Consider the following 72,089-nt stretch of genomic DNA (forward strand, 5'->3'; position numbering starts at 1 on the left):
ATACTGTTGAATCCCTAATGACACATTGTCAATTGACTTTGATTGTGGAATAGCTTAGATTATTACAACAAAACATTCTCAGCATCAGTGTAATAAAAAGATAATAGATTAATGTCACACTCACAGACATTGTATAGTGAAAATCTTAATTTTCTAAGCTACACATTGAAAATGGAAATTACTATTTGAAAGGTTAAGTTAAAAATATGATTAAAACTAGCTGAGCTAGGTAATGTAGGTAATAAATGAGAGAAGTTAATTCTGTACATTAATAACAATAACACCATTACCAGAATTGAGTAGTTATGTCAAATAATAGTTATTGCTAATTTAGCAAGTTTCTAATAAAGGAATCAATTTCAATTTTTGTTTTACTCCACTTGGAAGATTGTAAATAAAACGTAAAAAAGTGTTTACAGACAAATCAAATGCATTAATATAAAAAATATGTACAGTATACATTTTAGTCATTTAGCAAATGCTCTTATCGAGAGCGACTTAGAATAAGTACAGGTAATTTTCCAGGAGTAAATTAGGGCGGAGTGCCTTGCCCTAGGACACAACAACATTTGGCTCAATTGGGAATCAAACAGAACTTTACAATTACAAATTTCACTCTTAACTATAGAGCCACTTCAACACACAGACACACACAAAACACTCAGCATAAATCCAGGTTTGCGTGGTATCTATAAAACAAAATATTGTTAGTCAATTTGAAACCTTTATTTTAGCTATGGGATTTATCTGAAATTTAACAGGACAATAAAAGTTATACAATGGGGGCCAAAAGTTTGGAATAATTAAAAAATGTTGCTGTTTTGAAAGGACATTTTTACTTTTATTCACCAACATGGTATTCAACTGATCAAAGTATAGTCGGGACATCAATTATATAAAAAACATTATAAGTCTTTTTGATGAAATCTAAACAGGCCTAATTTCCAACAACCACTACTCCAACACCTTATCCTTGAGTGATCATGCAAAATTGCTAATGTGGTACAGCTAAAAGCAGTTTGGTTTGATAAATTAAGCTTTATATGGTCTTTCTGTTTTTGAGTTGCCACAGTATGTAGTAGACTGGCATGTGTTGAGGTCAATATTAGGTCAAAAAGTGTCCATCAGTGTTTTGAGGAATGGAAGAAGGAGATAAAGTACAACTAAACAAAAGAATAAGTACATCAGAATGTCTCATTTCAGAAATGGACACCTCACGTCCTCAGCTTCATTTAATTCCTTCCTGCTATGTGTATCCTAAAACCAACCTTAACACATGCCAATGCATTACATACTGTGACAACTCAATAACACAGACAAAGTTAAGTTTAATTAAAATAAACCGAATAGGTTTCAGCTGGGTTTAATATAATGGAAAATAATTTTCTAGTACCATACAAGCATTTTAGAATTATTTAAGGATGAAGTGTTGTGAAAACTCCCCTTAGTGTCTTTCAGAATTCAAATGTACACACCGAAAATATTGTATCGCTCATCGCACATTGCCTTTGCCTTTTGACTCCCATCCCGTTGTTCTCTCCCTTCCCGTTCCCGTCCTCTCTCGTTATCCAGAAACCTGCATCCTGACCTGCCTGCCCCTTGGATTCTCCTACCGCCTAGCCCTGCCTGTACTGTCGCTTTTGTGGACTGATCACCCGGTATTCCGACCTGCCTGCCTGTCCCTGGATTCTCCTACCGTCTGCCCCTGCCTGTACTGTTGCCTTCGCGGACTGATCACCCGGTATCGTGACCTGCCTGCCTGCTTCTGGTTTTTCCTCTCTGCCGAGCCCTGCCTGTACCTTTGCCTACGTGGACTGATCTCCTGATTTCTGAACCTTACTGCCTGTCTCTACTGTTTTTGCTCCTGCCGGCTCCCCTGTACATCAAAATCGACAGTAGCGTTTCTGCAATTGGAACCACACAGCCCCGTCCTCGGTGTTCATTACATACATACAGTGAGGGAAATAATTATTTCATCCCCTGCTGATTTTGTACGTTTGTCCAATGACAAAGAAATGGACTGATCATTACTTTGACATTTGGCAAACGTACAAAATCAGCAGTGGACCAAATTATTTTTCCCCCTCACTGTACAATGTAATGGAATCTCAATGTTCTGCATTATATTATTTCAACACAGACACTGATATTTTAAATCATTTTAAATCATTTGAATATAGATTTTTCCTCTCCTCATCACACTTTTTACATTCTAACCTGTTTTCTTCTTTCTCATCTCTCTTTCTAATCCTCTCTTCTTTAATCTCCTCTCTCCTCTTCCTTCATCACTCTCTTCTCCCTCCTCTACTGTGCTGCTCCTCTGTCTCTGTCTTGGCTGCAATTCTCCTGGTCTTCTGATTCACACTGATCAGAACACAGACCATCCCCAGCAGAGCACAGCCCATCAGTGAAGAGTAAACTCTGTAGAACATGGAGTTGATGCCAAAGGGGTCCCACTCCACCAAGACTGTCTTAGTTACTGAGACACACACCCCTTCATAGAAGACAGCAAACCAGTACTCCCCCCTGTCAGACAGTGAGAGGTTGGAGAGAACCAGAAAGGAGGGATGCATTTATTCTGCCCTACAGGTATTCAGGGTAGTTTGCTATTGTAACTGGTCCTGTGTCCAGAATGACATCGTTCACCTGAGCAGGTCTGTACCACACCACCCTGTCAGACTCAGTGAGATTAGAGGTACAGCTGAGAACAACCTCCTCTCCCTCTGAGAAGAACTCTGTGAGCGGCTCAGACTTGGGACACACCAGGAGATCATAGCCTTTTATGAGCTCAACTTCCATTGGTGGTAAATTGATATTGCAATCATACCATCCTGAGTGGTTAAGCATCAGTGATGGGATGACCTGGAAGTAGTCTCCTGATGTTCCTCCATCTGACACGTACATCTGATTCCGTCTTCTAATGAGATGTTTGGTGTTCCATGAGATCATCCTAGGGTATGTGTCAGTCCACCCGGTGTTCCATTTTGTTTCTGTCCCATTGCGGTCATCAGGGTTAAAAAAGGGCAGCACAGCCTCATCTCCCACTTACAGACCAACATACTGTACCTGAGGGGACAGAGTATAGATGTGTCTGGAAACACAATCCTGTCCCTCCAATATCACAGGTGTACAGTAAATATGTTTTGTCCTACTTAATGATGTTGTTTAAGGTGAGAGACGAGCTGTTCTTAGACACCACATATTTGCTCTTTTGCCAGTCATAACAGAACCATCTGACTGTCGTGTTGTTACCATCTCTTTTACCCCCACACTGTAGCTCTACTGTGTCTCCAGGATGTATATGAAGTTCCATCCTTTCTTCTACACCACCACAGACTAGTAGGTCAGTACTGTCCTGGTACATCACCCTGGTGCCTCTCCAACACTCCTTCCTGTACTGTCCAGAGTCTGACTGAGTGAGACAGTTGATCCTGAGATATAAACTATTCTGACCCTGTATCAGTTCCAGTCAATCCTTAATCTCTCCAATCAGGGTGGAATTATCAAGTGGGTTAGAAATGTTCCACAGCAGAAGATTCCCTTCATCTGAGGATCTGGAGATCAAACAGTAGTCTGCATTATTAGGAATGTATAAGCGAAAGACGTCCCCTTCTGTAATGATGTCCTGGTCTGTATGGACGGGTTTGATCCGAAGAACCAGTAAAACACTGAGCTTAATGATCCAAGCCATTCTGTCTGTCTGGTAGGGAATACTGTTGTCTGCTGATGTTTAAGTCTTAACACATTCAACCCAGTGGATGTTATATGAGTGATTCTGTTATCTTTTCACACAGAGGATGCAGATGAACATATCTATTCATCTTAGCTGAGAAGTGACAGAGCTAGTAGTGTGTTAAAATCACTTTATGACACAATGCTAATTACACTTTCGAGGGAATTTGTTTCATTTTGTGGTCTGAAGCTTCTGCATCTTTACATATTGTGATGTCACTAGGGGCCTGGTGATAGAGGGGTGTTACATACACTCCAGCATGCTGAGGGACTACAACAAAATGGTTCCAGTAAAATAACTACAACCCCAAGATGCAGCCAGACAAGAGGGAATGGCTGAACGGGCATACCAGGTGTAAACAGGTTAATCAGAGCATGTTAGGTGTGTTTTTTTATTAGGAAGGTGGCACCATGTTGCATTTTGTTTAGCTCTTTAGTTGTTTTGTTAAAGAAAGAAAGCAATGATTTGTATTTTGTTCTGAGTCACCTTTGTTTACTTGTTGGAAGAAATAAATGGACATTTGGTTTTCAAACCTTTGATTTTGCGTAATGTTTTCTGTTCAACCTCAAACCGGATATCACAATACCATAAATTCACAATATATGTGTATACTGTATGAAATGTCAAATAAATAAAACGTTTTATAATGAGTGTAAAACCTGTTAGCATGAGTTAAAAAGGAGAGAGTGGGGGGAGAGAGAGGCAAAGGGAATTGTTCTGGGGACAGAGAAGGCAATATCGGGTGAACTGACCTGAAATGCGGTTCTGTTTAAGGGACATGAAAATCCACGATTATGGAAGGCCGTTGGGGTCTTAACATATCAAAATCCATGTGATAAATAACACAACTTATGTGTTGAATACGTCTTTTGACCAATCAACACTTGAATATGAACTATTGTGAATATGAACTATCATTTACCCAGCAAGCAACACGCCAATGGCCCACTCGCGGCCCACTAGCTCCCTGCTGCTGCGGCCGCCGAGCGTTTCTGCAAAGCGTCCGGCTTGAGGGCCCCAGCGGCGGCCGTTTTTTTTATAGCGCGTGTCGCAGTAACAATACCCTGATCAGCGGCTCACCAGCGGCCCGAGGGCGGCTAGACACTTTTATGCACCAAACCCAGCGGGACGCCACACGCCCCAGTATTAGGTTTTATTTATAATAATCCTCTACAATAACTTTGGTCATATCACAAATGACAAAAAACTGAATAAAATCTAAACAATTTATTTCAAATAGTGCAAGATGCATACAAAAAAACATTATACATTATACAGCAAGCATACAAAATAAAAATTAAATATATTTTTATTTTTAAATGAATAGTGCAAGAAAACGTGTTCAGCAACAGCTATAGTAAAATTACAGTATTTTAATGTGAAAAAGTACAAAATAAACTTAATACAATACAAAATAAACAAGGGCTAGAATGGCAGTACTATACATAAGCATGACCTAGCAGTAATCGATAGTTATTGAATATCATAGATACATCAGTGCAATAAGCTTATGAATGGTGGCATAACACTACAACTACAGTCAGAATTAAGAACATTCACACAGCTATAAATATATTAAGAGGATAATGCTATCATGTTTAAAACACTGTACATAGCAGCAGTAAAAAATTTTAATACAAATACAGAGTACTGTAGCTTAGCAGCAATATTGTTTGACCTTCATATTCACGGCAGGTCCCTTGTACCGCCGCAACGTCTTCTCCCACCTGCACAGTCAGCTGCCCCTTTCTGGTACCTGGGGACCTGGTTCTGGACAGCCTCGTCAGTGGCATCCCGGTTGGAAGGATTCTTCCTTATGGCTCCTGTAATACAGTAATCAGATATTGTACTTCAATGGTCTGACATGATTGAGAATTGCATGACATTCAATACAAATTGAATGTTTCATGAAGACAACATGCTAACGCAACTATAGTCTTGTTTTTACCTGATTGTAGAGCCAGCTGTGCCCTCAGCTTGACATTCTCTTCAGTCAGAAGTTTATCAGAAGCTAAAAAGCACAATGAAATGTCAAAATTATAGTTGGTATTATGCATTTACATCTTACTGATATTTCCCTACTTGAATTGTTTCCTGTCATGTATTTATCTAGTTGTTGTCACGACTCAAGGAGGGAGACGGAGGCGGGCACAGAGATTGAGGTGTCGTTTAATGAGCACAAAAAGGAAAGAAACACACCAAGCACTACAAAACACACTCATGACATGCACACACGAACAATGACCGACTGGGAGCACATGGCTGAACTAAATACACAGGGTAACGAGGAGGACAGAAACAGGTGGGGGCTAAACACAGGTGAAAGGAATAGACTGATAAACTGAAACAAGAACAGGAAGGACCATACAAGGACAAGACAAGCCAAGGACAAACAGAAAACACAAAGCGGAACAGTCCCAGCCTGATGTAACAGTAGCCCCCCCCCAATGTGTGGACACCCAGATGCGCCAAAACAAACATTTGTGATTCTGGCTTCGCCATAACACAAAAGCTCCACAGCTGGATAGGGAGAGTTGAAGATTGTCGGCTCTGAATACTTTTTTATAGAGGTTGTATCTGACAATGTGCTTTATATTTTAATAGACTAATAGACTAATATTTGTATAGCCATTACCTTTGACAACATTGTTCTGTGTGTTGGGTCCTGTGAGCCATGGATGTTGTGAGAAGCCTGTAGTCTATTCGAATGTATTCATATTTATGTACAGCAACTAATCTCCACTGGATGGCGGCAATGTTTTGATACTAGGACATGGTTGTCTGAAATCCTACCATTTTCACATACAACAAAATAACTCCTCTGTTGCATGGTTACAGAAAAAAGAAACACAAGTACACACACACACACACACTCATTTATACATTGGTCTTTCATGAGCAGCAAACTGCCAGACGTTTTTGACTGTATCTGAATAAGCAGAATAAACTGCCACCTATAATAAGTGAATTACTTTTTTGTGTGTTGAGGCACAGAAAATACCAGAGATAATTTCAGACACCTTTGATAATCTGAACTATTAAGCTTTGCCACAAAGCATTTTCACTTAATATTCTCTAATATTCCCTTGACTGACCATCTGGTGTCCTGGTGCTGTCAGAACAACTTGGAGCTCAATGCCCCAAAGATTGTGGAGCCACGCACCCATCGGCCTGGGTGGTTCTCCAGTCAACTCTGTGGAATCCTTTTGCCTTCTGGGCACCACCATCGCCCAGGACCTCAAGTAGGAGCTGAACATCACCTCTCTCACGAAAAAGCACAACAGAGGATGTACTTCCTGCGACAGCTGAAAAAGTTCAACCTGCCAACGACTATGACTGTGCATTTCTACACTGCCATTATAGAGTCCATCCTGACTTCCTCCATCACCGTCTGGTATGCTGCAGCCACTGCCAAAGACAAGGGCAGGTTGCAACATGTCATCTGCTCTGCAGAGAGGTGGATTGGCTGCAATCTGCCATCTCTACACCACCTACACACCTCTAGGATGCGGAGGCAAGCGGCAAAGATTGGGGCTGATCGCTCTAACCCCGGAAATGTTCTATTCAGAACTCTCCCGTCTCGCAGAGGCATATCAGGACCAAAACTGCTCGCCACAAGTATAGTTTCTTTCCTACAACAGTAGGCCTCATGAACATGCCCCCATAACCAAATTGACTATAGCCACCTCACCACATACACACACAACCCTCAACTGGACAAATGTATAACCCCTCCCCACACATACACACAACCCTCAACTGGACAAATCTATAACCCTCTCCTCACATTCACACACAACCCTCAACTGGACCAATCTATAACTCCCCCCCACACATACACACACAACCCTCAACTGGACAAATGTATTACCCCTCCCTACATACACACACAACCCTCAACTGGACCAATCTATAACCCTCTCCTCACATTCACACACAACCCTCAACTGGACCAATATATAACCCTCTCCCAACGTACACACACAACCCTCAACTGGACAAAATCTGGCACCTTACATATACTTTTTAGGTATTTTTAGTAATTTATTAATGCGCAGTCTACTGTTTTTATGCTCAGTCCACTGTTCTTATTTGTTTTTATTTCCCTTATTTTTTTTGTATTAATTGTTGCACCAATGGTACCAAGTGAATCTTACTTGGCAATAAAAAAAAATCTGATTCACAAACCCGACACACATTGTTTAACATAAATAAAATGTAAATATTAATTAAATCTGCAATGTTCTCCGTAGATTGCGTACAAAGCCAAATACCCGCAAACACACAATTTCAATTGCATGCTGGTACTGTGTCATCTGCAGATGGTTTATATTTGAGTTTGAATGCGACTGTGAGTCAGCAGAATAGCTACGGAGGGTTTTCCCCACGACACCAGTTGTAACATGCTTGTATCTGTAACTGTTCACTGTCATTCTGCATACTGTCTACTGAGTTTTTGGGAAAGTGTTACATTTTAAATAACTGTAAATGTTCGCTGTAATTTTGTAAATGTTCTCCAAATATTAACGAGTGGGTTTTAACAACCTAAAAAATACTATTCAAAAACAAATACTAACCTGAAAAATACTAATCAAATAGTACATACTATATACTATTTTAATGCTATTTAGTGTACTCACGTAGAACAAAAGTGGTTTCTAAATAATACACTTTACGTTAACAGTTATCTTAACAGTTAACTACAGCAAAGTTGCATTGCAAGCAGAAAACTACTCCAAAACACTTCAAACTACATTCAGTACACTGATGAAACTGCCAGCAGAATTTGGTCTATCCAAAGTGGTACTAGCAAACTATTTCCTATAGCCACTCAACACAGATTCTGTCCTTCAGCAATGATGTCATCAGGGTGGGAGTGAACTTTAACCTCCAGAAACTATGGGAGATCTCTTTCTGGATATCATAGGTGGACTCCAGTTTTATTTTTATCATTATGGAAAATGCTGCAATCATGTTTTGTTTGCAAAGAAAGGTACAAGGGACCTGGGAGAGGAGACTTCGTGTTTCACTCATTGCCATATCTTAATCCAGACATGTAACACTTCATTCTACCATTATTGACATATGATTTATGGAGAAATACAGGTCTATAGTATTAACTCTTGTAAAAGTGGATAAATAAATTAAATAATATACATTTGGTGTCTACCTTTGTCTGATTAGCTTTGTTGACATCAATTGAATAGAAAAGTTTAGCTTTGAGCTAAAGCCTCCAAGTCAACATTTGTGCACCAAAAACAATGGACCAGATGTTTAAGGGGTTTAGCAGATTAGCTCAGACACACATGATTGAATGAATAGTGATTTGACCGTTTTTGCATGTTTCTCATCATACTATAGATAATGCAAAAGCATCATCTTTAGTCTGATTTACAACAGGCCTAAACAGTGCATTTGGGATGTACAATCACATTATGAAACTTAGAAACATAGTTGGCCAAAATATGTTTATCAGATGATGCACTTTTGACTATAAACAGATTGTCTGATCAAAAGACTTTGGGTATGGACAATATAAAATGAAACTACAGTTGACATGAGACAATCTAAAACATCCTCAGCAAATTAATTTGAAAGGCGTTTGCCTTACTAGGTTGGACATACACTTCAATGCTAAATGTTGTTTTTAGTATGCCTGCACAGCTATACCACCATCCTCCGGACATTCTGGGCAAGGTTTTGGGATTAACTGTGTGGAATCTGAGCATTAATGATGAAGTATTCAGACAGTATTATGACAATATGAATGTATGTTTCATTGGAAGTTAATGTGCCTACATAACTGTGTTTAGATTATCTCTCTGTAGGTTGCACTCTGCTGAACCTCACGAATGTGGAATGTTTACATTGACCATCTGGCATGGGGGTTATCACCTTAGAAACATTATCTGTGCTAGGTAGTGTTGAGATAAATGTAGTTTAAATAATGCTGATTTAATAACCATGTATTCTTATGTTTTTGTTTTATTAAATTGTATGCTGCAGCCAGGTTAGGGAAATATGATTGAATACAATAACCATAAAGTTTAGAACTCCATACATTACACTCAGCCAACACTCAGACTTTACACCTGGCTCAGATAGAGAGACAGGATTAAAACCCCACAATTAACATACAAATGAAACTGCCGCCTATACAGCACAAAGAGACCTTCTGTCTCCAGCCCCCTGATGATCTAGTCTAGGTTAGGACAATAGAATGTAAATTACTGTAACCTGATTAAGATTTCACACCTGTATGCAAAGAACCTGTTGATCTATGACCGAGAGTGAGAGCATGTCCTTCCTCATTGGATGGCGAAAACCAAGAGATTCGTCCAACATGTCACCATGCCAACGAAGAGCCAATAAGGATGGGTTTTACTCACGAGAGTGAAAAGTAACCGCCCCTGTGGCGGGAGTATTAAAACCAATGTTCGATCTTGATTCGGGGCGAATATTTTGTGGAAGCTCGAGGGTTGAGCAAATATTTGACCGCTGCAGTGTATTTCATGTATTTTGACTTATCAATTCATATTAATAAATCTTTGTGCTAAATTTCCATTTGGACAGGAGCCTCGTCCTTCTTCAGAAATTCTGATACACGTAAAATTCTTAACAGTAGAAACGCCCTTCAATATATTGACTAGTTGGCAACTTTCTTTACAGTGAGAAGACCATGGGACATTCACAGAACGACATCTGTGCTGAAATTCTCCAATAGAACTGAGCGAACTACATTATTTGATCACTATACGTAACCGCCGATTTCTTACAACTGGTTCACTAGCCTCAATATTGGTCAACTCATCCTCAACTCATCCTTCCTGACGGGCAGACCCCAGGTGGTGCGGATGAGCAACACCACCTCCTCCTCACTGACTCTCAGTACTGGCTCCCCCCAGGGCTGTGTTGATCACGCTCCTGTACTCTCTCTTCAGCCATGACTGCTTGGCAACCCACGTCTCCAACACCATCGTTAAGTTTGCTGACAACACCACCATCATAGGCCTGATCTCTGACAATGACGAGTCAGCCTATAGAAACTTTGTGGTGTCATGGTAACAACCTCCAGCTCAATATCAGCAAAACGAAGGAGATGATTGTTGATCACAGGAATAAGCGGAGGGGAGACCACGCCCCCATACACATCAATGGGTCTGCAGTAGAGAGAGTTCACTGTCCGACTGTGTCACCGCCTGGTATGGCAGCTGCACCGCCCTCGACCGTAAAGCACTTCAGAGGGTGATTAAAACAGCAGAGAGCATCACAAGGTCTGACCTGCCATCCCTGCAGGATCTCTACACAGAGAGGTGTAGGAGGAGGAGCAAACGGATCATTACAGATCCCAGCCATCCATGCCATGGACTGTTTAGCAAGCTTCTATCAGGCAGAAGGTACAGGATTATTCAGTCCAAAACTAACAGGCTACGGGACAGTTTCGTTCCTCAGGCCGTAAGGCTGCTCAATTCAGGAACCCCTCCTCCCTTCTGTCCATAGTCCCATGCACACCTGTCACTTTATATCATGCTCATCTGTCAATCATATCATGCACACCTGTCACTTTTACATTGCACTACGGTTGTACAGTTGTATAGTTATTAGTATTGATGTGTGTTTTTCTATAGTGTTATTATTGATAGTTTGTGTTATCTTGTTAACTTCTTATTTATATATTATAATGAATGTAACTTTTTAAAAATCTTTTAACTGCACTGTTGGGAGAAAGTTCTGACATGACTTATCTTTGTCTCATTCTTTTACATCACAAAAACCTGGCATTTTAACAGGAGATTGTAGACTTTATATATCCATTATTGTTGTCTTCTTGCAATGCAGCTTTGCTGTTGTGGGACAACTAGTTTCCATTCATGAATTTAGACGATGCTAAGAACGCTAAGAAAAATGGATTATTGGAAAAAAGTTGATTTTCTTCCCCTTTAAGACCACTGACTGACAATGAGCCTAAATTTAATATCTGGAGTTGATCTCAGATTTGCTCCCTGAACAGAAAATGATTGGAGATGATTGTGAGTAAAGAAAAATTTGAAATACTTAATCCAGCTTTGAGAAAAAGTTCAGTTAAAAAGAAATTGTTGGATAGGTAACTGTAACAAACACTGGCATTGCATATGCAAAGAAATGCTTTCCCGTGGACCATATTATGACCAATCCCTGAGCTTAAATACATAAGGTAGGAGGCAAGACAATGGCGCAGGGAGAACGGAGGAAGAAACTAATACGTGACAAGAATAAAAGAATGACAACACAAAAACAGAACCATGTTACACTGGGACAGATCCAGACAACGACCTACAAGTCACGTGAGTAAAGGACAACTTCAGTATGGATGGGGATCTGGAACACAGGTGAAGCCAGTGACAACACTGAACAGGTGTTCCTGCTCCAAAGGAGGGAGAAAGGGGGGTTGGAACTTACTGCCAGAGCAGGCCTGTGGGTCCACTCGCAAAATGCACAAGAAAACCAGAAAAGGAAGCAGGCAAGCCAAGTTCAGCCGGCCCGCAATTATAAGTGATGAATGTTGTTGTGCGTGTTTTTAAGTCTGTGTTTTTAACCACTACACCACAGAGCTATACATATGCCAAGTGTCGGTATAGCATCTCGACATGAGATCATTTTGTCACGCATTAAGTTTTACTTTTTCTTTGCATTGTGTTAAACTGACTAACGTTTCTTATTAAGTTTACTTTCATCACAAATAGTATTTATGAACTGTATGGCTTTTGTAACAGGTTGTTTTAACAGCTTATTAGCCAGTAATAAGCTAATAACTACTTCCTTTCATTAATGTTATTGATACAATAACTATCAATATAGGTGGCGATAACTGACTTTTTCGTCTAGTGAAAAGATGAGACAATCTTGGTAACCACTATTCTTTTACTGCGCAAGGGGTTGTGATCTAGCTTTTATTACCCCAAAAAGCATGCACAGAGGCGTACTTCAAAAATCCACCAGAAATAGTCGCAATATAACCATAGGCCTACTATAAAGTAGATACTGAAGGTTGTAGCCAGCAAAGTTTTTGTCTATCCTGAACAAATCCTAATGCATAATTTGTTGTTACTGTGACGAGTCTCTAAGGCAGATTTTCTGGGTTGGCAGGACATGTGTTTAACCACTACGCTATTTAACAACGAATACTGCTTACGCGGTCTGGCAAAAAGATATTAAGTCTGACCCTTTTCATCATACAAAATGTAATAATCTGGTTATCATTGGTAAATACTCAATCAGTCATTTCTAGGTTTTTCCCTGAGAGAAGGACCTGTTGTTTGTCAGACGTGTAGAGGTGAAATTGGCATCATTTACATTCTGTAGATTTTGTGTTGCTGGTGGATTGTGTGACTGGAACAGTAACATGTAAATACAAAATGCCTGCCTGACAAATTTGATTAATAGCTCCAGTAGCTTGTATTTTCTTGTTCTCCTTTGTGTCTTTGTGTGGACCTGCCCTGCACCTGACCTCAGCCTACTGTAGGTCTGTTTGTCTCTGTAATATACAACATGTCAGCTCATAAAGGTTGGTAAAGACTACAGGCGTGGCCCTATAGGAAACTCTGTCACACACACAAGCACGGGCGTGTGCACACATATTTCTACTTAGCCTAAATCTTCCCCTAACTGTAGCTTTTTTCCTTAAACTAACACTTAAGCCAAAAAAACAGCATTTTTCAAAATGGGGACAAGTTTTTCTGATTTAATTACAGTTTTGGGGGCGCTGTAGTTGTTGACAAACCATTGTGACCACTCACAGGTGAAGCAAATTACATGAATCTCCTAACAAGGGTACATATCAACGTCTTGGTAGATTAGATGGTAAGCAAACAATTAGTTCTCTAAATGATTGTGTTGGATGCAACAGAAATGGGCAGAAGTAAGGACCTGGGCCCTCAATTAACAATGTTGCGTAGAAAAGCTTCTAAAGTAACAAGTACAAAAAGGTTTTTAAATTGCTTGTATGCTTGATTTACACACACATGTAAGTACTTTGCCTTGACAAATCAGATACATTGTGCTAGTGCACGTGAAGTCTCATTTACTTAAAGGACTGCCCTAAATGACCGTTTATGGTCACACACCTTCCCTCTAAAGCTGCAAGAAATGTCACCAATTTCTATCTGCCAACATGGAAATCAAAGGAAGACGAAGAAAAAAGATTTGGATGCAGAAATAGAACTTTTGATCACCGAAGTGGAAGCTAAACAAGTCATACTTTTGGAGCACTCAGCAATGGCTTGACAAATAAGAGAAAAAAATATTGCTTGGGAGCAGGTTAGAGTTGTGGTGAATTCTGCCTCATCTGAGTGCAGAACAGTTAATGAAATTAATAAGAAATTATTTGATTTGTAAACAAATGCAAATGTCTACTGTGGCACAAGTCCCAGAAAATGTTAAAGATGGGTATGGGAGGAATGTGTATCAACACACAATTCATCTCACCCTGCTGTGTATGTGGCTGTGTAGCCGCAGACCCGTCAGAGTGCCCCTGATGACCCCTGTCCAATGTTGAAATCAGCTACAATGGGCAAAGGAGTGTGGGAGCTGGACCTTGGAGCTGTGGAAGAAGGTCACCTTGTCCGATGAGTCCTATTTTCTTTTACATCATGGTATTCTTTTACATCATGGTATTCCCTGATGGCAGTAGCCTCTTTCAGCAGGATAATGCACCCTTCCACATTGCACACATTGTTCAGGAATGGTTTGAGGAGTTCAAGGTGTTGCCCTGGCCTCCAAATTCCCCAGATCTCAATCTGACTGAGCATGAGTGGGATGTGTTGGACCAACAAGTCTGATCCACAGCGGCTCTACATCGCAACTTACAGGACTCAAAGGATCTGTGGCTAATGTCTTTGTTCAAGACCCTTCAGGGGTCTTCTAGAGTCCATGCCTCGACAGGTCAGTGCTGTTTTGGCGGCACGCGGAGGACCAACTGCATACTAGGCAGGTGGTCGTAATGTTTTGGCTCATCAGTGTATAGTTACACACTCATCTGTGACACTGTAGATTGTTTTTGGAAACAAATAAAGAACACTGCATTGCTATGGATTATTTGCTGTAATAAAACCAACTTGTTTACTAGGGTTGTCTGACAGTCTAAACCTCTCCCGCCGGTACAGTGCTACAGCATGGGTCCAAGTCTTTTTGGGTTCACCACATACCTGTCTAATTAAGCACAAAATGCCTGAAAACATGTCTTAAATTAAAACCCTCTCGGTTGTGTTGAACGTGTGTGCTGAACACAATTTTCCTATCATGTAGCGGGGAGGTTGGGTGGACGTTTCCGTAAACGACTTTCAGTCCGATGATTGCGAGTTTGATTCTGGAGAGAGTCAAAACATATTTTTTGTTGTGGAACTGGGTTGTTTGGACAGGCGTTTTCAGTTTTTGTAACCTCCATCCTAACCTTAACCTCAGTAATGTGATGCCTAACCTTAAACGTAACCTAACCATAACCCTGTTCCTAACCCTAAAGCCAGTACCTTCATGCTTAATCTTAACCCCAATTTAACCTCATTCTTAAACTTAAATGTTATTTGTAAGGTGTTTTTCATTTTCAATCGAAAAAAAAAATGTTTTATCGATTGATGCTTGCACCAAAATCAGCCCTGAGACATATGCTCTAACTAAGCCCTATACACATGCTTCAACTTAGCCCTAAAACACATGCTCCAATTTAGCCCTAAAACACATGCTCCAATTTAGCCCTAAAACACATGCTCCAACTTTAACCCTAAAACACATGCTCCAACTTTAACCCTAAAACACATGCTCCAACTTTAACCCTAAAACACATGCTCCAACTTAGCCCTAAAACACATGCTCCAACTTTAACCCTAAAACACATGCTCCAACTTTAACCCTAAAACACATGCTCCAACTTTAACCCTAAAACACATGCTCCAACTTTAACCCTAAGACACATGCTCCAACTTTAACCCTAAAACACATGCTCCAACTTTAACCCTAAAACACATGCTCCAACTTTAACCCTAAAACACATGCTCCAACTTTAACCCTAAAACACATGCTCCAACTTTAACTCTAAAACACATGCTCCAACTTTAACCCTAAAACACATGCTCCAACTTTAACTCTAAAACACATGCTCCAACTTTAACCCTAAAACACATGCTCCAACTTAAACCCTAGCCATTAACCAATCTTTATGCCTGAGCTGTTTCAGTGGGGTGAAATTTATTCAGTTTCACTTTTGAAGTCTGTGGTAAATATGTGCGTCAATAATGGACGTTTATCATCACTTTGGACAAAATTACGAAATCAAAAGTAAGTTTTCTCTAATTGGATTATAATTCTGGGGGTAGTTTATTTTCTCCAGATATTCTTGATGCATGTTTGTGTGAGAATGACACCTGTGGCTTTTGTGGAATATGCCTTCATTTCCGACTGCTTTTGCTACCACCGTTAGAAGACTGCAAAACGTTAGTGATGGGTCGTTTGCGAACGATTCTCCCTCACCTCACTTTATCATGGACACCTGTTTTCTTTGATCTGTTTTACCTGATCACGGACCCTATTTAAGTTCCTGTTTCCCTATTGTATCCTGTCGGTCTTTGTTTTGGTTATACCCCAGTTTCCTATACTTGTGTTTTGGTTCCGTGTTTTAGTTTGTTTCTGACCTATTCTTTTATCAAGTGTTCTGTTTCGTTCCTGTCCGTTTGGTTTAATTTATTAAATGTCTTCTGTTCTCCCTTCGTTTGTGTCCTGCCTCCATCTTACATCGTGACGTTATGTGTATTGGTAATACTGTAACTGTCAGGACTCGATCAAAATGATCAGATGTATTAATAAACTTTTTCTCATGGTCCTTATTTTTCATACCGCGAACAAATATTTTGGATCACCGGAAGGAACGACAATGACTATGAAGTAAAAGATAGCAAGTATTTTCATCTTTTGGATCTCCGAGTCTCTCATTTATAATAGTGTACAGACTTAATGAAAAAAAGTTATTTGATCTATTATCATCTGATAGATTCAAATAGTAGCATTAGTACATTTTAAAAGTTGTAATTATAGGATAAATATCATTACGTTTAGAATGAACCTTTATTACTATTTTCGAATGATTTATTACGATCTAAATTGAACCTAGATTTTAGCCTCTTGATTATGACAATGAGTTGTGCTTGTGCGTTTTCGTACAATAATTGTCCCCTGGCCTGCAGTCAGAGGTTTTATAAATCCTCTAATAATACACATAGTCAAAATGGTTTTGTTGATGGCAATGTTGTAGCATTTCCTCTTAGTTAGCATTAACATTGTGACTACGGTTCCTTCCTATTTCCATTTTTATAACAAGTGTAGCCAGACTTAGACGGTGATTTTGAAGGGGTCTTGACTCAAATAAAGGAAATGAGTCGAAAGATTCGTTATTTTTACTGAATGATTCGAGAATATCCGGATCAGTAATTTCCCATCTGAAACCTACATAACGTGCAGTCTGAGATCTAAGTTAAGCGTGTGTGTGTGCGTGTGCGTGCGTGTGCGTGCGTGTGTTGTCTTTGCTTGAGCACCTGTGTTTGTGTGTTGTCTGTGCTTGAGCACCTGTGTTTGTGTGTTGTCTGTGTTGCGTGTGTTTTCTTAACACAGTTAAATCTACCAATCCCAGCTAACATATTTCCTTAGTGTTTATTGAGCTTCTCACAGAAGCCCCTGACATCTTTTGCCTGCTAAGGTAGACCGGATGGTCCCACTGCATTAAGATTCGGCCATGGAATCGCAGCCAAGCTCTTCAGAAAGAGGCGCATAGGAGAGGAGTAAAGGAGAGGGAGGAGAGCAAGAAGTAAAGAAGGAGGACCAGAGGAAGTGAGAAAGTGTTACATTATTCCACATTTTTCCTTTGGTGGAAGAATCTGCAGTATACTAATTATTTTAAGTCATACTGCTCCCGTTCACACAAATTTACAGATATATTTGTGACAGAATTGTTGAATGGGGGCGTATGTTGCATGTCACAACTTTTCAGGATAGACGTTTTTAAGAAAAACATATTTTGGGACATTTTGTTTTTTTTTGCAGATATGCATTTTTAATATATTTATTTTCATGTGACTTTATAACAAACAAGTACGCGAAGTGTAAATGCGAATAAAATTCAAAACTCAAACCCTTGTTTAACCGGCAGAAAATACCAGCAGACTTTTGCTAGACATGATTGGCTGAGATAATGAAGGGGCTGGACATACTGACATACTGAATTCTGATTGGTCTGCCAAGTCACCAACTAGTGTCATAATACTCGTATATCATATTTAATAGAATTGCAACCCTGGGTATTTCAAAAACCACATCACTGCCCTGAATTTAGTTGGTGTTATCTACAAATCTCAAGTTGTGAAATACTACTGTACTTTCTGGAGTACAATGATGCCATGACTCAAAAGATGAATCAGATGACGACGAGGAAATCCCAGACTTTGATACTGTTCAAACGTTCAGGCAAAATTGAGGCATTTTATTGTGGTGCCAATGGTGGAAAGAAAACGCTGTGTAGTCTTGTACAAAACATCTGTGTACCGATTACATTTACAAGAAAAAGACAACCATGACAGTTATGATAGAGACAATGAAACACCTTGAGAGTGAACAGTAGCGAAATTGCGCGTTGTAAGCAAGGTCCACAGACTAAAAGCAAACAACAAAGGACTTTGTATGTAATCAGAGGATATTCAGTATGCCGCGAAACATTCATACAATTATTGTTGAACTTTAGCTAACTAGCTACAGACCATTCCTTTTCAAAAAGTTGTCAAAGTAATTTGTATTGCTAGTTATCTAGTTATAGCTACTGGTGTTACTGTTAGCTAGCTAATAACATCAATTTACCAGCTAGCTAACATTTACTGGTTTCTAGCTTGTTCAATGGGTAGCTAGCTTTTCCTCATACTAGTGAGCAAGTCACTTTGTTTGGTAATAAGCTACCTGTTTGACCGGTCATTCATCAAGGTGTGTGTCATTAAGCCTAATCTATTACCCTATAATGACTCAGTGGCTGTCCACCTGCGCTCAGACTATCTGCACAGACCAACCAGGCCAGTTTAGTACAAGGCCAGAGTGTCTCCATGTGAATACTTAAATAGCTGAATGGGGTTAAGGCCTAAGAGGGTTTGAACTAAACTGAATTGGTATAAACCAAAACCAGCTCTCAGGCAAGTGTGAATCTTTCAATACTTTTTTCTCTGAACTAAGTAGAGCAGATTATCACCATTTAAAACAGCTTATCTTTCCAATAACATCATCAAATAGCATTGTTTTATATACCATTACAAAGCTCTGAATCTGGACCTTCATAAAATATAATAAAAAGCCAAACTCAAATTTGGTGATAGGACCCCGTTCAGGAATTCTGTCACATTTGGGACAAACAAGTGGTGACATCACATGCAGCACAGGGGACGCCGAAAGTCTGCATTCATTGTTTTGCAAATTCATTACAATGAATGTTAGACACTAACAGATGTCATCGCCACTGAAATGTACCAGCTCAACATTGGTTCTGCCCTGCTCTCATATTCTCCTCTCTCTCTCTCTCTCTCTCTCTCTCTCTCTCTCTCTCTCTCTCTCTCTGTCACGCCTTCTACTTTCACTCCTTATCTCCTATCAGTCCTCCTTGATTTCACCTGCTCGCTGCCGGGGTATTGAAACTCCACCAGCCATTGTAAACTCTGCCAGATTAGACAATGCCCTTGGAGACTGGCCATGCAAAGTTGAAAACACAGGAAGGAGTTATGGATCTGATGTAACTGTGGGGCAACACTTGAAAAACAAACAAGCATTTCTAGACTTTACCTGCAAGGGAGGTATGTTTGATCTCATTCATCCTCTCTTTCTCTACCTGTCGTGCTTTGTCTGTCACCCTTCTCCTGTTTTACTCTGTAATGTTTGAAAAGTGTTTTTATTTTGATGTTTTTTGTGATGTACATTGTTATTTAGTGTGCATTCCAGATTTGTCGGCATTCCCTTTCATATCTGAAATGCAACTGCTATGAGCCTTCTCTGCTCTACTGTGTGTTAATGTACTCTAAAGTATGACAGCATTTTTATTTGGGCCCCAAACACCAAAATTACCAAGACATTCAAGTGAATGGTTGAACTGGGTGTTTATGTTGGCAGGGGGAGTGGTGAAAGCATGTGTAATTCCTAAACCATTCCTGTCATTCTTCAAAGAAAATGTCATTCACGAGTGCGTTTTGGCTTCTGGGCAAGGATAGAAATGCATGCAGAACAGGCAAGTGTACTTCATGTTTGCTGTAGTATAATTATCACTTTCCCTGGAAAATGTAAAGCAATCAATCAATTTGATTGATTGATTGATTTGAAAATGTAAAGTCGCTGCCTATGTCAGTGTCATGAGTTGTGGGATCATCCGACTTAGGCTATGGATTTCACTCTCAGGAGAGGAAGGAGTGATTGGTCGGAAAATGTATATGTTCATATGTTATGATTTATTTTGTATTATTTTCATGACCTGTGAAGAAAAAGCAGAGCTTAGGCAGACAGAGGAGGGCAAAGACGTGAGGCCAAGCCGGGACTTTAACCCCTGTCGTCAGGGGGCTTGATTGACCTAGATCTGTTGGCTCTGAAAGCTACAACCATCTCCCACACTGCATAATGTCCTTATATGAAAGACGTTCTGTAAATATGCGATGGATTCGCCAGTTTTACGGCACGTTGTAGACCACCAGGTGGGTTTCTTCATTCGTACCGGACAGGATGTGTTTTATGTAGAACGACATGCCTTTGTAGTACTGTGTGTATCTGTAAACCTTCCCTACCGCTGCGTGCTAAATGTCTGTAGCTGTAAACCTTCCCTACGGCTGCGTGCTAAATGTCTGTAGCTGTAAACCTTCCCTACGTCTGCGTGCTAAATGTCTGTAGCTGTAAACCTTCCCTACGGCTGCGTGCTAAATGTCTGTAGCTGTAAACCTTCCCTACGGCTACGTGCTAAATGCCTGTAGCTGTAAACCTTCCCTACGTCTGCGTGCTAAAAGTCACCATGTTCTCTTCTTAGTTCACTGCTTTTGGCCAGGAAAGCATTCTGAGGAAACATTTGTTGTCAGATGACTAAGAGCAGCGACATTACTTTTGTCCGTTGCTCAACTCTGGCAGCCTCTGCTTATCATTGTGTGTGTTTGAACACCCCCCCCCCCACACACACACACACCATGCACACAAAAAACACACCTTAATGAAGCATCTCACTGCAGTGTGAGGTGTGAGGGATCTCTCAGTCCTCTAACACAGTGGTTCCCAAACCTATCCTGGAGTCCCCCCCCCCAGCCATTCCATCTCCCATTCCCAGAACTAGCACATTTGATTCAACTGGTATGGGTTTGTTAATTAGTTAATATGTTGATTCAGGTGTTCTAGCTCTGGGATAAATCTAATAGATGGAATGGCTGGGGGGCCCCAGGAGAGGTTTGGGAACCACTGCTCTAACAGACAGTCCCTGACCAGGAGCAGAGCATGAGTTGGGTAAGGGGTGGCAGTTGGAACAGGGTCCATCCTGGTGAAGGAGCGTATTGTCTGCACCATTCCTTGGGAAACAGACGAAAGAGGGTGACATTTGAGCATGCCGAGTGAGGGCGGGAGAATGGGACCCATTGTATTCCAGCCTCAGTGGCCCTGCCGTGTCACGCAATCACACCTTCTTCATGACGCGCTCGCTGTCTTCACGACAACACAATTTTACCAACAGCATGTGTGTCTGTGTTTGTCTGTGTGTGTCTGTGTGTGTCTGTGTTTGTCTGTGTGTGTCTGTCTGTGTGTGTGTAATGTCCGGCATTTCTCAATGAAGAATAAGAAAAGATTTAAGCTTGGTGTTTATTGTGTAACTGATTACTTATATGATTTCAATCATGGGTCCTTAACTGCTTCTCTGCCCCAGTGGCATCCAATCACAATGACCAGAAGCTAACCTGCATCCAACTGAAACACAATCTGAAACATAATCCCTGTCACTGTTTAGGTAATAAGATTATTTTACATTTGCTCACATGGATTGGAGTAGAACTTATTCATGATGGGGCTCAACAGATGGATGAAGCACAAAAGGCATTACTGTGACTTTCTTCAAGTCCAGAAATTGATGTAGCATCTGCAGATTGAATATGACCACACAAAAACTCCTGTTCATGTAACATTTCTTAGGTAGGAAGCAGAGGCAAGTGCAATCAACAATAATTTAATGGAAAATAGTCCAAAACAAAGACTCGTCAAGCTTAGAAACGGCACATGAAACAATAATCCACAAACAGTCCTTGAACAACACTGGCTAAATACCATACTAACAAGGCAACTGGAAACACCTGTTCACAGTGCTCTGGTGCTGATAGCACAGAGATAGGTAGAGGACTTGTAGCTTGACTATAACACAGGACAGGACTGAATGTAATAAGAGCAATAACAACGAAACATAACTAGTACTCCGGGGAGGATGAACGGTAGACAGAGGGGATGGCAGGGGTGGTCGTTACAGTTCAAACTACAACCCACTCTATTTCATAAACTGAATTTCCATTGAGACTGTCAGTCCACCGATAGCTGATTGTTCCTGGGAAAAGCTGAGACACTCTTTCTAAGTAGTGTTTGTAATGTTCTTGATTGGCCCTGTTGGACCACTAATTTAAATCCAATGGGAAATGTACGGCATGACTTGAAGATGGCGGTCTATTGATGTAGCCCATGGAGCCTAAAAGAGCTTGAACGGTTTTAAAAAATAATGGTCAAATATTGCCCAAATTTAGGTGTGCAACATTTGTAGAGAACTCAACAGACGGACAGTTCTAAATATAGGTGCATCTCAAAAAATGTGAATATTGTGGAAAAGTTCAAATGAAAAAGTGACACCTTCATATATTATAGATTCATTACACTTAGTGAAACATTTGAAGCCTTTTTTGTTTGTCTTGATGATTACGGCTTACAGCTCATGGAAATCAAAAATCCAGTATGTCAAAATATTAGAATAAAACATTTAGTCACCACACATAGATCTGTCCAGGATATTTGCTACATGTGTCGAAGCGAAAGAGAAAAATAACTGGACCATTGCTGTCTTCAGATGAGAGTACATTTTGCATTTCATTTGGAAATCAAGGTCTGTGATGGCAATTCCATCGAATATAATTCATACTAAGGAAGGTAAGACAGAGATCAAATGCTCTTAAACACAATTACAGTTTATTATATAATATTTGCAAATTGAGACAGAAATACACTAACACAAGATCAGTGTCTGAAGAACAGTTCAGAAAACCTCCTTTTTGCATAGGCAAGAAAGTGTTACATCACACAAAATAACTGACATTTCATCAATACATGATAATCTGGTCTAAATCAGTTTATTCCTCTTATCAGTTTCTCTCTCCAACCAAGGTTCACCCAAATGCAAGTTATCCATCTGCATTTTACAAATATATTTTGACTTCAATTCTCCACCCATGTCTTGTCCCTCTCTTACTTACTATACAAAGAACATATTTTGCATTCTTCCTACTTGGCTAAATACAGGTTTGGCACCTTTCTTTTTAGCCCAATACTAAACCAGTAATTCTTAACTCCCCTATACATCTGTTAAAGGCACTAACACATTAGTTCAACACATTTCTATAACAGATCCCAGAGTCTGGAGGAAGAGGGGAGAGGCGCAGAATCCAAGTTGCTTGAAGTCCAGTGTGAAGTTTCCACACTCAGTGATTATTTGGGGTGCCATGTCATGCTGGTGTTGGTCCATTGTGTTTTGTCATGCCCAGAGTCAATATAGCTGTCTACCAGGAGATTTTCGAGTTCTTCATGTTTCCATCTGCTGACAAGCTTTTTGGAAATGTTGATTTCCTTTTCCGGCAGGACTTGGCACCTACCCACAGTGCCAAAACGGTACTGGTAACTGGTTTGCTGCCCATGGTATTACTGTGCTTGATTGTCCAGCCAACTTGCCAGACCAGTATTGTCAAGAGGAAAATACACCAGACCCAACAACACAGACGAGGTGAAGGCCACTATCAAAGCAACCTGGGCTTCCATAACACCTAAGCAGTGCCACAGGCTGATTGCCCCTATGCCATGCCCCATTGATGCAGTTATTTGTGCAAAAGGATCCCCAACCAAATATGGAGTGCAACATACTTAGGAAACCTTTGCAGGTGTTTTGAGTTATTTTGCTGATTAGAGCTCTTCTCAGTTGGACATTTCTGTATTATAAATGTCTTATTCAGTACACACAATCTTTGGTTCTAAATTGAAACTAGATTTTTTGAAAGGTTCTGTTTTGTGCAATTAATCTAGAATATATGATATGATATATGATATATTGATTTGAATTACAGGGGAAAAATAAATTGAGTTGCACCTGTATTGCCAATGGTACACACGCCAAGTGTTAACACAGGGGTAACTGTACAATAATTTATTTTAAAATATCAGCTTCTGTGTGCCTTGACATATATTCTATGTGTTTCTGGAATTCTACTGGAGGGATTGAACATCATTGTTCCAAAACATATTCCGTCATTTGGTGTTTTGATGGTGGAGTGCGCTGACATGACACCGCTGCCATCGGTCCATAATCTCCCAGAATTGTTCAACTGGGTTGAGATCTGGTGACCGCAAAGGTCACACGATATGATACATCATTTTCATACCCATAACCATTCAGTGAGCCCTCAAAAAAAGCTACACAAAAACAGAACCAAAGTCACAGCATTGTGAAATCCAAACCATGAGCAACCAAATCTCTAGGCAAGGAGGAACTTAATTTGGAACAATGTTGAGAAACACAGTTTCCAGACACTCATAGAATCTATGTCAAGGCACACAGAAGCTGATGTTTTCAAGTAAATTGTTGTACAGTTACCCCTATGTTAGCACTTGGCGTGTGGACCATTGGCAATACAGGTGCATCTAAAAAAACAACAAACAGGTGTCTGTGCTTCAAATGAGGGAGGGACAGCGTTGGATTCCACTGGCACAGTAGGCCTGCAGAATCCAAAAATGTTCAGTTAGAAGAGGGGTACTCAACTCGTAGAGACAAACGCTTAGTTATTTGATTCAGGTGTGCTGGGAATACATCCAAAACATGGAACGGCTGGGGTTCCTCGTGAAAGATTTGAGAACCACTGCTCTAAGGGGACAAGTGAACCAAAACAGCCTTTGGAACCCCTCACTGTAGGAGTCAAGCATTCAGGCCTGAATTCTGAGTGTTTACAACCCATGCACCCGCCCATCTGTTGAGAATTTGATGAAGTATGACTATGTCACTTTCTTCCACATCTCTGTAGACCAGTGCCCATGTTATTTGCACCACTGAACTCTCCAGTGTGCATTTGTTTTTGTAGTGAGGGGTTTAAACACTGCAACATGGCTAATGTAAAATCACTCTCTGTGTAGTTCTCAATGGACTATGTTCCTGCTGATGCTGTCTGAACACGTCCTTCATTGACATTGTCAGTCACCTAGGAAAAAGTTGTTTTTCTGTGTTTACTTGAATATCGCAGTAATGCACAAGCATCACTGTCATCGAATGTGCGATTTCAACCACAATTTCCGATCCTATTAACTGATGTCTGTCCCATGGATCTAAATGCAGATGTCACTGTTCCTATTGACACACCAGCCAGTTGAGCAGTCTTTGTGTTTGAAGCTCATGCCATCCCTGACCAAATAATGAGTGATCTTTCAAAGTCATTCAGACCCCTTCTTCTTGTCATCTTGATCCAAAATTGAAGTCAACAGGGCCTGCTCAGCATTTGTATACATGCCACAGAGCACATGGAAGCATCTGCACTCATAATGTTTCTCCAATTATTCATTCAGGTTTTTCCTTTGTCACCTGTCTATAGGGATGGGAGAAACTAAGCTTTCCGAAACTTTGAGCCAATTGAAAGAATTGCATTGAGAAAGGATCCACTCTTTCGAAACCCTCGAAACATCGAAATGGAACTGGAAGACTCCTAGAAAAACTACTGAGTGGTGTAGCGGGTGGCATACACTGGCGTTGCGTAAAGGCCTAAACACTGAATAGTTAATTGATGAAAAGTTAAGTGGAGTTAAACGCGGTATCTACACATGGAACATATCATAAATGTTTAGTTTAAAATGTTAATGAAAGGGCAGTAACATCTTAAGCACAGCTGTGTGCGCGGTGGAAGACATGCGCCAAGGTTCCTAAATCTGGAAATGCGCACTGCATTGGAGCGTTTTCATGCGAGCTGCGTTTTCATAGACATACGGAAATATCAGTTAATGAAAACCGACGATGCAGCTGTATGAAAATGTCAAGGACGTTACAGATAATGTACTTAGATGCTTGACTATTAAAGTATTTAACTATACATTTATATGGTTATATTTTAATAATTGTAATTTGTGTATAAAGTTGGTGTATGTGTGCCATTTCTATAGGCCGTATAAAATACGGATGTTGTTTTCGTGAACTGTCATATATAAGGGAACATTAACATGCTTTTACTTGAATTTGTGTATGAAAGTTGTGAATGAAATTTGGCAGTATAGTCATTTTGTTGACACAATACATGGTTTACCTTTCACATAATCTCAAACACATTCCCATTCCGTACTGTCAACTGATATAGGCCCTACATCAGTTCATTTCAAATCTAAAATGCTAGTGTCGAGTTTTAGGTCTGTATGTGTATATTGGACAGGCGAGCTGCCCAAGTCATAATTGAGTCCTGTATGTCAGCACCGTTTCATGCACTTAATTGAATACCTTTTTTGTATATGGCAGTGTGTTGCTTGTCATTCTTCTATATAGTTTGCTTTTGGTTTTTAAGTTCCCTCTATGTGTGTTTTGTTTCACCGTTTTAGAAGTCGTTTTTGTTGGACCGCGTAAGTGGAGCCGGCCAAGAGCGAATGTCTCTTACAGTCAGAGTGACTGACTGACTGACTACCCCTTGTTAAATAGCGGACTTGTGAACTAAAGTATCTACATTATGATTAGTATCTACATTAGTATCTACATTATGGTAAGCCTGAAATAAAACAGTTTACGGTTATATTGCAACTGTTTCTGGCATGGAAAGGTTCATCTTCAGTCTCGCTAGCAATTGCTCAATTCTTATGATTATACCAAGGAAGTTAGTATATACTAGTAAGCCTATTACTGGCTAATACGCTGTTGAAATGGCCAGTGGCAAAAGCAATACACTTAATAGACGCAATGGTGGAGGTAAACTTATGTTGTTTTGCGATGACAGAAAAAAAATATGTTCTTATGCCATGAAATGAAATAGCTTTGGCAGACTCGCTAGCAATTGCTCAATTCTTATGACTATTCCAGTAAGTTAGTAGATAGCGGTAAAGCTTATTTCTAGCTAATACACTGTTAAAACTTAGTAAGAAATGTTAGTCAGTTTAACTGTATCAATGTCATTCACAAATGACCAATTAACTATTAAAACGGCCAGTGGCAAACAGGATTTTCTCAGGATAGAGACAAGAGGTTATACTGATACCAAACAAATGCACGGCTCTGTGGTGTAGTGATTAATGACGCAGCCTTTCATGTGGGTGACCCAGGTATGAATCTTGAGATGGCAACTGCTTCTATTGTGTTTTTCTTGTTTTTTTAGTTCTGTCAAATGGGATTTCCTAGAAATTCCACACCTGTCTTACCCTTAGCTGGAAAACATTTTCCTGGTATCAAATTGAGTTCCAAACTGGCAGAGAATTATGGTTTTTAATCACACAAACATGATGAAAACTGATCTTACTCTATAGAACTACAATATAGGGTTGTTTTTTGCCACATCAAGTTGAAATACTGTTCTCACAAAAAGAGCTAAAAATTATGTAAAATGTCACACCTTAATTACTACAAAATGGTGTCTGTTTTAAGTAAAACATTTTACCTATGTTAAACGATTAAATACAAAAAAAGTTATGCATAAAATGTATATAGACCAATCGCAGGTTCTGTCAGCCCAACAAAAACCTGAACCCACTCACACATGTCCCCATCCCTTTATGCCAATACATTTATTTTTAAGTGTATCACTATACAATGTTATTTGTCTCTGTTGACCGATACCAGTCATCTGTGGCCATTGACTTGTTCCGTCAAATGAGGCTGGAGGTATTTTGCTTGTATTTTAGGCCATCAAGATGTTTCTGTACCTTTCGGAATGAGTTCTGCCGTACGCCAAAGTCATAATACACACATGAGGTGTTATTAGTGCACTCCATTTTCAATAGTTATGGTAGAAAATGAGAAATTGGCTTGTGAATATGTATTACGTAGTCCTATGTAGTGTTCAGTAAGGTAAGCAGTTAAAGATAATTACTCTATTACAAAAGAGTTAAGGAGGTGCATGTGAACGGCAAACAATGTGAGTCATGAAAAGACAATTGCCTGGCCAGCATTCCAGTGAATCTCAAAAGATTAGATTAGATAGATAAAAGATTAGATTAGATTGTTTCCTTGCAGACCAACCCCTGTTCAGAAATGTCAGCACTCAAATCATTAAAACCCTCTTTTCAATTCCAGTTATTTCAACATAAATATATACAATTTATTTTTGATTACCTGATATTTCCCAAATTTTCCAAATGTAATCAAGTGCCCAACATAACCTGTAGAGTTGATGTTTGGCCAATAGTGTAGCGTGTCTTATCTACAGCTATAAGCAGTTACTTCAATAAATAAGCTCAGGGGTGCCCATTCTTTGGGGAAAACCCAAAGATAGTGATTATTTTTGGTTAATTGCTCAACAGTCCACAATCAATTTTCCTCACAGTTGACAAATATCAACTTCCTCTTAATGTATAATGTAAAACTTTACACTCAGTCTGAGGGGGACTCTCCAGAGGGTAGGGCTGTGTCTATACTCACTACTATGTGTAATCTTTAACATTTTAGAACATATTCCAAAACAACTTTTTATTATGGACGAATAGTGCCAGGAGCAAACAAAGACCATCAGATGTCAGCTCTCGTAGAGATACCGTTGACACTATCTGGTGGCTAAGAGAACATTCCATTTAGGGAAGATAAATAGTTGATATCAAGCCTGTTTCAATGTAATTTCATCAACCAAAAAAAATTAATAAATCTGCCAGCAATGGGTTATAGTCAATGGTTTCACATTATGAGATGTCGACAATAAACAACATCCACAAGCAAAATTGGGAAATCAAACAAAACTTTCACGCCTTCTCACTTGCTGGGAAATATAGCAAGTGCTGGCATGTAGACTAACAAGTGATTCTCACAGAAACTGGCAACACATCCCTCCACTGTCCAAGATTGCAGGGAAGACAAATTCCTCTGAATTGTTTAATTGGTTTCACAGTGGAATGCAGTGTTTTCTCATTGGATTCCAATTAAAACAATTCTATTTTAGTCACATGTGCAGATAACTATCAGACAAGTTGTTTGTCCTGTTTTTTTCACTATGCCAACTGGCACATAACAATGCCTGGGCAACAGAAGATAAAGGTCAACATTGTTAAAAGTCAATGAAGGAAAATCTCTTGTAAAAACTCACATGCAGCGATAATGTAGTAATAATTAACAAACTATTGGGAAAGATAATTGTGGGATAGTACTGTGAGTGTCTAAAGCGATTATGAGGAGATTAAAGTTCAATGCAAACTGATAGACATACCATAAAAATATTTAAAGAAAATCTCAGGCACCCAAAAACATTTATTTGAAACATAAAATGCCTAAAACATTAACGGCAGACATCTTCTAGACATTTATGCTTGTAATTATCCTAATAATACATCTGAGATATGGGTGCATTATATTCAATAATAATATACGTTATTACTACCCATATTGCTGCTCTATCAAAATACTACCCAGATTGCTGCTAGTTTACAGTACTCTTTTTTTTTATTGCTGTTAGTGTACAGTGTTATGGACAGTGAGGAAAAAAAATACTTGATCCCCTGCTGATTTTGTACAATTGCCCACTGACAAAGAAATGATCAGTCTATATTTTTAATGGTAGGTTTATTTGAACAGTGAGAGACAAAATAACAACAACAAAAATCCAGAAAACGCATGTAAAAATCTTTATGAATTGATTTACATTTTAATGAGTGAAATAAGTATTTGATCCCTCTGGAAACATGACTTAGTACTTGGTGGCAATACACTTGTTGGCAATCCCAGAGGTCAGACGTAGTTTCCACCAGGTTTGCACACATCTCAGGAAGGATTTTGTCCCACTCCTCTTTGCAGATCTTCTCCAAGTCATTATGGTTTCGAGGCTGATGTTTGGCAACTTGAACCTTAAGCTCCCTCCACAGATTTTCTATGGGATTAAAGTCTGGAGACTGGCTAGGCCACTCCAGGACCTTAATGTGCTTCTTCTTGAGACACTCCTTTGTTGCCTTGGCTGTGTGTTTTGGGTCATTGTCATGCTGGTTTTCCTCTGTATCATTAAGATGTTCATTGGCAAACTTCAGACGGGCCTGTACATGTGCTTTCTTGAGCAAGGGGACTTTGCAGGCACTGCAGGATTTTAGGGCTTCACGGAGTAGTGTGTTACCAATTGTTTTCTTGATGACCATGGTCCCAGCTGCCTTGAGATCATTGACAAGATCATCCTGTGTAGTTCTGGGCTGATTCCTCACCGTTCTCATGATCATTGCAACTCCACGAGGTGAGGTCTTGCATCGAGCCCCAGACTGAGGGAGATTAACAGTTCTTTTGTGTTTCTTCCATTTGACGATAATCGCACCAACTGTTGTCACCTTCTCACCAAGCTGCTTGGCGATGGTCTCGGAGCCCATTCCAGCCTTGTGTAGATCTACAATCTTGTCCCTGACATCCACAGCCCTTTGGTCTTGGCCATGGAGGAGAGTTTGGAATCTGATTGATTGATTGCTTCTGTGGACAGGTGTCTTTTATGGTAACAAATAGCCATAGCAAATCAATTTATAACATTTTTGACATGCGTTTTTCTGCATTTTTGTTGTTGTTATTCTGTCTCTCAAATAAACCTACCGTTCAAATTATAGACTGATACTTTCTTTGTCAGTGGGAAACATACAAAATCAGCAGGGGATCAATTTTTGTTTTTTTCCTTCACTGTATATTGTCGTATATTGTTATTTTCTGTCTATATATATTTTAGCTTATGTACTCTTCTTCTTAACTCTCACTACATAGTTTGTCAGGTGCCATGTCATAAGAATTACATTGTACAGGAGGACGCTGTGTTGTTCAGTGCATTTGACAAATAAACCTTGAAACTTAACATAGAGCTAAGTGTCAAGTCCAAGTAAATAATGGAATGTCTAAACTTCTGTTTGGCTAAGGAAATGCATGCTGCATGCTTTTCTTTCAGGACGAAGATGCGAAGGCTCAAGGTGTTTGTCCTGTGCCTGATGGCATTTTGCATCCTACTCCTACGGCACCACTACCAGGTTCTCTACAACAGGCTCGGAGTGAGAGACCTGCAGGCTGCCTCCGCCAAGTTCAAAGCACTAAGATACTTCTGGACCCTAACCACCAGCACAAACCTGTCAGAACCACGGGGTTACCAGCACAACCAGAATGGGAGATGGACAGGGCATGGCAATGAGGTGATGGGACCAATGGCACTTGACACTCTTCCTATTGTTTCATGACACTATCGTTGGATTCAGCGCACTTGGAATGTGTTCAGATGTCTTCACTTACTCCATATGTTTGTGTTACAGACTTGATGTGGTATTGACTAATTATTATATTTTTCCATCAATCTACTCAAAATACCTTACAGTGAAAAAGTGAAGTAACACAATTTTTTTAAATGTATTGAAAATAAAAAACTGCCATTTTGCTTCTATTGCTCTTTCACTCAGGACCAACGAGGGGATGAGCCAGCTGCTCCAACAGATCAAGACACAGTGACGTTCACTCTCCCCGACCCAACGGGACCAAGCGGGGAACTCCACAAAAGGAGCTTTCTCCTTCGCGATGATGCCACACAGTTTTTTGTGCGCACCAAATCTGGAGCAACCTGCTTCAGAGAGGGGACAGACATGGCTTTTCTCAAAGTGGGCGAAAGAGTCCAGCAGACTGGAGTGGGCTGGCATAAGATCTTGCACTTTCCCCAAGAGGAAATGAAGAGAGACCAGGGGCAATCCAGCCTGGGGAAGAGTCTGGCAAACTGTACGTGTCGTCCAGGCTGGCACGGCCCTCACTGTGGAATCCCCACCATGATACAACACTCAAACCTGCCCTCTAAGTGGCGGCTAATGCCCAGGAAGGTACCACGGAGGGTCATCAATGCCATCAACATCAACCATGAGTTTGACCTTCTCCACGCCCGCTTCCACGAACTGGCCGATGCTGTGGACGTCTTCCTGGTATGTGAGTCAAACTTCACAGCCTACGGGAGTCCCAAGCCACTGCACTTCCTGCACTTCCTCCTCAACGGCACTTACAACTACATGCGACACAAGATCCTGTACATTTTCCTCGACCACTTCCCCAAAGGTGGCCAGCAGAATGGTTGGATTGCTGACGACTACCTGCGGACATTCCTAAGCTATGACGGGATGTCTAGAGTGAAAGGTGTCAGGCCGGATGACGTCTTCCTCATCAACGATGCAGATGAGATTCCGGCCCGCGAGGGCATCCTCTTCCTCAAACTCTACGATGGCTGGACGGAACCCGTATCCATCCACATGAGGAAATCACTGTATGGTTTCTTCTGGAAGCAGCCCGGAACACTGGACATCCTCTCTGCCTGCACTGTCGCCATGCTCTTCTCAGTCTACAACAGAGATGGTATATCGCTGAGGCGCAGGGAATATTTCACCATGCCGGGTTTCCGTGCCTATGAGAAGAAGAATGGACAGATCCTGTTGAAGTGGTCCATTGGGAGTCCTATCCATTATGCTGGCTGGCACTGTTCCTGGTGCTTTAGCCCCGAGGGTATCTACTACAAGCTCATCTCTGCTCAAAATGGAGACTTTCCACGCTGGGGTGACTATGCAGAGAAACGAGACCTGAACTACATCAAGAACCTGATCCGGACCGGGGGATGGTTTGATGGGTCGGTGGGGCAATACCCACACACAGAACATAAAGAGCATATGTATGCACCAAAATATATGTTGAACAACCCTCAGCGGTATAAATATATGCTAGAGAATCCTTATGCAAAGAAACACTGATGACTATTTACTCATTGTTGGCTTCACTGGAAGGACAGTTAATGTTCAACAAGAGTTTATTGGACCTATTTGACGTCCTTATCTGTTAAACTGAGCTGAAAGGGAAGTTCTGTGTGATGTTCTTCTGCAGGTCCAGAAAACCATCAATAATGCATTTTAGGCATAGTCTGTTTCGTTCTTCACATATGTCGACCCAGAAGGTGCAATGTTGGGTTGATCCCACTGCTGGGTTGTACACAAATTAAACTTTTATAGCTTTAGTGAAGCTAAGTGTTTCAGTTCCTGAGGAGCCTATTGTCACGGCACCCTCCCCTGGGGCTCCTCCTGCTGGTGCGCCTCGGCTCCAGCGGTCGGCGTCACTGGCCTTCTGAAGCCACTGCCCCCCTTCCCCTCTGCTACACTAGGCGTTTGTTGTGTGTGATTAGTGAAGGTACATGTATGTATGTTGGTTAAGAGGGACTGTTCTGTTCGTCGCATGTTTTCGTATTTACTGGGAATCCTGTTTTGCCCAGCATTGACCATGCCCGCCTGATTTAGGCACCCTCCTACGCTTGCTTAGCCTTCAATTCATGGTCTCTTGCTTGCTTAGCCATCTCCCTGTGTGTGACCCCTACTTCCTCGGACAGAACGTGACAGAATAACCCACCTGTTACATGGAATCAATGTGCAAAGTTGTTATCCAAATAGCCTTCTAGCTAATCCAGCCGGCTAGTTAGCCTAGCTAGTCAGTAGTTCACACAGTGTAAAACCCGCTAAGTTCAGTAAACTAAATATTTTTGAGGAAACCGATTACCTCGAAAAGAAAATCATACCCTACTTAATTGCCATGCTTTCTCAGCTGACCTGAGAGGCCTAACAGTGCAGTATGGTTTGAGCATGTCACTATTGTAATCAGGTGCCAGACCATGTAGTGCCTTAAATGTTATAAGTAGAATTTTAAAATCTACTCTCAAGTTCGTTGGGGTTATAGGAGACCTTGATTTAGTCCTTGTAAGATGTCTGGCAGCTGAATTCTGCACATCTTGGAGTTTACCTAGGGACTTATTATTGAGGCATGTAAACAAAGCATTTTACTAGTCTAGGTGAGATGAAATGAGAGCATGTATAATTTTCTCAGTGTCCTCAAATGAGAAAACAAATCTTATTTTGGCAATGTTTTGGTAAAAGCGTGCTTGCACACGTTTTTTGTGGAACAAAAACATTTGGCCACATCACAATATCTTTTGCTAGTGATCCTAGAGCCAACCAAACTTAATCCAAAATAGATTGGGGGCTGATGTTTAAAACGTAGATTTTATCAGTGTTGAACTGAAGAAAATGTTTCTCAATTTGACAGATACGACTTGAACCAATCTAGTGCAATCCCTGAGATCCCAACCCAATTTATAATTGTCAATTAAAATGTTGTGGTCTATAGTGTCGAAAGCTGCACTAAGATCCAATAACAACATGATTAAACATTCTCCAGTCAGCATTAAACAACAACTAATTTGTAACCTTAACAAGAGCAGTTTCAGGGCTGTGTTTCTGACGAAAGCCTCACTGGATTTATGCAGTGCAAGAGGAGCAGTGACAGTCATGAATCCACACAAAAATTCCAAAGATTATTAGAGAATGCTGATTGGTCTGCCCATAATTTAGACGGAGGAGGACAAAATTACATTGTGTGTATCCAGATTTATGTGTGGAGTGAAACAGAATGTGAGCTCTCAAGATCAGGATGGTCGTGAGGCTAACAAAACTTAGTAGAAACATCAGATATCCAAAGTAGATCAATTACAATGTCTCTGCTCAGTGGGCTTTTGTAATGATGTTTTGCATTCTGGTTAGTACAAAAGATTTGTAAAAATCTACTTAAAAAGGACCAATAATGAAATCTTTCAGGTGAAACTAAAAATACCTACACTTCAAACCCCTCTATGTCTGCATGAGTGTGTGTGTGTTAGTATGTGTATATTCCAGATTTTGGATTGTAACAAATTTACTGTAAACAAATACAAGTAAAAAAACTCAGGAATATCAGAGAAAGGCTGTCAGGCTTCATAATAAGGAGTGGAGGAGAGGAGTGTTAATTCCGTATCTTGACCGGGAAGAGGTAAATATCTCGAACAAACAGTTAGGTCGTATAAGATAAAACATTAAGGTGCACAGATGCCAGACGTAGCACTGTCACTGAGGCAGCAGATGGCGCAGTCGTCACAAAGGCATTCAAACTATGCATACTACACTGTTGTTGAATGTTTTCAGCATGTTCACAGCATGTTTGGAGAGTCTTTTATGATTTAAAAAAATTGCTGGATAATGTCAAATAATTATTTTAACACTTTGAGTATAACTTCAGTGATATAACTTTGTTGAAATAAATGGATAACTAACTTAACTTATTTTGAGTAATGTGCAAGTGTCTCTTTGTATATCAATCATAATACTTTTCACAAAAATGTGTCTGGTCCTAATGTGGTTCAACTCATTCAAATTGCTTGCTTGGCTAATTTGACTAACACACACATCTGAACAATAATTAAATGTTTGCTGGGTCAATCTCAGAACTGTTGTTCGGTCCCTGAGCAAGGCAGTTAAACCTAAGATCTCCCAGGTCACTGCTGAAAATGTGAATGTTCCTAGTCATAGTTACAGAGTAAAATATGGGGAACAAAAAATAAAATGCACATCTACTTCACATACAGTATGTACTGTACTGCAAGTCAACAGGTGATCAACAGAAAATACATTAATATAGACCTTTATTGTCTGGAATACTGCACGGTCAATGGGTATGTGCAAATCTCAACATTGCAAAAGGAATAAAAAGTACAGTTAGGGCCAGAAATATTTGGACACTGACACAATTTTCATCATTTTGGCTCTGTATGCCACAACAATGGATTTGAAATTAAACAACCAAGAAGCAATTGAAGTGCAGACTTTCAGCTTTAGTTCAAGGAGTTGAACAAAAATATGGTATGAAACATGTTGGAATTGCAACCATTTTCATATGGTCCCCTTATTTCAAGGGCTCAAATGTAATTGGACAAATTAACACAATCATAAATAAAATTCATTTTTAATACTTTGTCAAGAATCCTTTGCAGTCAATGACTGCTTAAAGTCTGGAACGCATAGACATCACCAAACTCTGGGTTTGCTCCTTTGTGATGCTTTGCCAGGCTTTTACTGCAGCTGGCTTCAGTTGTTTGTTTGTTGGTCTTTCTGCCTTAAGTTTTGTCTTCAGCAAGTGAAATGCATGCTTGATCGGGTTGAGATCAGGTGCTTGACTTGGCCATTGCAGAATATTCCACTTTTTTGCCTTAAAAAACTTCTGGGTTGCTTATGCAGTATGTTTTAGGTCATTGTCCATCTGTAAAGTGAAGCGCCGTTCAATCAACTTTGCTGAATTTGGCTGAATCTGAGCAGACAATATATCCCTATACACTTCAGAATTCATCTGGCTGCTTCTGTCTTCTGTCACATCATCAATAAACACTAATGACCCAGTGCCATTGGAAGCCCTGCATGCCATGCCCTCACACTGCCTCCATCGTGTTTTCAGCTGTTCTAAGCCTTTTCCATACTTTTTCTTCCTATCATTCTGGTACAGGTTGATGTTAGTTTCATCTGTCCAAAGAATGCTGTTCCAGAACTGGGCTGGCATTTTTTGTTGTTTTTTGGCAAAGTCTAATCTGGCCTTTCAATTCTTTTATGAATGGTTTGCACCTTGTGGTGAACCCTCTGTATTTGCTCGCATTAAGTCTTCTCTTTATGGTAGACTTGGATAATGATATACCTACCTCCTGGAGAGTGTTATTCACTTGGCTGGATTTTGGGATGGGGTTATTCATTACCATGGACAGGATCCTACGATCATCCACCACTGTTGTCTTCTGTGGACATCCAGGCTTTTTGTGTTGCAGAGTTCAGCAGTGCATTCCTTCTTTTTCAGAATGTACCAAACTGTTGATTTATCCACTCCTAATGTTCCTGCTATCTCTCTGATGGAATATATATATATATATATATATATATATATATATATATATATTGTTGCAGCCTAAGGATGGCCTGTTTCACTTGCATTGAGAGCTTCTATGACAGCTTCATGTTGCGGGTTCACAGCAACAGTTTCCAAATGTGAATGCCACACCTGGAATCAACTCCAGACCTTATACCTTAATTGATGAAGAAATAACAAAGGAATTGCCCACACCTGTCCATGAAACAGCTTTTGAGTCAATTGTCCAATTACTTTTGGTCCCTTGAAAAAGACTGGGCTACATATTAAAGAGCTGTAATTCCTTAACCCTCCTACCCTGTGTGAACTATAGGGGCTGGTTTCGCAGACACAGATTTAGTCTAGTCTAGTACATAAAATCCTGCTATGTCAACTGCTAAAAGCAGTCCTGTCGTGTCACGTCTGTTTATTCTCCCTTTATTGATTTTCTTCAGAATGTATACCTCCTTTCCAGGAATCTGAAACAATGACATAAATGACAAAAAATACTTCCTAGTCACACAGATGGCCTCTAGTAACACAAGATGAACTTATGTGCCTGAGTGGACTGACTAGTGTAAAATGCAGTAATTGTTCAGATAAAAACTAGATTTAGTTGAAACATAATTAAAGAGAAATTATTTACCACCAGGGGAAGCTTTATACACTATTAACTCATGAATGCAGATTAGGAGCCATACTACCTACACAGCTGTTTGTTGTCCAATGTCATGTAGCATGTCAGTGTCAGTAGTGGATCCTGTTGTCCAACGTCATGTAGCATGTCATTGTCAGTAGTGGATCCTGTTGTCCAATGTCATGTAGCATGTCAGTGTGAGTAGTGGATCCTGTTGTCCAACATCATGTAGCATGTCAGTGTGAGTAGTGGATCCTGTTGTCCAACATCATATAGCATGTCAGTGAGAGTAGTGGATCCTGTTGTCCAACGTCATGTAGCATGTCAGTGTGAGTAGTGGATCCTGTTGTCCAACATCATGTAGCATGTCAGTGTGAGTAGTGGATCCTGTTGTCCAACGTCATGTAGCATGTCATTGTCAGTAGTGGATCCTGTTGTCCAACATCATGTAGCATGTCAGTGTCAGTAGTGGATCCTGTTGTCCAACATCATGTAGCATGTCAGAGTGAGTAGTGGATCCTGTTGTCCAACGTCATGTAGCATGTCAGTGTGAGTAGTGGATCCTGTTTTCCAACGTCATGTAGCATGTCAGTGTGAGTAGTGGATCCTGTTGTCCAACGTCATGTAGCATGTCAGTGTGAGTAGTGGATCCTGTTTTCCAACGTCATGTAGCATGTCAGAGTGAGTAGTGGATCCTGTTGTCCAACATCATGTAGCATGTCAGTGAGAGTAGTGGATCCTGTTGTCCAGCGTCATGTAGCATGTCAGTGTGAGTAGTGGATCCTGTTTTCCAACATCATGTAGCATGTCAGTGTTAGCAGTGGATCCTGTTGTCCAACATCATGTAGCATGTCAGTGTGAGTAATGGATCCTGTTGTCCAACGTCATGTAGCATGTCAGTGTGAGTAGTGGATCCAGATGTCCAACATCATGTAACATGTCAGTGTGAGTAGTGGATCCTGTTGTCCAACGTCATGTAGCATGTCAGTGTGAGTAGTGGATCCAGATGTCCAACATCATGTAACATGTCAGTGTGAGTAGTGGATCCTGTTGTCCAACGTCATGTAGCATGTCAGTGTGAGTAGTGGATCCTGTTGTCCAACATCATGTAGCATGTCAGTGTGAGTAGTAGATCCTGTTGTCCAACATCATATAGCATGTCAGTGAGAGTAGTGGATCCAGTTGTCCAACGTCATGTAGCATGTCAGTGTGAGTAGTGGATCCTGTTGTCCAACATCATGTAGCATGTCAGTGTGAGTAGTGCATCCTGTTGTCCAACGTCATGTAGCATGTCAGAGTGAGTAGTGGATCCTGTTGTCCAACGTCATGTAGCATGTCAGAGTGAGTAGTGGATCCTGTTGTCCAACATCATGTAGCATGTCAGTGTGAGTAGTGGATCCTGTTGTCCAACGTCATGTAGCATGTCAGTGTGAGTAATGGATCCTGTTGTCCAACGTCATGTAGCATGTCAGTGTGAGTAGTGGATCCAGATGTCCAACATCATGTAGCATGTCAGTGTGAGTAGTGGATCCTGTTTTCCAACATCATTTAGCATGTCAGAGTGAGTAGTGGATCCTGTTGTCCAACGACATGTAGCATGTCAGTGAGAGTAGTGGATCCTGTTGTCCAATGTCATGTAGCATGTCAGTATGAGTAGTGGATCCTGTTGTCCAACATCATGTAGCATGTCAGTGTGAGTAGTGGATCCAGATGTCCAACATCATGTAGCATGTCAGAGTGAGTAGTGGATCCTGTTGTCCAACGACATGTAGCATGTCAGTGAGAGTAGTGGATCCTGTTGTCCAACGTCATGTAGCATGTCAGTGTGAGTAGTGGATCCTGTTGTCCAACGTCATGTAGCATGTCAGAGTGAGTAGTGGATCCTGTTTTCCAACATCATGTAGCATGTCAGTGTCAGTAGTGGATCCTGTTGTCCAACATCATGTAGCATGTCAGAGTGAGTAGTGGATCCTGTTGTCCAACGTCATGTAGCATGTCAGTGTCAGTAGTGGATCCTGTTGTCCAACGTCATGTAGCATGTCAGTGAGAGTAGTGGATCCTGTTGTCCAACATCATGTAGCATGTCAGTGTGAGTAATGGATCCTGTTGTCCAACATCATGTAGCATGTCAGTGTGAGTAGTGGATCCTGTTGTCCAACATCATGTAGTATGTCAGTGTGAGTAGTGGATCCTGTTGTCCAACATCATGTAGTATGTCAGTGTTTGTAGTGGATCTTGATTAATGTAATGTGTTGCGTAACAATAAAGTTGAGAGAGCTCAAAACTGTTTCCATTGTCCAGTTCATGAAATATTACAAAACACATATGATACCTACCACACAAAGGTTCAGTCCTAATTAACACCATACTCCCTAAATAGTGCACTGCTGCTGACCACATGTGCCCGGGTCAAAGGTAGTGAAACTCAGAGAACGCCAGTTTGGGGGGTGCACTTGATTAATGATTGACCACAGAACTAGAACTAGAGAATAAATGGACGACACATGCTTGACGTGCAGACTTTCAACATTCATTTGAAGGAATTTTCAGCCGTTCCGGATGAAGCATTCAGAGATGACTCACCTTTCGACAGATTAACATCAGGTTAATATGTATTGTCTGAGTATGTGCTGTGTTTTCCGGGCCACAGAAAAGCATATTTTCCTGTGGACTACACAGACAGATGAAAGAGAGAAAGCCCAATGTGGTCAGGTTGCACTTCGGCTGCTAATGTTTCAGTAAGCCAGACCATAAGGAAGGAATGCGCAAGGAATTAGTTTTCACTCTTTTTCTGTGTCCCAGAGCAATCCCTAGGCATTTTAAGGCTACTCTAGTACAATGAAGAAATAATCCCTAGTCATTTTCAGGGTGTTCTTACAACATGCAATGCATGTAGACAATTGGGAGATTACCCATATTGGCACCACAAAATCCAGACGTTTATCTTGGCAACAAAACAAATCCCTCCCTTGACATTGAGGTTAGTAATTGATGGTGTGTGTTATGGCTATTCTTTTGTTTTACTGTCCTTCCTTGACTGCAGCTGTTGTTACAGACATGTGATGGGCATGTGGGACAGAGATGACACTTGCCAATGTGCATGTAAATGTCTTTATTAACAAACCTATTGGGTGTGACACGGAGGGTTGGCAAAGTTTATGTACACATACAAACATATTTATATGAATATTTACTGAATATTTACATTTATATGAAATTTTAAGCACCATTTTGAACATTGTTTAGCACCTTAAGGAGTCAATCAAGTATCCTGAATAGCAAAACTGCTATGAATTATTTACGAGTGGGAAAATACCCACATTGCACACTGGAGCTGTATATTTGCCCTGCTACCCACTAATCTTGGGGAAATGTTATGTTTCCAAGTTTTTATTAAATCATTCCACATTCTTACCTATTTGCAACATTCATCAAGGTGTTGATAGAGTGAAGATTATTAAATGTAGACGAAGGTTGCCATCTACTGGTAGAAGTGTACACCTGTAAGGGGTTTGACTGCATTCGACCATTCCACTGAAAAGCACCTACATATAGAATTCAATTAGCAATTGACTTTCAAAAATCCATTCCTTTTCTGTATTTCAGGGCTAAACTCTATCCCTGGAAGGCCTAAACACTTCTGTTTTTTGTTTCCATCGGATTGTAAATGATGCTAGCTCAGGGCCCAAGGGCTAAATCTATCCACCATTGGGAGAGGAGGTCTGGGCTGGGCAGTGCCTCTCAAATCCTGTCATAATATTTTCCAGACAGTAAACACCCCCAAGGAAATGATACATACCTGTACAACCTGTACACCTTACATTCACCTTACATAGACTGTACAGTCCCAAACCTGGAAACCTGCAAAAACATTGGTCTAATCTACACCTCTATTTAAAACAACTATTGAAATATTGCATGTTTAGCACCATATTCAATGTAAGGCTATTCCTGGCTACTGGCCTAACATATTACTTTAGAGTACTCAAAGTTCTCACTAGTATCTTCTGATAGCTGTACTGTTTGCGTTGTGTTAACTCACTTTTGTGATACTTGGAATAATTCGTTTTCAGCATTACATCAGAGTGCTTTTCTGAAAACAAGATCCCTGTAGACACTTTGTCGAACTGTAAAATGGCCCAGTTTTTCAGCTGCCATTGTTAGACTTTCACACTAAACAGGAACAGAACAAAACTGTAAATAACCTTTCTGTATCCTGTTAACAAGTGTTTCCCAGGGAGATTACCAGGGTTACATTATCATCCATACTTCTGAGGTGAAATACAAGTCAAATGAAATATATTTTCATTTAAGCCACTGTAACTCTGATAGCTGGACAATATCAGGCTCTAATTAACAGCTTTACCAGGCATAGTTGATCAAGAGCTCAAAAATTGTACAGTCAAAAAAACATGTGGCCAGGATCCAAGGTAAATATTGGAGAGAAATTAGGGAATAGCACCAGTCCAGGTTTTTGATTCCCTGGCAACCCGAACTCTTTCCTCTGGCCAAAGAGTACACCACACCCTCTGACATTAACATGAGTTGTCACATAGAGTGTTTGGGAAAACAACCAGGCTTTACTGAAGACCTTTTTCAAAGCACCTGTGTGTGTGTGTGTGTGTGGGGGGGGGGGGTGTTGGTGGGTTCAAGTGACTGTTCCAAATATAACTTAAGCCAAGAGTGAAATCATTTTCAGCCAGATATACATAATCAGAAATATCTGAAGACATTTTGCTGTGAGGGGGACAACTCTATTCTCCAAAACAGGCAGTATTTTTCTCTCTCATCCTTATTGTCAGCATACCCCCAGTAACCATGCTCTAAACCAGAAGTCCATGAACGATCCGTTACCTTAAAAACCTCCCAACGTCCACTTGCTGCTTTCTTACATATACCGTTGAAGCCCATAATAATGGGTGTTGGACTCTGCGTTGGCGAAATTCTTTTGTGAAAGAAAGAGTTTGTCTTTTAACCACCGGTCCCGTTCATCATGGCACACGAAAGCAAAACATCATCAACCAACTTCTTCCAATGGAAGCGTGTAACAAACGTTTCACAAACCGAACACGTCTAGAACCTCCCCGTCGGACCCAAGTAGTTCCTTCACTGTTTGTGCCCTGCTGAACAGAACTCGGCTGATCTCCTCACTCCAGCGCCGGCGTGATGAGGTAGCCGTTGAAGGTGATGTACACGTCCACGTCGTCGCTGTAGACCGCGTTCTCCCGCTCCCGCTTGTACATGCGGACCCAGACCTCGTCGCCGAGCTCGAGGGGCAACATCACGCTCTGGCTCTGCATGATGGAGCGCTCGCTGGGCTGGGCGTACACGATGGCCTGCTCGCGGTCGTTCCTCATGATGTGCAGGTACGTCTCCTTGAAGTTCCACGTGTGGATGTTGACGTTGAAGTAGTAGACTCCGGGGACATGGCAGTGGAACTTTCCCGTGAACATGTCGAAGTGGCCGCCCAGGTTGACAAACTCCGTGTCAAACACCAAAGCCTGGTAGTAGTCAACGCTGTGAAGGGACTTTCGACGCCCCACAGAGAAAGCTGCATTCTGGTTCTTACAGTTGTCCCCCGAGGGCCCTGCTTGGCCTTTGGTTCCTTTGGGGCCCATTGGGCCTCTGGATCCAGGCGGGCCCTCCCCACCGGACTTCCCAGGTGTTCCTCTGTCACCACGGTCTCCCTTATCGCCTGTGAAGCACGGTGGAAAATATGAAGAATGTGAAAAGCACTTTAAAGTTACAGTAGTGAAACACATCTCATATGGTGTAGGTTTGTTTTGAGTCCATAATGAAATGCTATATAATCTTGGAGTCACTCCACACTTCTCCTAATTACAGCATATCCAGTGAATGAGAACTGTGGAGTTATGTTTATCTTCAGCAAGGCTTTTATCTCCTGCCTTATTTTGGAGATCCACAGCTTATTTTCCATAGCTAGATCATGGGAGCATGCGTGCACACTCATGCACACTCTCTCGTTCACACAAATACACACACACGCACACACCAACACAAACAGTTATGGCCATGTTTTACTGCCACATAATCATGTTCAGTGCCAAGTTAGCATTTTTATATAGCAGTTCACTTTTCAGTGTAGGGAGACTCACAAACCTGGGACTAAGGCCATTGGCTGGAACAAAATAACAAATGAGGCTTGAAGAAAGGGTCAGCATGAAACCCATTTGCCTTACTCAGGTGAATCACACCGTTTTTAAGAAAAGTTTTAATAATACGCCGTTTTTAAGAGAGGTAAAAAATTTACCAAAATGACAACTTTTTCTCCATTTAGACATAGCTAAATGTTGAACCTTTGATTAATTACTGGAAAAAATTGCTGTTCTGATTGGTCAAATTGGTGAATTAACACTGGGCTTCCTGTGTAAATGACCTTGTTTTCAATGCACCCAGTAGCCTGGAGTCTAGGCCCTTGCAGTGGTCCTCAAGTCTTGGGACCCAAATAGACACAATTTCTCAGCCGTGACCCTAAAACTTTAATTCTCACTGCTTCCTGGTTTGTTGCCATCTAAGCAAGCTAGTTCAGATTGATATTTTCCAAATTTTATATAAATTTTTATTAAGCTTTTGGTGGGTGTTAATAGGGAAATAAAACTATTTATTACTTCCATTACGGATCACAGAATTGTTTTCTGGAGCTACTTTTATTTCCAAATGTCAAGAGCAGCTAATTACTTTTCAATGGAGGAGCTCTTGTTTACATTGGTAGCGTAAGAACTTTGACATTGTTATCCTGAAGTTTACTGATTTCACTCGCTGGAAGGGGTTTCTTGTGTTTCCAACATGTTGCAATCAACGTTTACCACAGCCTTGTTTATCTCCCCAAATAACGGTCCGAGGTACTGTATCGCAGGAGCCAAGGTACAGCCCAGACACACCTTTGAGAATGGTCATGTTTATGTAGGTGCGGACTTCTGGCATCTGATTCTGGCCACCCGTGTGTTCGCCCGTTTGAGGTGCTGGGGAGCCCTCCAGATGGTCACAGCAGCGGCGACAGAGGGTGGGAGACGCACCTCCGGGGGGCGGGACGGGGATGACCACAGGGAGAAGGAGAAGGATGGAGATCAGGAGGAGGAGTTGGTCAAACATGCCTGCTGCACCTGGGAGAAACCAGGAAGGTCACAGGGAGTTTAGGCACCGGTGGACATCGAGACACGTGATCTTATTGAATGTCCTGTGCAAATCTGAATGATGCAGTGTGGTATTTTGCTAATAATAATTTTTAACCTTCCATTTTGGCATGGATGTGTAATATGTTGCTTATAATATGTGAATAACCTAAATAAAAAATCTGTTAGAACTGAGTTAGCCATGAAATTCCACATTTGAAAGCAAGTGGTTTTGATGACGTGACCACAAAATGAACAGAATGCGTATTTACACAGCAGGCTGTCATTTCCACTTTCCACAGGGAGGGTGAGGCCAATGGCCGGTCAATGAGAGCCTGTGGAGCCCAATGGACCTAGGCTGACATTCAATTTCTCATCGATTAAACATCTGATTTCAAAACAGATTTATGTTCCAAAAAGTAAAATGTGCATTTTTTAACTTGATTCTTTCTTGTTTCCAAGGAGTGCAGCTCATGTTATTTCACGTTCACTTTAAAGAGTATGCGTTTTTCAACAGAAACATGTTTGTGATTGGCTCTGCCCACCTCCTGTCCTCGGTCCTGCCCACTCTTCTTCACTAGCCTCCCAATTAGATACAGAAGCTTGAAATCTTTGTTTACACAAGGTTGACCATTAAAGGGATTGTTCACTGAAATTACATGGTTTCTTTAACATGTAGGCAGTCATTGGACAAGGAGAGTTATGTGAGTGGGTTCCTTTAAATGTCATCATTAACTTATAATTAGGATTCAGCAGACAGTGATGGCTACTGTTGAAGTAATGGTTCTAATGTTCTCTTGCCAAAAGGATCGATGAAGCCCAAGGGGAGAAGAATACCGTTTCCAGGTTTTATATAAGATTCCTTCCCTTAATGCATAACAGAAATGGTAATAAAAACAGGCAGACCAAGAGATATTCAAGTTATCCTCTCAGTAGGTCAGGTGAGACGATTTTTCTGTGATGAATATCTCTTGGTGATGAAAAAAAATTCTTCAAAATACCAGAGCACTTGCAACAGATTATTGCATCCCCCCCGGTTTCTGGCCAGCGGAAATACTCTGGATTCTTGATCCAGAGGGAAGACGGGAGTAGGGAAGGTTAAGGAATGGTGAACCAGAGCCAACTATGGTGAAGCGAAATCGACCAATGTTGTTGTCAGGATCTTGGATGTAAACCCTGACCCATCGCAGGTCCCTATGCTGCCAGCCCTGTGTCCATCACACAGACAGGGGTGTCACATCAGATCTGTTGCTTTTTGCAGGGATGGAAGTTATCCCCACTGGAATGCCCATCAACACACCAAAGCTAAATTACTGACATGGGTATAGTGCAGTATAGTTTCCTGCTGAAACTCTGAGGAAAGCTTTTAAATACATGAAAACATTGGTGACCCTGAAATATATGTCAGTGGATTTGCAGAAATCTGATTGCTCCCTCGCTTTTGTTCTTCTGGGCTATTAAAAAAAGGAAGAAAAGGAAAAATATATGTTTTCCCCAAAACCTTCAGAAAATGTACATTTGCCTAGTATTACATCTCAGGTTAGCCTCACTGATAGCCCAGTATGGAATTGATTTACTCTATATTTCTGTAGTCATACAATATTTTAGACAGAACCTTTACTTCTCCAGGGACCTCTATCATTGGCATGAAAGGTGAATTGGAAAACAATGGTAAAACCTTGTGGAGTGACTTACAGATAACAAAAAAAATTATAATGTTCTCTGGACACATACATTTTGCATGTGGGGCATGAATTTGGGGTGTTTATATTTGTTCTGGCCCACATCCGACTTTCTCCCAGAGGGTTGATGCAGTGGTTGAAACAACAAAAGTAGAGCTGTCTGCAACCTGAAAGGGTTCAATGTTGAGTCTAGGGTTTCATACATTGTTGTCAATGCCATTTTAGTTTATTTTCTGAATTGATCAAAAACAAAGGTTTTGTAATACTAACAGGGAAATAAAGAATTGTAGGAAGTTAGGAAGTTCTTGCTCTAAGAATGTAGCTGGCCGCTGCTATGCCACTTCACATGGTCTCCGGATCCAATAGTCACCTCTTCCTGCATGTTCTGCCGATTCATTTTCCATTTAAAATATCCACTAATTTAAATTAGTTATACCTGGTCAAATGGAAAAAACGAGAGTGCACTCGTGGCGCTGTGCGTAAGCAAAAGGACATTTATTGGTGTGATTGATAAGTAATGCATGCTAGTAACTCACCTCTTGTGGAAATCTCTCTGACTGCCGTCGAGTCTATCAGCTGAGCAGGAGAAAGGAGAAGGAGGGGACAAAGGAGAGGAGAAACCTGAGTCAGCCTCTCTCTCTTTCTCTCTCTCCCTCCCTCTCTCTCTCTCTCACACACACACACACACACAAATAAGACGCTATTACCAGAAACACCGGCAAGAATGTCTGTCTCCCCTAAATCAGTTTACTCTTCTTTTTAAACAGCCTTCCGTTTCTCCATTACTTTAATGTAGCCTGACATTTATAGCTTTGAGTTTGTTAGGCTGCCAGCCAGGGTGTTAAATGGGAATAAATTGTGCACAACTATGACAATGTTCAAAAGGAAAGAAAACCCATTTTAACATGTGGCCTCATTTTAAATGGCTTAACTTCCCCTGTAAGAGTTATGACAATACAGAGAGCAGGGAAAGGTTGTTGACAGGTTCCCGTGACTTATGACAATTCCTTACAAATCTATGTCCATTTAACATTTTTATGTCATTTTGTTCCTCACTAAGGAGAAGCAGCAATCATTTTCCTTTAATAAGTTACACTTGGGAACCTATCTGTCTGGTTAACAACACACTGATGTCATTAAATTCAGCTAAAGAAGAAGTTCTAACACAGAGGACCTACCTAACCAGGCAGACAATGGGAACACACACACACACATAGACTTTCCGTTAGTCTGATTTTGCAGGAGGCTGTAGAGACTACAAACCCCACTGCCTTATACAGTAATCCATCCCTCCAGTCCAGTCCCATGTTTCCGCTGCAGTGAATTCCTTCCCCTTGTTCTTTTTTTTTCCCCCTTCTGCACATCTGTGAAAGCTTAGGTCACAAAGGGGGAGGAGGAGGCAGATGTTGGCGGGGCCTGGAGGGGAGCTAGCAGCCCTGAGGAGAAGGGGCACGTGGTGTGATGGTGTTATTGTTGGGTGGCGGAAGGGGACGTGAAGGGAAGTATGGGTGGAGGGAGGGAGAGGTTGGCTGTTTGGTGGGTACGTGAGGTCTGGGAGGGAGGTCCGTGGTTTTTTGGGCGACTTAGTGTAAAAAATACGTGAGGAAGCAATTATGAGCACTTGTGTAGGCAGGCATGCTGATTTACACACACACACACACACACACACACAACTGTACTAGCAGGGGAAGGTCATCCGGGCAATAGCTTACTATTTATCAGCCCGAATGCTTTTCTTATCTGAAACAGGCTGATTTTGTTCCATACTCTCTTGGGACTAATCATTTTAAAATGGAAATCCCTATGAAACTGGACGTCATTTTCTTGCTCTCATTTTGAAAGGCGTTTAGAATGGAGGAACCTTTCAGAACGAGACACAATATCGCATGTTCAGACTGTCTGTTCCGACACACCCAGGTCTTAGCCATTGACCCCTGGTTGACCTCTCATTTTCCCACCTCATAAAAAGCTCCATAACCATGTTCCTCACTCTGAGTCTCCATGCAGGACCAGAATGGACCGTCTGACTCCCAATTAGATCCTTCATTTCATATGGTCTGCTCAGAAGCAGTACACTATAAAGGGGAATAGGGGTCCATTTTGGGATGTCGACAAGCGATGTGGGCAGCTGCTAGTTGGGTTTACAGCTGCTCATTACATTTTGGAATGCCACAAAAAGATTTAGTGTATCTGTCCCTGTCTGTTGTCTACCACTAGCATAGCCATTACAGGAAGTAACATTCTACACTTCTGTGTAGGTTCCTGTAGCATCTTCACATAGTATCTCTGAGGGGAACCCTACATGTTCTTCAAGAAAGAAAAGTCCAACGGTAGGACAATAAACTGATTTTAATTGTTCCTCAGCAATTAAAACAAAATGCTCTCTCAAAAAACAATTGAACTTGTTCTTCAAAAGATTCTTTGATGCGCCATTAATATATGGATTGCAGTGAAGCCTTTTAAATGGTTCTTCAAAGAGTGTTTTTCTCACAATTTCAATTTAAAAACAACCCCAGAAAGATTGCAGAAATCTTTTCAGAGGGCAACAAAATAACTATTTCTTGTGATTCCAACTGTTCCTCTAACTGCGATTTGGGATGTAGGCAGTGTTCGAACTGTTAAACGGTATAATGCCGTGTCATGTCCTATGAAACATGGCCATCAAGGCAGTGATTCATGTGGTTCTAGATTTTACTGAAATATGAAGATGTTATTGTTTCGTATACCTCCTGTTTTAAACATTTGGTTGTCCTAGCGTCCTGATTTATAATAACCTTTGGCTCAATGTGTTGGGGTTCAAAATTATCCCTGGTCAGCGGTCAGCAATAGATGCCAGACTTGAGAATATACATGAGAAATGTTTTATTTTATATGGCTGTCAAGTGAACCATCTGGAATGAATGGGAAACTAAATGGAACTGTGGAACACGCTCCAGACTTCTCCCAGGTTATATCTTTTGCCTCAAACACAAATGCTTCCACATGGTGCATCACTCTCATTTTGGCTGGGGTCTGCATCACATTAATGATTACGGCGTCATTGCCCCCTTTCCTCTGGGCCCTGTTTCTAATCCACACCAATAAAAGAGGACAGACACAGTCAACTCAACCCCAGAACCTCAATATCCCAGGTGGAGACCTTCCAAGACAAGTCTTGCTGTATCCAAATCCAAACTGGTTTTCCTACACGCTTCTAATCAATCAATCAAATTTATTTAAAAAACCCTTTTTACAATAGCAGTTGTCACAAAGTGCTTTACAGAGACACACAGCCTTAAACCCCAAGGAGCAAACAACAGCAGTGTTGAATTTCAGTGGCTAGGAAAAACTCCCTAAGAAGGCTGAATTTTAGGAAGAAATCTAGAGAGGACCCAGGCTATGAGGGGTGACCAGTCCTCTTCCAGCTGTGCCGGGTGAGATATTTAGAGTCCAATTGGAATAAATAATACATTTCGAGTGGCCAATCAAATTTTTTATTTGCTATTATGCAGTTTCAGAGGGAATGTTGTTTTATACAGAAGTCAATGCCCTACTTTTTCTTTTAATTTGCGATTTGTACTCAGTCAAACATAAGAAATTGTTTTCCTTACCTAAACAGCTAGTCCAAAAAGGTTTTGCTTTGCTTTTAAATATAACAGCGTATTTCACATATATCTATATTGCCTTGTAGACATATTCAAACCCCTGACCAAGTCTATCTTTGTACTGAATAATAAATAGTACAATTGTATTTCTATTCTGTTACATCCTTTTTATGTTCTGGAAACTGGGTTCCTGTGCAACTTCATATTTCCACCCTTGGAAAATCTCCTTGAGCCTGAATGGGGGGTACTTACTGACAAAACCAACCATTTAGGTTCCCTTTGGTTGTGTTTTCTCTGTGTTTTGTCATCATCATTCTCTGTTATTTTGTTGCCATGTCTCTGTTATGTTGTTGTTTTGTTCCTTGCAACAATTTTCTGTTGTCACAGTGATTGTGTACTGTAAAAAGCCTAGATCCTTTGGCAGAGAATCCAGGCTTTTCAACTTCCCACTCTTTTCTCACTCACTGACTCCACCCATTTTATTGGAACTTCATCATACACCCCCTGCATGTGCTGGGAAGGCGGACGACAGACAGACAAGCAAGCAGACGGACAGACAAACCAGCCAACTTTCCCACTTACATGTTGATGAAAGGAACAGTCTCCCACAAGTGCTATGATATTTTCATGGTGGACAGTTTATTGAAAAATTCTTACAGAATTCATAAGGTGTACAGGTGTTAATAGAAAAGTTACAGAAAAATACATTGTAAAACAACTACAGTGCCCATTATCTGTTGTTTGTCTTGTCTTCATTCATTTGATTACACCACCTGTCACCTTGCAGTGTAGCACTTCAAATACAATCATTTGTTTGGAATATTTCATTAACTCATGCAATAGAAACACAGAATATACCAACATATTAGAACAACAAACTTGAAACATTAAGAAAAAAATACCCCCCCCCCCCCCCCCCCCCCGAGCTGCCGTGACACTTTCCCAGATCTACTCAATACATTCATTTGTCTTAATAATATTTAACAAATTGTAGCATCACACTGGAGAACAGATAACACCATGGATAACAGATGGTGTTACAAGTGTAAAGGACAGATAACACATTGGAGAATAGACAACAAACTGGAGAATAGATAACACACTGCAGAATAGATAACACACTGGAGAATAGATAACATTACATTCTACCTCTGACTGGTCTCTGAAGCTAAGCAGGCCCATTTCTAGATGGGATACCTGATGCTACTGGCTTTGGTGATGGAGAGACCATAGGGGGCACTCTTTCCTCTGCTCTACAGAGCAATGCCTTTGGGCTGTGAATGAACATTGCCCAGCATCGGGTGTCACTTCTTTTAGAAGGGATTTAATTCTGTCTCACGGTGGTCAAAAGAGATCCCCTGATAATGAAGTACGTGTCCAATCTGGCCCCCAAATCATTATGACCACATAGTGCTCTCCTCACTGTGGTAACAAACGAACCAACCTAATCAATAATGCAGGTGAAGTCTTCACTCCCAAATGTGTAGAGCTATGTATGGAGCTGGGGAAATGGAACCACTCTCAAATGTGGAAAGCTGAAGTATGGAGCTGGGGAAATGGAACCACTCTCAAATGTGGAAAGCTGAAGTATGGAGCTGGGGAAATGGAACCACACCCAAATGTGTAGAGCTAAAGATTCTTCATCCTGTTTCATTTCCACTATCAGCTCATGAATCAATTGACGCATGCAGTTACAAGTACCATCTGGATTAATGCAGGGCTCGCAGCCTTGGCCACCAAACCACTGCAACTTATCCAGACATCCCCGGACCGCCTGGTGCTCAGACTTCTCAAGTTCTCCCACGTCACCCTGCTCCTTCTCTCCCTCCACCACCTTACAGTTGAAGCTCGCATCCAAGACCTTTGTGGATGCCTAAAACTTAGCAAGGGAAACCGCCCACCCTCCCTCCAGGTTCTACCACCGACTGATCTTTTCTAAGAGAACCTAAACCCCCCCCTTGCCTTTGTGAACTGAACTAACTTGGCTGTATCGAAATATGTATCTTCAGCTGGCTGAACATTGAGGGCCAGCTGAGTTACAGATTGAACATGCAGGCAGTTACCCTATGAAGGTTAGCATTACTTCAAGCGCCACCTGGTGGAGGAAAACTAAAGCTGCGGCCAATCAGGAATGAAGTGACATGCCTAGTCACGACCGGTCTGATTTGACGGAGCACCTGGGTGAAAAACAGACCCTGTTCTGAATTCTAACCAACTACAATACATCTCTGTATTGCATCCAGAAAATTCCTGTTTTAATGCTGAACATTGTGCTAGTAATACTGAGGTAAATGTGCAAGCCTTCAAATATTGAACACAAATAGCGACAAACATTTACAGATTTTACATAGTAGTCATTTAACAGATGCTCCCAGACCGGGTTAGAGCATACATTTTAAGATAGCCAAGTGGACGAACCGCTCAGCTCAGGAGTAGTAATTAGCTATAACAATGTCAGTGCTACAAGGAAGTCAAAAACAAAGGATAATAGAAATTGAAAGCATTTCTTCACGAAGGCAATATTGTAGAGAGGTGAGATAATTTGCTGTCCTGGCTTCAAGAAAAACAAAATCTTTGCTTCATCTGTTTCATTCTCTTTCATTTCTCTCTCTCCCTTTCATCACAGAAACCTTGTAAAAAAAAAAAAGGGAAATAGAGAGAGGAAGTCAGTGGTTCGGTCACATTTTAAATGTCAGACCACATACTAATACAAACATTTAGTAATTCTCACACACTGTATCACCTGACCGGACATGTTTACACACAAACAACTAATTCCTCACCAGTTCTTTCTTAGCCCACAAACACCCGTAGATGGGTTACACAAACTAAACACACTTTCAAATCATAACCTATTTACATGACTTCTCACAACAAACAGAAACCTTGACACCTGCACTCACACACAAACGCACACAGGCCTCACGCCCACTCCCCACCCCCAAGACAGGAAGGTTAAGGCCAGCCCTCTTCTCATAATTCAGAGGTTTAATTTGTGTTGACATGTTGACAGTGAAAATGTATAGAAAAACAGCAGCTTGATCAGACTACAAAAATGACAATGTTGAGATTTTAATAAACAGAGAAGGTAACGATGTGATGGCAGACCAGCTGCTTAAAAGTAATATACAAAGTACATATTATGAAGGTAAGAGATAAAATAACCCCGGTGAAAAGTTTGGTTGTCTGAATCAGCTATATGATATAGCCCTTTTATGGAATTGCTGTTTGAAAAATAAGTGAGGGATTTCTGTTCAGGTGGAACTATAATCACAAATTATGTAAATATGTAAATAATAACAGACTGATCAACTGCATAAGCGGATGTTCCATGAGTAGATACGTTTCATTTCCCAAAATGTTGGGACACTGTGTAAAATGGAAATAAAAACAGAATGCAATGATATGCACATCATTTAAACTATATATTCAATAGGAAATAGTACAAAGACAAATAAGATACATGTTATTGTTTCTTGAAAAATATATGCCCACTTTTAATGGGCATTTGATGCCAGCAACACATTTAAAAAAAGTTGGGACAGGGGCAAAAAAACAACCAGGTGGAATATCTCACAACTAATTAGGTTCACTGGCAACAGGTCAGTAACATGATTGAGTAATAACAGAGCATCCCAGAGAGAATCCGTCCTTTAGAAGTAAAGATGGGGTGGAGTTCACCACTGTGAATGACTGTGTGGGCAAATACTGCAACAATAAAAAAAAAAAATTCACAACCTATAATTGCAGTTTGGGGGTCTCATCATCTAAGGGAAAATAATATAATTAAAAGATTAAGAAAATACGGAGAAATCTCTGTACGCACGGTACAAGGCCGAAAACCAATAATGGATCTTCAGGACCTCAGGATTAAAACAGACACAATTCTGTAATGGACATCATATACAGTCCTCTGGACTAAAGAGGAGAGGGACCATCTGGCTTGCTATCAGTGCACAGTTCAAAGCCCAGCATCTATAATGGTATGGGGGTGCATTAGTGCACATGGCAAGAGTGCTGAACAATATATACAGGTTTTGGAGCAACATATACTGCCAACGTCTTTTTCAGGGAAGGCCTTACTTATTTCTGCATGTATTACAACAGCATGGCTCTGTGGTAAAATAGTCCAGTTGCTGAACTGGCCTGCCTGCCATCCCGACGTGTCACCCATTGAAAACATTTGCCGTATTATGAAACGGAAAATAAGACAAAGGAGACCCGAAATGTTGAGAACCTGAAATCCTATTTCAAGCAAGAATGGGAAAACATTTCACTTTGAAAACTACAGCAATCCATCTCCTCAGTTCCCAAACGCTCAGAGAGTGTTGTTAAAAGAAGAGGCAATGCAACACAGTGTTAACATTTTGAAACGTGTTGCTGGCAAAGAATTCTAAACAAGCATGTATTTTTCCAAAAACAATAACATTTCTCAGTTTCAACTTTTAATATGCTGTCTTTGTACTATTTTCAATTAAATATAGGGATTAATTATTTGCACATCAATGCACTGTTTTCATTAGCAATTTATGCCGTGTCCCAACGTTTTGGAAAACTGGGTTGTATTTCTATCGGAATTAAATTGAACTGTTAACAATAAATCGTTAGGATGCAAAAAATAAAATAGACTCTGTGCACCAACGTAGTGACAAACTTCCGCTTTTGTCTAGAAGTCGGTATTGCAGTTTCCGGTGTACTTACTAATACTCATCCACATTAGTAAACACCTAAACTCACAACAAGATGAGTGATGCTGTTGTAAGGAAAAAAAGAAATATAATGTACGTGACTCATTTAAGTTTCAAGGTACAAGTGGGGCATCATTTTAATCAGGAGAATGTCCTCTTTTTAATAAAATATGGCTTGCGCCATTCAATGACTTCAAAAATGATATGCCGACATCTGGCTAAAGCGGAAGTTCGTCCATACGCTGGTGCACAGAACCTATTATGAGAGTCTTCAACAGCTTAGTTTTTCTGTTAAAACAATGTGTTGGTGATTTGCCAAAATAAACTTGCTGCACTATTGTTTCGATTTTATTTCCCAACAGATGCTCTTAGACTGCTCTCGAAACAGGTCTAAGTATTCCCAATGATAATAACAGCCAAATGACAGAATAGCTTTCTACTAAAAGACTAAATAAAAAATAAGAAGTCATGAGAATTGTTGGCCAGTGTTGGTTGCAATTAAAATCTGTTTGGGTACTTTTTGCAAGTATTGCTGGTTTAATTGAGATATCAGCTGATTAACATCTGATGGCTTTTAATGGTTTTTAATTGGCCCGCACCGTTCAAATAGACTTGTTGCTGTAGGTATTCTGCAACTCTTTAACGGTTAAATATCCGCTGCAAGTGGGCTCTACTGTCATTGAGGAGGATCTGCCTAGAGCGCCATCTACTGGCCAGGCACTGTAAAGGTTGCAGGGCACTGTATCAGAGGCTATCTCTGTGATCTGAAGGGGCAGCTGGGGGACACTCGGGGTCTGCTGAGGCCCAGTTGACATTTGAGCCGGCCAGGAGAGGGTTAGGACAAGAAGAGGGGGTGAATGATGGTCAACGTGGACCATCATGCTTTGCTTCTTGCCCTCTCCTTCCTCCTCCACCGGGTCCTCTCCATTCTCCATGCCAAAGCCAGAGTCTGGGCTCTGGGGCTCCCGTTGCGGCCAGTCAAGATGCTGCAGGCGCTCATAGGAGGAGGAGGTGGCTGCCAAGAGGGAGGGCTCGTCCCCCCGGTAGGTGAAGTAGACCGGGCAGGACTCGAAGCAGAGGCCACTGGTATGGTTGGAGTAGAAGTATCCAACGTTGGAGAAAAAGGAGGACTGGCTGCTGGAGTCCTCCGGGGCGGCGTCGGGGTCGGGGTGTTGGAGGACGGCCACGGTGGTAGAGAAGGAGGAGTGGCTGAGGTCACAGACCTCCGTCTCAGAAACCTCGAGGTTGGAGGTGTCCTCACCGGCCTGCACGGGGTTAAAGGCTTCCGGGGCAAACGGGGGACTCAGCCATTTCTGCATTGGAGGCCCAGAGACAGAGGTCAGCATTTTGTGAACTGTACACAGCGTGATGAAGCTGAGCGGTTATACTAAATGCCTAAGCAAAATAATAAAGATACATATTTGTATTGCATCTACACAGACATACAGTTGTGCTCAAAAGATTGCAAAACCTTGGATTATTGGTAATATATGCACCATTTGTAAAAATAAAAAAAATAAAAAAACATGAATGAGCAGGCTAAACACATAACATTTCTTATGGGATTCACATTCAGGTCATAACAGAATGGCACAATCATAGAACTAAACCTGGCAACAAAGAAAAAAATGAAATGACACTGTTCAAAAGTCTGCATACCTTTAGTTCTTAATACTGTGTGTTGTCTCCTTTAGCATCAATGACAGCGTACAATCTTTTGCAATAGTCGTTTATGAGGCCCCGAATTCTTGCAGGTGGTATAGCTGCCCATTCGTCTTGGCAAAATGTATCCAGTTCATGCAAAGTCTTTGATTGTCTTGCATGAACCACATGTTTGAGATCTCCCCAGAGTGGCTCGATCATATTAAGGTCAGGATACTGTGATGACCACTCCAGAACCTTCATCTTTTTCTGCTGAAACCGCTGGAGGGTCAACTTGGTCTTGTGCCTAGGGTCATTGTCGTGCTAGAAAGTCCAAGAGCGTCCCATGTGCTGCTTTCGTGCAGAAGAATGCACATTTCTATTTTGGTCTCGTCACTCCAAATGATACTGTGCCGGAAGCTGTGGCGTGTCAAGGTGTTCTCAGGCATATTGTAATCTGGCTTTTTTTGTGGCATTGGTGCAGTAAAGGCTTCTTTCTGGCAACTCGACAATGCAGCTCATTTTTGTTCAAGAATCGTTGTTTTGTGCTCCTTGAAACAACCACATCGTCTTTTTCCAGAGAAGCCTGTATTTTTCCTCAGGTTACCTGTGGGTTTTTCTTTGTATCCCAAACAATTCTTCTGGCATTTTTGGCTTAAATCTTTCTTAGTCTACCTGACCTTGGCTTGGTATCGAGATACACCTGAATTTTCCACTTCTTAATAAGTGATTGAACAGTACTAACTGGTTTTGCAAGGCTTTGGATATCTTTTTATATGCTTTTCAATCTTTATAATGTTCCATTACCTTGTTACGCAGGTCTTTTGACAGTTATTTTCTGCTCCCCATGGCTCAGTATCTAGCCTGCTCAGTGCATCTACGTGAAAGCTAACAAACTCATTGACTATTTATACACAGACTTTAATTTCCATATTCACCTGTGTGTGTCACCTTGTGTGTCTGTAACAAGGCCAAACATTCAAGGGTATGTAAACTTTTGATCAGGGCCATTTTGGTGATTTCTGTTGTCATTATGATTTAAAAAGGAGTCAAACAACTATGTGATAATAAGTGGCTTTATATGACCACTATCCTTAAATGACATCCAGTTTTTTAGCATGAGTCATATTTTCAAAATCAATGCCAAGATTTCACAATTTCTACCAGGGTATGCAAACTTATTAGCACAACTGTATTTCAAAGTATCAAGACAGGGTGGCAATTAGCGTTTTGAGTGTTTGGTCAGACGCTAAAACATCTCTGGTTGAAACCTCTGAAAAGACATGGTGAACATCTGTCCATTTGCCCTTGATTGAGGCAATTAACCCTGACTGCTCCTGTTAGTTGATTAGGGCTTCTACAAAATATATTTGAAAGATGAAGTTAGCAAAAGGTCAGTATGTGCGTTCCCTTGCTGTGCTTGTTTTGCGTTGGGTTTCTTGGCGTTACTGTTCATGCAAGGGATAGAGGGCTTTTCTAGAACTCCATTTTGCTGTGAGAAGAATTAAAACCAAAAGAGAAACCACACAGGGTCTGTTAATGACTAACGCTTCCCTTGGGTTGGTGCTGTGGCCAGACCCTTTCCTTTTACTGTCAGGAGTTTCTGTCCCCAAATCAAACGTCAAATGGTAGAAGAACAAAATAAGTAAAGATATATGCAGTCACACCATCAGGTTCCAGAGAGATCTACCAGATTGTCCACTAGTACTGATTTGATATTAAGATTATGAGACAACATTTTAGTATTCAGTTGAACTATGCCATGTCCACAGAACAGCATAAACTCAACAAGGAATCTGGAGTATTTTTAAGTGAAAGGACTACCTGGAAGTCTCCACCGTGGACAGAATTCAATGTGTGGAAGTATTTGGCAGGGTCAGGCACATATTGGCATTTCCTGTAACACCAAGACAATGAGGGTTTAAAGAAGTCAATCGTTAGGTCTCTTGGAAACATCCAACAGTAGACAGTGTAGACATATTCACACAGCTCTCTCACACCGAGACTATAACTGGTGAGAAATCAGCAGGCCATGTTCAGGTCCCAGAGAGTTGTGCTGTTGAAACACTTCTGGGGACCTTCGTGTTATGTACCTTCTACAATATGATGTGATATGTGTATATTGTATAGTAAAGACATTAAATATGGGCTATGATTAGATTTTTTTCCCAATCCGCTCATGTGGTTACAAATATATCCAGAATATACTTCTGCCATTCAAGAGGATAAAACTCATGTCAAACTGCATCAAACTTGTACTTGATAATACTCATTATACTTTAGAGATAGAGTAACAGGGTCTGAATGGACCATACAACAGACTCCGTTAAGGACTCTACAGGGCAAGAGATATTCAGGGTCTTCAGCTGCTGTCTTTTACTTGAGAAGAAAACAGAGAAAAAATTTACTCATGGTGCAGACTGCAAATGCTGCTTGGTATTGATTTATGCAAACAATTATGAGAACACCTAATGAATTCGCTCAGCTGGTACTTCAGGGTCCTACCGGATGACCAATGTCACGCGTCTCTTACCTGTTGTTATTGTGAGTTTTGTAAAAGACCAGGAGGAAGAGCATGAGGAGACCAGTGAACACCCCAGTCAGTACAAGCCAGATGGTGATGTCTGTGGACGCCATGGAAATGGGAACAAACGGGGCAAGTTGAGTTTTAGAAATGCAGGTCTGTTGTATTTCTGTATGGGCCACAGAGCACCTCAACATGCCCAGACTTTTTCTCCGGTATGAGCCAATAGCTTGTGTCTTGGTGCAAGGGAGTGAGTTTGATGGTGCCTATTTGGGGGGACCTGCCTCTGACATTGCGGGGGTACGTGTCCCCCCGGCAGCCTTCCGGCCTAGTGTCTTGGTACCGAGCCTACCTGGCTGGATGAAGGTCTGCGGGACCCTGTACTCTACAGTGGGGCTCCAGTCACTCCAGGTGTCAGAGGGGGGCTCCGTTGCCCTGACCCTCACCCTGATGTGGTACAGCCCAGGCAGCTCCAACTTGATGTCAATCCATGGCTCCATATGTGTCTTAATAAAACTATGGGTGTCCTGTCAGACACAGGATGGAGATTATAAAACTAAAATAAATCACTACTGGGGCATTTTTTAAATTGCTATTTGACAAAGACTGTTGGAGGATGACAGGAGGGAGTATTTCCCTCCCTAAAGAGCAGTCAGCCGGATTCAGACTCACCCTTTACCAGTACATTTGCACTGGAGGCCATGTTTTGTATTGATCAACTATGCAGGCAAGAAAGCAAGACAAGTCACTACTGAAACAGGCATATGAATCTGTTCTGTCTCACTCACATTCCAAGGCTCGTCTTCCCTCTTCAGCTGCACCTGGAACTGATAGATGTAGATTTTCTTAGACAGAAGGTTACCGGCGCTGAAGGTGAGGTTGGTCCCGTTAACGAATACCGGGTTGGCAGGAGGATGCATCTTTACTGTGGGGATGTTAACGGAGGCGGTTTGTCGAACGTCCAGTGATTGGCTCATTATTCATTTACTGTTTCTCAACCCTGCTCTTGGAGGCACCCTGCCCTGCATGTTTTAAATCTCTCCATGCTCTATCTCACCTGACGCAAGTGATCAGCTCATTATCAAGTCCTTCATGAACTACATCAGGTACAGTTGTGCTCAAAAGTTTGCATGCCCTTGGAAAATTGGTGATATACAGCTCAGGAAAAAGTTAAGAGACCACTGCAACTTTTTCTTTCCTTTCCAAAAAAGCTGAAAAGGAATGTTTTGAGTGAGGAAATGTGCAGTGGTCTCTCCATTTTTTCCAGAGTATGTACAATGTGTAAAGAAAACATGAGTGAGCAGGCAAAACACATTTCTTTTTTACTTCTTATGGGATTCAGCTGTAGGTAAAACAGAAGGGCACAATCATAGAACAAAACATGCCAACAAAAAAATGTATATGACCCCTGTTCAAAAGTCTGCATACCCTTAGTTATCAGTACTGTGTATTGCCCCCTTTATCATCAATGACAGTGTGCAGTCTTTTGTAATAGTTGTCTGTGAGGCCCCGAATTCTTGCAGGAGGTATAGCTGCCTATTCGTCTTGGCAAAATGCCTCCAGGTCATGCTAAGTCTGGTCGTCTTGTATAAACCACATGTTTGAGATCTACCCAGAGTGGCTTGATCATATTAAGGTCAGGGGACTGTGATGGCCACTACAGAACCTTCACCTTTTTCTGCTGTAACTACTGGAGGGTCAACATGACCTTGACCCTCCAGGCCATGTTAGGGTCATTGTTGTGCTGGAAAGTCCAAGAGCGTCCCATGAGCAGCTTGAATGCAAATTGTCTGACAGTATTTTCTGATAACATGCTGCATTCATCTTGCCCTCAGTTTTCACAAGATTCCTCATGCCTTTAGAGCTCACACACCCCCAAAACATCAGTGAGCCATCACCATGCTTCACAGTGGGGATGGTATTCTGCTCACTATAGGCCTTGTTGACCCCTCTCCAATATAGCGCTTATGGCTGTGGCCATAAATCTCTATTTTGGTCTCATCACTCCAAATTACAGCCAGAAGCTGTGAGGCGTGTCAAGGTGTTGTCGGGCATATTGTAACTAGGCTTTTTTGTGGCATTGGTGAGGTAAAGGCTTCTTTCTGGCAACTCGACCATGCAGCTCATTTTTGTTCAAGTATCGTCATATCATGCTCCTTGAAACAACCACACTGTCTTTTTCCAGAGCAGCCTGTATTTCTCCTGAGGTTACCTGTGGGTTTTTCTTTGTATCCCGAACAATTATTCTGGCAGTATAGGCTGAAATCTTTCATAGTCTACCTAACCTTGGCTTGGAATCAAGAGATCCCCAAATTTTCTACTTCTAAATAAGTGATTGAACATTTCTGACTGGCATTTGCAAGACATTGGATATCTTTTTAATTGCATTTTAAAAAGCTACAGGTGTAGGAAATTCCCCTTTAATTGCAATTTTCACCTGTGTGTGTCACCTTGTGTGTCTGGCCAAACATTCATGGGTATGTAAACTTTTGATCAGGGCCATTTGGATGATTTATGTAATCTTTATGATTTAAAACGTTTGTGACTTTAAAACATGGAAAAATCCCACGTGATTGTGCATAACTGGGCTGATGGCGCCTCTATTGCCACACGCACCAAAGAAATAATCATACAGTCACATCTCATTCTGGGTCCGACTACTTTTTTGCTTCTAAATGTGAATCTGGGCAGGTGACTGACCGGCTAATTTGTTTAATTACAAGTGCGGGTAGCCTACAGCGTTCCAGACAGTTCTTCCCAAAAAAGGAACTGATGTTCTCTTTGACCCAAATTAGAAGTCAGCCCGAGTCAAGCACTGTTTGCTATGTTCTGGTAGTTAATAGGCTGTGTGCAGACACAATTGCTTAACTGCATTAACAGTGGTTATAATGTAAAAATCTTGATATATTTATAGAACCACAATGATCAGATTTTGCGTAATGTATGTGTGTCTGAGGGGGGGCCAAGACTAAATATCCACTTTGGATTTGGACATATTTGCCTTGGTCTTGACAGTTTGTACTTGGCCAGACCATAGTAGAGTCAGCTTCAGTCAATATATAATGCAGGCATTTGCAGCCAACTGTTTGAGCATAAATAGAATTAGCCTACTGTATGTTGCAATAGGCCTATGCAAGTTTATTGTAACGTGACCTTAAAAAGGAGCCAAACAACTATGTGATAATAAATGGCTTCAAATGGTCACTATCCTTAAATATATGACAGATTTCTTGAAATGATCAGTCATATTTTCAAAATCAATGCCAAAATGTCACTATTTATGCCAGTGTATGCAAACATATGAGCACAACTGTATGTTAGGGCAGGGAGAAATCTAAAACATGCAGCATGTGGGGGGCCTCCAGGAGCAGGGTTGAGAAACACTGATTTAGAAGATTGTTTTTAAGGAAAATAATTCTGAAGCGTTCCAAAGCCAATTTGACATCAATAGTATTAGGTACATATTAAATACAATACAAGTATTGCATACATTTTATATACATTAATAGCATTACGAACATATTAAATACATGAATAGTATTAAGAACATATTAAATAGATTAACAGTAGAGAACGCTGACCAAATGGACACTCACTGTGCTTAATAGGATGGTATTGTTCTAGACTTGCAATCTCAGACCCGTTACATTCCACCTTCATGCTGGAGAGGTACTCAGCAGAGCTGAATTCCTGAGGAGAAAAACCAAGACAGATTGGCTGTTTGTCAACGTACCTTCTCCTTGACATACTCTATACGATGACTAACAAATGATAAAGATATTTCAAGTAAAGGACACCAACAAAAACAGATTATATATTTTCAATTTTATTTAACCAAAGTAATGTATTTTACATTATTTTTGCACCTGCCCTACCAATTCCTTTTTAATTCAGTTTTTCTACTACACACATGGTTTCCTCTAAACCATCATATGGAATTGGAACCATAAACATCATGTCATGTCAGATAATTAAAACTGGTTCTGATCAAACAAAGATTTGATGGTGACAACTAAGAAAAACTACAAATGCAAAAGAGATTTGCATACTTTCATGCAGCACTGTATACAATCAGAAAATTAATAATAGTGAATAGGTTAAGATTAACATTATATATTCAATAGCGGAATCACTTACATGGTCCTCAAAGACAAAACTGCAGCCTCGGGATAAATCTACTAGGCCATCCAAAGGCTTGAGGTCACAACCACTTTGGCTAAACAGAAGAAATTAATGAATATGAATTAAAATGAATCTCCACTTTACACACAGACATGTTCATGTTGTTATACCTGTGTAATAATAACAAAGACAGACTGCTTACAGAAGTTCCCTCTTATAGTTTTCTCTTGTTCCTAGGAGCCGACAGCCAAGATTAGGATCTGTTCCCGAGCTGTTCCACACACAGGTGATGTTGTTGATATAATCATTCAGACAAGAGAGCCCTAGGAGGAAAAAGACAATGAGAAAACGAGAAACTAAAAAGATGTTTCCTTTATACAGCTCGGTGAAAAATTAAGAGATCACTTAACTCTTTTCTTTCCTTTCCAAAAAAGTGAAAAAGAAAGGTTTTGAGTGAGGAACAAATTCAACACTTCTGTTCCTCACTCAAAAACTTCCTTTTCAACTTTTTTGGAAAGGAAAGAAAAAGGTGCAGTGGTCTCTTAATTTTTTCCGGAGCTGTATTTACCCCAAAAATCACACTTCGGAGTTTGAGCACAGAAGTACGAACAATTTACTTCTGTGTTTCAATGATTATTATAATTTTTTATCTATACACTCGCAGTATGTATTACTTTATCCATTAAAATCCAATAAATCATGTTTCTTCAGGTGTTATGTTGTTTCCACAGATTTTATGTAAATGAGCAGGATGAGTGTACCAGAGAGTCGCAATGGTTACCGTGGATGTTGTGTGTGGAGCCTGGTGATGAGGAAAGCAGGAAAAGCAGGTGAAACATGACCCACAACGTCGCCATCAGAACAAACCCTGGTCTGGCTGGAAAACTAAGGACAACACATACAATAAAAAAAACAAGAGACTATCCTTTAGAGACAACGGACCATGACCACCCCTGTCAAAATGGCAAACCAGTGGTGTATCAGGTGTAGGAGGTGCAGTTGCACCAGGGCCTGCCATGGGTGGTGGGTCCGTGCTTGGCCTCTATCAAAAAATGATTATATTTTCCAACATGTGTTTCCATCCTGTTATCACAATGAGACGGCAGATGGTAGCGTAATCTACGACAGTGTCTTCTTCACATGCATATATGGTTTTGGTCAGGGGCCCGTAAAAAACATCTTGCACCCGGGCCTGGTGTCATCACACTACGCTAGTGTGGCAAACTAAATGGTAAGACGATGAAGCCACCCGTTGTTTTTTGGAAAGAGGCAGCGGAATCTACTCTAAAGCGATATCTTTGTGGAATAACCATACATCCTTAGAGACATATAGAATACACTTATAGAATACAACTTCTTATAGAATACACTTATATAGAATACTATAGAATGGTTGGCTTCCAGTAACACACAGGCTGATGCTCTGCTTGGATTCCAGTAACACACAGGCTGATGCTCTGCTTGGATTCCAGTAACACACAGGCTGATGCTCTGCTTGGATTCCAGTAACACACAGGCTGATGCTCTGCTTGGATTCCAGTAACACACAGGCTGATGCTCTGCTTGGATTCCAGTAACACAAAGGCTGATGCTCTGCTTGGATTCCAGTAACACACAGGCTGATGCTCTGCTTGGATTCCAGCAACACACAGGCTGATGCTCTGCTTGGATTCCAGTAACACACAGACTGATGCTCTGCTTGGATTCCAGTAACACACAGGCTGATGCTCTGCTTGGATTCCAGCAACACACAGCCTGATGCTCTGTTTGAATTCCAGTAACACACAGGCTGATGCTCTGCTTGGATTCCAGCAACACACAGGCTGATGCTCTGCTTGGATTCCAGCAACACGCAGGCTGATGCTCTGCTTGGATTCCAGCAACACACAGGCTGATGCTCTGCTTGGATTCCAGCAACACACAGGCTGATGCTCTGCTTGGATTAATTATGTATTGGTTTTAAATTATTACACTCAGTGAAGCATCTGACACATGGACCTATAGATGAGCTACAGATTAAAATATTTTAATGAAAAACCAACAATTATACAATGATAATGATAATTTGACATTTCTCGAATCAAAAGGACAATCTAATTTGAATCAAGTGATGATTCCCAGGCACAAAAGAAACAATGCTTTGCTTTTTCAGTCTTACCTTTTCAGTCAGGGCTGGAGTGTCAGCGCAGGTCTGCTAAAGACAGAGTTCTCATTCTAATCCCTTGTGTCTATGTTTGACTGTTATAGATGCTCTCTCTCTCCTCCCTGCTCAGGTAGGTCTCCGTCTGTCTGTCTGTACATCTGCCTCTCTTTTGTCCGTTTCACCCTTTGTCTTTCTGACTCTCCCTGTCACTCTATCATTCCCCCCACGCTGTACTTCTATTGTCGTCTTCTCTCTCTCTCTCTCTCACACACTCTCTCGATTGAAGTGCCCAGTGACATCTCATGGTGACACATTTAACCACAACATCTCGCTCTGACTGAAGTTTGCTGTCTTGCAGGAAGCACACAGAACACCAAAGATAGAAGAAAAAAAACTTCTGATAGAATAACCATTCTCGAAAACTGCATTCATTAATACTGGACCTTTGAACCCAAGGGGCTGCACATTTTAGTTTTTACCCTATCATTATGCACCCGATGTGTACGGACTGCTTGGAATATTGTTCTAATCTAGTGCAATACCGAATGGCCCCAAAAATAGAAGGTGCTCTCATTCATGTCTTCAGGACCACCGCTCTAACTATCATAACGCCCATAAAGCCTACAGACAAAGCTATTAGGTTCATATAGCCTTTTATGTTTAAAGGTATAAATAGTGAATGCACCGCATCCTGTTTCAGTGGAGCACCAGCAAAGTAGACTGACACTGAAACACATGTTCACACCGACATTTCAGGTGGTTTCACAAATCGAAGTGCCGGATTGTCAAAGTCATATAGTCCGTTTAGTAGACCCATGACGGCCTTTCAGTTCAAAGCAGACGCACGGCTCATACGGCTGGAACAGGAACTCGAGAAGCGTGTCTATCACACCCGTCTCCCGTGTGTTCGATCCATTCCCGCCGCCGCAGACATTATGAGCCATCCTCCGCTCGACCTCACCAGCCTCCAGGGCCGTAGTTAGGTTTCAGTCAAGAACTGAAGTGAAAGGTGAGGGAGTCAAAAGATGCTCTACAATGCAGACGTACAAGGTACAGCAGAAAGATGAACTGCGTTAGCATGACTATGTAAAGGTCATTCGACTCATAGCCACAGATGTCCCTTTTCCTCAAAGATATGACTAGTGGTTATCTGTAGTGTGTAACGCTTAAGGTCAGAACGCACACACGATCCGGTTAAATGCGTCGGTTCTCGTGCGGAACACCTGTTTCCTCCATTGTTGGATTTCATATGTACAAAACGACATAGTCGCCATTGGCAACAACCTATGCATATGTAAACATAAGGTACTGTAGAATCCTAAGCAAAATAAATATTGTCGGTGGAGGTTGAAATTGACAGAAACCTCTACTTGTTAAAAAGTCACTACAACACTTGTAGATGCTTAGCACATAGAGGTGAAAAGGGCCTGTGAAGTTTGTCTGCTCATCTTAACGCCAGCTCTGTCTTTTGGTGGAGGGGGCATTGCGCAACAGATGCGGTATATATGACCTATGAAGAACGAAGCACTCTGTAAAAACAGTTCAGTTCAGGGCTGTGTTGCAACAACTGCCTCCCATAGTACAAGGGACATTTCGAGGGCGTTGTTTGGTGGGTGGGTGGGGGGGGGTGCCACTAAAACACTTTAACACCCCCAAATTGTGAAGTGGAATGGGTACTTGTTTGTCTTCTTCAGAGGGGGTAGAATGGAGCCAGCATTCAGTAGAAGGGCAGGGTGTTGCTGTGTGAGGGAGTTGGTGTGCGTGACGGTGAGTGAGCGACACAAGGTGCTTATTGAAAGGTCACAGTCCGCGTTGTGGCGGGAAGTAAGTATGAGGCCTCAGCGTTTTGTGTGTGTAGAGAGGTGACATGAAAAACAATCTCCAACAGTAGACCACAGAGCCGATGGGGGGGGGTTGGGGGTGTCGGGGCTGTGGTCTGCATTGGGAGGGGAAGGTGAGAACGACGCGTAGTTGCGCTAAGGTGCTCTGCACACTGACAACAGGCCCGCTGACACTTGCTGGAGGTCTCCTGTCCAATATCGTTTCCTGAACCGGTTCAGCCTGCTTAAATTATCCACCACACACAGTCATATTTACATTGTCTTTACAGAGTGTTGGCAGAGTCATATTTACATTGTCTTTACAGAGTGTTGGCAGAGTCATATTTACATTGTCTTTACAGAGTGTTGGCACTGTCATATTTACATTGTATTTTCAGTGTTGGCACAGTCATATTTAAATTTTCTTTACAGAGTTTTGGCAAAGTCTTATTTATATTGTCTTTTCAGTGTTGGTACAGTCATATTTACATTGCCTTCACAGAGTGTTGGCCCAGGAATATATTTTTAATCAGGACCAGTCTTCTCATATCTGACATCAACGGTTTATAGTTACTAATTCCATATGATAGTTTAGAGGAAATCATGCATGTAGTAGAAAAACAGGATTAAAAAGGAATTAGTGCAGGCAGAAAAATAAGTATGTCACAGGTTGCATTAAATTAAGTAAGGAGAATCAGGTGATAAATAATTGGTTATAAAAGTAGGAATCTGTTAGATGCGAAACAACTTGCTGAGAGGAAATAAGGAATGTGAAAGCACATCAGTCAGGAGGAGGCTATCCAACCATCCCCCAAATAACTGAGATCCATCAGTCCACTGTAAAGCAAATCATTTACAATGAGAAGCAAATGAATCAACATGCAACTTGGCCTAACAGTGGACACCATTCCAAAATGTCCCCAAGAGCCACAAGGGAAATAATCTCCTCCATAGCTGCACCTCAGGTTACTGTGAAGAAAGTGCTGACAAATGCACAGTCCAGGAAAAAAAAAGAAGTATATATATATATACACTCACCTAAAGGATTATTAGGAACACCACACTAATACTGTGTTTGACCCCCTTTCACCTTCAGAACTGCCTTAAATCTACGTGGCATTGATTCAACATGGTGCTGAAAGCATTCTTTAGAAATGTTGGCCCATATTGATAGGATAGCATCTTGCAGTTGATGGAGATTTGTGGGATGCACACCCATTGCACGAAGCTCCCGTTCCACCACATCCCAAAGATGCTCTATTGGGTTGAGATCTGGTGACTGTGGGGGCCATTTCAGTACTGACAACGCAAACAACCCGCCACCAGACTGGATACTCCGTGGCCGTCTAAGAAGCCCAGGCCGTCCGGTCTAGGCGTGGAGTGGGCTGTGAGTGGCAACGTCACCCTCACGGCCCCTGCATCTCCCTCCCTCCGCAAGGTACGGGCAGACACAGGAAGTTTTTCCAGTTTGCCTTTCAGGGCATGGTCTACGAGTATACCAGGATCCCATTTAGCTACGCTCTGGCTCCGTGCACCTTTTCCAAATGCTTGGAGATGGCGCTAGAGCCCCTACGCTGGGAGGGCATCAGGATTTTAGCTTTTCCAGACGATCTCCTGATTCTAGCCTTGTACATGGAGCTAGCCAATGAAAGCCTCTCGATCTGCTCTCTGCCCTCAACCTGTGCCATCCGCCCTCCAGACGTTCGGTTCCGGCCGCCATGTCCCTGTTGGGCATGAAGGGTGGCAGCAAACACAATGGTCCCTCTGGGCCTACTGCGCATGCGCAGCCTGCAGACCTGGTTCGCTCGCTGAGACCTAACCCGTCCTTCGTACCTAAGGTTCTTACCAGCTCTTTTCGAACTAGAGTTATCGATTTACAGGCCTTCTTCCCTCCTCCGCACGTGCGTGAGGAGGACGAGAGGCTCCACCAACACACTTGGTCCAGGTCTCCTCCCTGGGGCTTCCCTGTTTTTGTGTGTCTGTATTCTTATGCCCCTCATCTCGTGATATGTGGTGCGTGAGTTATTGTTGTGCTTTATGTGGAATGGATACGTTTCCCTTTCGCTTAAACTCAACATCCTTTATTTTCCTTGGGGGGCCTATGTGTTCATAGGTCTGCCTTGGGCGAGGACTTTCATCATTAACAAATTCGATCATTCCTTCTCTGACTTCAGTTATCAGGGATGTTTCGTCTTGGGGTTTTAGGGGTTTTAGGGTTTCTTAACTGAATCGTGCAAGTCATGCTGGTTGGTCTGGCAGGGAGTACATCCATGGTTCACTCGCTCCGCCGTGGACCACTAGGAGCTAATGCCCCTCTAGGGTGTGGAGCTCCACGACATATAAAGTTAGTTACCGGGAATGTAAATCCGGTTATATGAGTGGAGCGGAGCCCCCTAGACCTGTTGCCCTGCTTTCCCCCGAGTTATGCTGAATAAACTCAGGAGGGCTTCTCTGGGCTCCTATCGTGATAGGGGAGTTGCTCCGCGGTCCAGTTCTGATGCTCATTGTAGGTGCTTTCGGCAGTGGACAAGGATCAACATGGGTACCCTGACTGGTCCGCAGCTATGCAGCCCCATACAACAAACTGTGATGCACTGTGTTCTGACACCTTTCTATCAGTACCAGCATTAATTTCTTCAGCAATTTGAGCTACAGGAGCTTGTCTGTTGGATTGGACCACACGGCCTTCGTTCCCCAGGTGCATCAGTGAGCCTTGGCCATCCATGACCCTGTCGCCGGTTCACCACTTTCCCTTCTTTGTACCACTTTTGATAGGTACTGACCAATGCAGACCGGGAACACCCCAGAAAGGCTGCCATTTTGGAGATGTTCTGACCCAGTCGTCTAGCCATCACAATTTTGCCCTTGTCAAAGTTGCTCAGATACTAACGCTTGGCCATTTTTCCTGCTGCTAACTCATCAACTTTGAGGAATGAATGTTCACTTGCTGCCTAATATATCCCACCCACTGACAGGTGCCATGATAACGAGTTTATCAGTGTTATTCACTTCACCTGTCAGTGGTCATAATATTACGGCTGATCGGTGTATGTGTGTGTGGTTTAGTGTGTGTGTGTGTGTGTGTGTGTGGTCTTGCAGACCTGAAGTCCCTATATGTGCACAAAAGGCTGGCAAATTGAACATCGTGGGGCATTGGGCAAATCCACACAAGGAAAAATGTGATTTCTGGTTAAGTTAAGCCTAAAGGTTGTGTTAAGGAGGAAGGATATGGTTGGGGGTAAGTTAAGGGGTAGGGTTAGGTTTAGGGCTACAAATTAGGGAACATGGAATTCCGTGTGAGGTCTCAGATCCACATGTGGATAGAAAAACAAAGTGTGAGTGTATCTGTATATAATATATTGAGAAAGGGAATACACCCTAAAGAATGTGTAATCTTCACTTCTACACTATTGACAAACTCATTTCACAAATGACACTGAAAGATTATACTTTGCAATCATTTATTCCTCAAAAGTAAACAGAAGTGCAATTTTATAGAGAAAAAAAAATAAGCATCCTCCCTAAATTCAATTGCTGGTTATTGTCAAGGGTCTCGAATTTCCTCTTGTTGTCCCCCGTTTTTTTATTCCTAGAATAGAGCAAAAACTTGGCGCTGGGCCAAAGCTTCACATTCAAGGCCACATACTACTAATGCTAATAATACCATCTCCCGTATTTGCTAAAAATAACATAGTTTCATCAACAGTATCAAGGGGGGTTTTGAACCAGCTACTTTGCCACAGTCAAATATAAAAAATACATTAATAAATACATGCGGTACCTAGATGAATAATGTGAAAAACGTTTGGTCTGGATAAGAGAATGAACAACAATCATTTAGGAGTATGATGGACAGTGAATTTGACAACTTCTGACAGTCCATTTCTTTTCACGGACTGAGGTGAATCGGTGTTTTTTGAAAAGGCACATTTCCGATCCTCCATTGCCTCAATATGGATACCACTACTCACTGTCACTGCAACAAAGACAAGGTGAAAATATGGTTCTGACAAAGAGAAGTTTCTGTGGTTTTTCATTTGAAACCACGTCAGCGAGGACGACAATTTACATTACTCTGATAGTCGTTCATGGTAACGAAACATCAGAGAGAAAAATCCCCTTCAACTGTTGTACTCCTTTTAACTTTTTTTTATATTCTTTTATTCATTCCTTCAGTTTCTTTTTGGAATTTGAGCAAATCCATGGAGGATTGGACTTAGGAATTGGGTAAATTAAAATGGGACACACTCCTTGGGTAAATTAAAACTGGACTCATTACTAGCATATGTGCATTTGTGTTTGTGTGCGTGTATGCAAATTAACCAAAACTGAACATAGTATTTCTTGAAAATGCCCTTGAAGATTACATCAAAGCTGCTACTAAAACTTTCAAACCTCAAAAGACGCCTTTGGTTCATGTGGTAACCATACATTTGCGGTCAATGTAATTCTCTTTTGGCATTATTTAATATGTATTACGCCATCTTATATGAATATACTATAGATAAATGCTAGATTAGGTGGCTGGTTTTACCAACTACAGTATATGTGGGTTTGACTATGAGTGACTATTCTATTAACGATATGACAACATTCCCTCAGAACTGTTTGAGGCCTACAATGATACAGACCATCAGATAGCAGGCCTCCCTTCTGTCATCTAATTTATTGCGAGAGATTATGTAAACATGATGACCTAGAAAGGTGTTAGAATGTGTTTCGGGAGTTAGTGTGTTTTTTTTTTTGGTTCTTTTTTTTGTGTCTTTGTGTGTGAGTTCCAGAAATGTGTTGTAAAAGCCCCTGTGTGGATTGAGCCGCAACAAAAGGTGTGAATTATAAGGAGATGATTGGTGCTTGGTTGCCATGTAAAATGGCCAACGCAACACTGCCTCAACACCCCCCATTTCTTCAAATCCTTCAGCGTCTTGTTCAGCTTCAGGTTCATAATGTTTTTCTCTCTGTCCATCTCACTGTTAAGTAACAAATCATAGGAAGAACGGAAAGTAAGTTTGGTTGAAAGCAGTTTGAGCAGGGGTATAGCTAGTATCCAATATCATCATAAGTCAGTACATCGTAACGTTTAGCATCTCCTAAAATGGCATAAATGAGAATCAGGTTCACAAAAGCAGGTGCAAATTATTAGGAGTTTGTTAGAAAGTCACTTAGAAGGCTCCATCCTTCCATAAAGATTAGAAAGTTGGTCCGGTTTG

At 41.2% G+C, this 72,089-nt stretch overlaps 3 protein-coding genes across 10 annotated transcripts; 1 reads left to right on the forward strand and 2 right to left on the reverse strand.

Annotated features, from left to right (window-relative positions):
- The first annotated feature begins 15,955 nt into the window (after positions 1–15,955).
- mgat3a (beta-1,4-mannosyl-glycoprotein 4-beta-N-acetylglucosaminyltransferase a) lies at positions 15,956–35,297 on the forward strand. Of its 7 annotated transcripts, none has more exons than XM_010903138.4 (5): positions 16,005–16,042; positions 17,454–17,584; positions 19,383–19,578; positions 31,099–31,336; positions 31,598–35,297. In XM_010903138.4, the coding sequence occupies exons 4-5, from the start codon at positions 31,106–31,108 to the stop codon at positions 32,915–32,917; spliced, it is 1,551 nt and encodes a 516-aa protein (XP_010901440.1). In that variant the 5' UTR covers positions 16,005–16,042; positions 17,454–17,584; positions 19,383–19,578; positions 31,099–31,105; the 3' UTR covers positions 32,918–35,297. The 7 variants fall into 7 exon arrangements, with proteins under 7 accessions (XP_010901441.2, XP_010901440.1, XP_010901439.1 ...); XM_010903137.4 differs by lacking the exon at positions 16,005–16,042 and adding an exon at positions 16,106–16,659; XM_010903136.4 differs by lacking the exon at positions 16,005–16,042 and adding an exon at positions 16,106–16,645.
- A 5,330-nt stretch (positions 35,298–40,627) lies between these two features.
- c1qtnf6a (C1q and TNF related 6a) lies at positions 40,628–46,945 on the reverse strand. Of its 2 annotated transcripts, none has more exons than XM_010903140.4 (3): positions 46,894–46,945; positions 44,445–44,666; positions 40,628–43,237 (listed from the first exon to the last, which is right to left on the reverse strand). In XM_010903140.4, the coding sequence occupies exons 2-3, from the start codon at positions 44,653–44,655 to the stop codon at positions 42,690–42,692; spliced, it is 759 nt and encodes a 252-aa protein (XP_010901442.1). In that variant the 5' UTR covers positions 44,656–44,666; positions 46,894–46,945; the 3' UTR covers positions 40,628–42,689. The 2 variants fall into 2 exon arrangements, with proteins under 2 accessions (XP_010901442.1, XP_019906235.1); XM_020050676.2 differs by lacking the exon at positions 46,894–46,945 and adding an exon at positions 46,628–46,841.
- A 7,865-nt stretch (positions 46,946–54,810) lies between these two features.
- On the reverse strand, positions 54,811–65,335 carry il2rb (interleukin 2 receptor, beta). Its single transcript, XM_010903141.3, has 10 exons — positions 65,075–65,335; positions 63,698–63,801; positions 63,119–63,239; positions 62,932–63,010; positions 62,391–62,484; positions 59,583–59,719; positions 59,147–59,321; positions 58,804–58,894; positions 58,095–58,167; positions 54,811–55,942 (listed from the first exon to the last, which is right to left on the reverse strand). Exons 2-10 carry the CDS (start codon positions 63,771–63,773, stop codon positions 55,232–55,234), a joined length of 1,557 nt encoding a protein of 518 aa, XP_010901443.2. The 5' UTR covers positions 63,774–63,801; positions 65,075–65,335; the 3' UTR covers positions 54,811–55,231.
- Between the last annotated feature and the right edge of the window lie 6,754 nt (positions 65,336–72,089).

This window comes from Esox lucius, chromosome 11 (assembly GCF_011004845.1).
Source record: "Esox lucius isolate fEsoLuc1 chromosome 11, fEsoLuc1.pri, whole genome shotgun sequence".
NCBI lineage: Eukaryota > Metazoa > Chordata > Actinopteri > Esociformes > Esocidae > Esox > Esox lucius.

Bases quoted from the DNA above. Each gene is read 5' to 3' on its own strand.
- il2rb (XM_010903141.3), bottom strand. From the start codon at position 63,773: ATGGCGACGTTGTGGGTCATGTTTCACCTGCTTTTCCTGCTTTCCTCA. The intron at 62,485-62,931 runs GTAAGTGATTCC...TTTTCTCCTCAG, and splicing joins GTTTTGTCTTTGAGGACCAT to GAATTCAGCTCTGCTGAGTA. The intron at 59,720-62,390 runs GTGAGTGTCCAT...ACATCCCCACAG, and splicing joins ATACCATCCTATTAAGCACA to TAAAGATGCATCCTCCTGCC.
- c1qtnf6a (XM_010903140.4), bottom strand. From the start codon at position 44,655: ATGTTTGACCAACTCCTCCTCCTGATCTCCATCCTTCTCCTTCTCCCT. The intron at 43,238-44,444 runs GTGTGTCTGGGC...CGTGCTTCACAG, and splicing joins AAACATGACCATTCTCAAAG to GCGATAAGGGAGACCGTGGT.
- mgat3a (XM_010903139.4), top strand. From the start codon at position 15,987: ATGTGCGTCAATAATGGACGTTTATCATCACTTTGGACAAAATTACGA. The intron at 16,043-31,098 runs GTAAGTTTTCTC...CTTTTCTTTCAG, and splicing joins ACAAAATTACGAAATCAAAA to GACGAAGATGCGAAGGCTCA. The intron at 31,337-31,597 runs GTGATGGGACCA...TCTTTCACTCAG, and splicing joins GGACAGGGCATGGCAATGAG to GACCAACGAGGGGATGAGCC.